This window comes from Astatotilapia calliptera, chromosome 2 (assembly GCF_900246225.1).
Source record: "Astatotilapia calliptera chromosome 2, fAstCal1.2, whole genome shotgun sequence".
NCBI lineage: Eukaryota > Metazoa > Chordata > Actinopteri > Cichliformes > Cichlidae > Astatotilapia > Astatotilapia calliptera.
The window spans coordinates 7,559,032-7,631,120 of record NC_039303.1 but is presented as its reverse complement, the minus strand read 5'-3'; the positions used below and the strand labels follow the sequence as shown (position 1 = coordinate 7,631,120).

The 72,089-nt window shown below is 38.1% G+C and overlaps 1 protein-coding gene across 1 annotated transcript; it reads right to left on the bottom strand.

The window, feature by feature from the left end:
* Positions 1-42,376: 42,376 nt before the first annotated feature.
* nanos1 (nanos homolog 1) lies at positions 42,377-46,071 on the bottom strand. Its single transcript, XM_026183313.1, has one exon. The coding sequence runs from the start codon at positions 44,695-44,697 to the stop codon at positions 44,017-44,019; it is 681 nt and encodes a 226-aa protein (XP_026039098.1). The 5' UTR covers positions 44,698-46,071; the 3' UTR covers positions 42,377-44,016.
* Between the last annotated feature and the right edge of the window lie 26,018 nt (positions 46,072-72,089).

Here is a 72,089-nt window from a genome sequence, read left to right as displayed (position 1 = left end):
ATGTTTGATTTTTGAATACTTGTTTTGATGTCACTGTCTGGTAATGCTGAGCCCTTCATGTATTATGTGAGTTCTGGTTCCTGTTTAATTTTAATGGAGTTTTTATGTCTGTTTGGATTACTTTACTGTTCTAGTGTTTTTACTGAGCTTCAGTTCCTACTTAGAATCGATCATGTATTCTTGTGCTTTGAGTTTCAGGAGTGTTTCCTATCTTTGTCCCATCTGCCTCACCTGTGTGCTTGCTGCCTTTCGGTTACATCACTGGAGTTAGTTGTCTTTTATTCCTGTTTTATATTCAAGGTTAATTTTCTTTTATTTCTGATGATGGTTTTTCTTCCTTATTTGTGATTCTTTGCCCTCCCCTAATTAATTTCATATGCTGTTGATTGGTCTCGCTTGTCCTCTGCTCCCAGCTGTGCCTCATCTTCTTATAATGACTTCCCAGTCTATTTCTTGTCTCACCTTCCTATTTGTCTAGACCCTGTCTAGACAGGAAATTTAGAGTTTATAAACCCTGCGATGAGGAAAACTTAGGGGTTTCTGTTAGTTTGCAGGAGTTTACATCTTTATGACCAAACTACCAGTTAGACATTAACTAGACCACTTTTATAATTAACAAGTTATCAGTGCAAGACAGCAATTATATCATGTAGATATCAGCTCAGAATCAAGCTCTGAAAAGTACTTGCACAGTACATTATTGTAGCAATAACCATTTAAAAAAAGAGAAATAAGACACTGATGATTAGTCATTTGTTGCAAAGTAATCAATTACTGATGGATTGTGAACGTCTTTCAGATTCAACTTTCTTTTCTTTTTAATTTTTTTTTTTACAAACTAAAATTAGTTTAAAGTGAGGTTTTGAATACAGGCTTCAGACAATCTGTGTACTGTTCATACTCTGAAACATCTAAACATGAACATTTTTAAACAGATGTGTAAAAAAAGTCTGACATAATTTCCACTGGAAGTCAGTTTTACTCCGTCTCACCAAAACACTTCTGTTATTAAACCGTCTTATCTGTTTGATTTATATTTTAATCCACAGTTGCTGTAGTTTGTCCCTGTCAAGTTACAGCTGGAAAACTGCATTTCAGATATTTGATATTAAATATCAAATAATTTTCTTACCTTGATATATATTGATGAAAATTAAAGTTAGGCAAATAATGAAAAAAGTGGACAATACTGAATAAGGATTTATTTTAAGACCATTTTGGTTTTAAAATACATATGGTACACCCTGACTCATTTATATTCTTTTGGGCTTGATCAGAGCTTTTTTTTCCCTTTTCCCCCCTTTCTTTCTTCCCCCCACTGCTCATGCATGCATTTAACTCATGGATAAACTCAGTGAATGAATTAACTCTGATTAGCCTTTCTGGAAGTAAAAACTCAGAGCTCCTCATTTCAAAGTTTCTTGAACCTGTTTTCTGGAACAGGGCCCTGTTTTGTTTTGTTTTTGTCTTTGTGTTCCTTTTCTGTTAGTTTGTTAGATGTATTGAGTTTATTTAAATGTTCTTTTTTGGTATTGGACTATCCTGTCAGTTTTGTGCAGCACCTTTTTAAAATGTATTTATTTATTTTAAATAAAGCTCCTTTGTTTTTTGTTTTTTTGGCAATTAGGTCCTCCTTCCAGAACACCATGACCAAAAACATGCAAAAACAGGAAAAAGTCACAGAAATGAGGAATTGGTGGAAGTCTTCAGTACTAAGACACTTTGTTAGGAAATAAAATGGAAATTGAGAGTATGTGGACAGGTGAATAATGTACAGGAATGTACTCACATTCTCTAAGACTCAGGGTTTATTAAGTCACATTTTAATTATGCACTCATGCAACACTTTTATTTCTAAGCACATTATCTACTACACATCCATGGCCGGTTAACCTCCTATGCATGTCTTTGGACTGCAAGCAAAGGTCATGCAAACTCCATTCAGAATGGTCCCAGCAAGAGACTGAACCAGGAAACATCTTGCTGTGAAGAAACAGTTCTAACAGAGAGCACACCATGCAACCTTTAACAAGCTTATCAACAACCGGTGTGGAAGAAAACTAGTGGCAAACAGATGAAAGGGTGGAAATGGAACTAGATAATGTTCAAAGCAAACAGGGATTACAAAATAAAACAGGGAACGCCCAACAAACCAAAACATGACAGCAGTAACTGTGGTACCATCTTGTGAGTGAACACCCTAGTAACCTTTCTCTCAGTCTCACAGTAGCAAGCTTACTGGGTCTCCAAAACTTTGAACATGGCACAAGTCTGAAGAGCGCAGCATCAAATTAATGAGTAGTCCCAATATTCCCACTGCACATGGATGTCATGCAAGTTGCTTAGCTCAATTAAAAACATGACTTTTGAAGAAAATTTTAGATAACAACAACAACATACTTACATTTTAGCCTGTTTCTCATTTGCAAGAACAGTAAAGGATTTGTCTGTCTTTATATCCCTCAGCGCAACACACAAGTACTGACAGACTCAAGTTCCACAGTGACAAAAACTAAACATTCAGAGCTTGCAGTAATGAAGTACAGCAAGGATAACACTCATTGCTCAGTACTTTGGGACATACTGTACCTCTATTCATCACTCTTGTTATGTTGGGCTTATATGTAAGAGAACATGTGCTGAATGAGTATTTGTACATGCACGAGCCTGCAATTACAGATGCATGTGTATGAATATTAGTTTGAAGCAATTCAGGCAGCTGCAGTACATCTGTATTGCTTGCTCAAGTTCAATCAAATCATCCAATAGTAGTTTTACATTTTTTTCTTTAAAACTGCAGCTAAATTGGATCAACTGTCCCTTTAAATCAGACAGTTCACATTCATTTTTCTGCACGTTCTATATTGATCAAAGGCTTGTCTGGAACTTTATTGCATCTCTGCTTATTGCATTTCTTCATTTTATTTCGTTCCATGTCAACATTTGGCCCAATGTACAGAGGGACTGTTTCGTGGAAGGATTCATCAGATGGGAATCCAAATCAATTTGTCAGGTCATGTTTGACCGACTCATTACTGGCGGTTCGATTAAAAAGCGGAGTGAGCTCAGGTGACTGACAAGGCAGCTGAAGCCATTATGCAGAGATTTGGGATCACGTCCCAGCGTTAGATTGCTATTCCTATCCAGAGGCCTCCTAAAGTCATCCATCATAAGGAATTTCATTTTGTTTCTTAATGTGGGCTACGTGTTGTTTTGCAAGCCACAGAAATGATCAGAATTTGGCCAGAACAGACTGTAGAGAGAGCGTGCTCAGTTATTGTTATCATCAACAATTATTGTCTTTCATTGATTTGGCAGGAAGAGAGTGACTGGCTGTGTTTAAAATGGAGGCGTGTTTCCCGCAACGGTGCCAACACTGGGCAAGATCAAATACTCAAGTCTGTTTCTTTTGCCAAGGACTGCAATTAAAGCACATTCCACTCCAGGTTTTAAATGTCTCCAATATTTCCTTTTAAACAATTGTGGAAACAGTTTGGATTATTAACATGTGTGTCCACTCAGTCTAGCTTATAAAAAAACTGTTCAGCTTTGATGAGTGGTCTAATACATTATCGTATTTGTCTAGAAACACATTCCTTTGAAAATTAGTATTTTGTTTCATTTTTGGTCAAAGATCCAGATGCAAAAAGATTTCAAACTCACTATTTTACATTCTAAAGTTCATACAAAGAAGAAAGTAATAGATTTTTTTTTTTTTGTAATGTAGCTTTCTGATATTTCATTTCTAATCACTTATTTAAAAGCTTCTTACAAAGCTGGCCCATTCTTCACCCTCTCTTATTTGATATAAAAAGTCCACAACTCCACACCTGTTAGTATTTATTCGCAACAGAAATTTTATACAACTAAGTGGTGCTATGTATATACACAGTGAAGCAAAGGAGGAAATAAAGTCCCGGGTCTGAGATTATCTTCTCTGTGAAATATTAGCAGGAAACCCCCAGGATTAATAATTGCCCAAATGATTAATTGCACTCACTGATGGCTGCTTACAAAAACACATATGTTAATTTCCAATGGGCCATATCATTGGACTGACTCTAATGCCTGCCATGCGTGGAGCAGTCCTCTGTCAACATGTTTTAGGATGTCTGAATGTGGATGATATTCCACTGGATTCAAATTTGTAGTCACTGTTAAAAAAGAATGATAATAAGTGACACTTCCATTTGGATATACTGCGTGTTTTTGAGTGTTTGAAATCTGATTGTGTGTTTCTTTCATAAAAATTTTATACACCCCCCTTATAAACTCTATATTTAAATTAAATTGGTTTTCTGCTGCATATTTGGTGATTTTACACTTGTGATATGAACTGTAGTCAGACCCCAGGTTTGGCATATTTAAGCTCAATAAAATAATAGTCACCTGCACCAAATGAACTGGAGTTGACCAAATTTGACGTCTGATTACGAGCCAGTCCATTTCACGCAATATCAAGGACACATATAGAGGGTATTCAAAACCAAAGGTCTTCACTGTGAGTGAAGATAAAATTTGCCAAAGTAACCCACAGAGAAATCAGAATGAAAGTGTTTGAATTTTGGACATGAATGCAAAAGGGAAAAGTTGATATTGTGTTGCCTGGTGGATTTATTAACATACTGGAAAAAGGATCTGACATTTGTTTTGTTACACAAGTGTTTTGCACCTGCTGTGTAAGGTAAAATATGTCAGGTAACGGTGGGTGTACAGCAACTTATTTTTAGTTAATTATATGGAACTCTTTCCAGTAGCAGAAAACTCAATTTTATGATGTTTATTTGAGAGAAAATCATTATATCATCATATCATATAATCATCTTAATGCAGTTTAAGGGAAAATGTAAAACATGAATTAAAATTGCAAAGAAAATCAATGATTCACCAAACTAAGATGCACCAGTCAGCCTGACACACTAGTGGTGTATCAGGTGTGAATACATGTAGAACTTTAGTTGTACAATGTGTGGCTTTTTCTCATTTAGACAGTATAGTTAAATGTTCGCGATCACATTAGTGTTAAAATGTGATTATTGTGACTTTATAGGCTGACCTTCTCTTGAGCTTCACTTCATGGCTTTAAGACGTGTTTATTAAGATGACGAATGGCTCACAGCCAAACCAGCTGTAATTATCACCATTACTATGTTTATATTTCTACCAGAATCCTGGGCTCCGACTAAGATCTTGGTCACAGGCTCTTAAGTATTTGATACCCAACATCATGGTGTGTTTATGATACCGCCACAGCCTTTATTACTGTCTCAGCTATCATAACAGTTGGGAGACTTGCTGGGGGCAGAAAATGGAAGGCAAGGCTTTTAGATTGGAGCACATATGCGTGGTGATAGATGTAATCCTTCTCTCCCGCACTTACCCTCTGTTTGCTATCCCCCCACATAGCCCTTAATAGCGACGAATCCCCTTCAAGGCTGTGAACCCAAGCGGCGCTCCAGTCTGCCTTCATGCTTGTTGACTTCAGAAGGTTCTGATGTCATAATGAAGGGGGCTGGTGCTTTGATATGGTTCCTTGGGAATTTCATGCTCCCTGTGTTTCGAACGGACTTAGATGCTCAGCTGGCAGGTACAGTAGAAATAGGAGTTTTATTGCCTCTGCCTGAGGGGATTACCAGCTACCCCTAAGGCAAGGATGGAGCCGGCAGCATCAAGCGCCTTCTCTCTCTCCAGCCTTCAAGCTGCATTTCTCACGCCATCTAATCTGAAAGTGCAGCTCAAATCCTACTAATCTCCTCCAAATACAATGGAATCCAGGGTGGTATACCATTTACTACCCTAGAGGTCTGTTCAAATACTTAATTGATTCATTGTGCCATAGGGAGATGAAATATTTTGGAACTGAAAAACAGTCAGAAGTGTTTCTTGAGGCAAAACGATACACTATTTTCCAATTATGAAACATTCTAGAGTGTCCTCTATGTAGCGGTACAATCAAAGAGAGGCAAACGAGAAAATTACACAAAAAGACTGTGTTTTGCTAAATGCAATAGCAGGCTAGTGCACAATGGGATATGATGTCTGCACTTGCCAGAAACCATTTGCAAGATGTTGAGGGTTTAGAAGAAAACGGGGTGAAACAGGGAGAGGATGAATATGTATTTGTTTTTAGCAGAGAGACACATGTTCAGTGTCTGTCTCTCAGCATAGATCTTTATTACATCAAACAGGCTGTTGGTTGTCAGAACAATAGCAGGAACAAAGCCTAAGTTATTTCCTCCAATACCTTTAATGATGTAATGTATTTTGCCATCAGCTAGTGGGGAGTAGCAATCAGTTGGGATATATGGCATTCCTGCATGATTCCTGGAGCAAATCGTCAGTGCACAGCCGCACTTGACAGGGGTACAAATTTATCATTTGCTTTACGATATCCCCCAAATCAGTTCAGAATGCCTTTAAAGGGGGCCGCAGGGAAGCAGTGTAAAGACACATGTGAGTCGTCTGTTCACCAGCAGGCTCCCCATGGAATATAAATCCTGGGCTTCCACAGCGGAACAGGCCTGAAGTGGAAGCAGACTTACTTATACTTATAAAGAGTAGTTTTCCATCTTTGGTAATGGCAACTTTTGCTAAAGCGCAAAACTGGAAGTAATAAGCAGAACTTTTCAAACAGAAGAAAATACCTTCTTTGTACTGTATTATCATAATACTCAAACCTACTGTTTAAATTTGTTTACTTAGCTTTTCAGAAAAAATCTGGGAAACAGGAAGTCAAGCATTTTATGTTCCTGGCTGCATGATCTGCAGTCTGTTTGAAATAAACTCTAGAATAGCTGGCTGCTTGAACAGTGATAGTCATAATTTCTGAAAGAAAAGAAAGAATGAAGTTTACAGCTGAATAAGGTGAACTGAGCCTTACTGGCATTTGTGAGGATTAAGGGGCACTACAAAGTGTATATACAAAGTTGTATACTTTACATGCAGTAGTCAAATGCTAGAGGCAGTTCTGACAAAGCAGCTATTAACAGCATTGGTGAAAACAGTTATGCTCAGAGGAGTTTTAGGAACAAATCAGTGCTAATTCTAACAGAAATATTTTTTTTGAATTGGTCATTAAGTAAAAAAGTCCAAACCTCCACCCATGGGCAAGAAATCGTAGGTGCTTCGAGCCAGTCCTGGAAAATATCTGAATGACTGATGATAACAAGAAATCATTACCAAAGGCTAAGACCTTGAGCCAACAGCTGCAAAAGTTCCTATAGAGCTGAATTACATTTGTAAGCTATTTTGAGTTGTCATGCTTCATGAGTGGTAAGTGCTAAAACACATACTTGCATTGTTTTATCTTGGCTTTTGAAAGTAGTCGTCTGTGATTCTTAGCAGTAGAGGCAAAATAGTGAAATGATTGTGGGCTTAAAGAATATAGATTAAGGTTATGCTGAAAAAGAATAGCTTTGAGCAGCTCATTTAAAAAGAAAAAACTGGAAAGTAGATCATTTTTAAAACTGTGCAGTTAAAATTAAAGTTCTTATTAGTGAGCTATAAACACAAGCTATTAAAAGATATGCGTAAACTTAATTTTGAGGTCTTGCAAAGTGTGAACTTCCACAGCAGTGCATATTATATAGGCAAGTGGTGTAATATCAGCTACATCCTTGTTTGTGAACAATTACGATAATAAGATCGACAACACAGGATCCATTTGGGAATATAAGCAAATTTCTTTTTAATCTCTCTTTTATTAAACAACAAATCAGTGCTGTGTTATGCTTATTTACCTCCCAAAGACTCAACCACAACTGGCAAGGTACATTTGCATGCTTGCTGTGATATTTTTTAAAGGGGGAAAAAAATCACAATATAGCTAAATGCATTTCTCATCTTTCAGAGCAATAACAAGATTATGTGATGGATAGGTCTCTTGGGAAACCATTTCAATGCAGGCAATTACAAATAGTCGCTTCCCCGCATGCTGCTCAGACAACACAGTGTCAGATGACAATTTCATTAGCTAAGATTAGAGGAGGATTGTAGAAGTTACAGGGCATTATTGCACTTTTCTGCCTGAAAGATCTGTCGTATAGTGTTTGACAAGCTTTGGCAGATGTATGAAGAGAGTTGGGGAGTTGGAAGAAATCCTAAAAGATGACAGATTGTGTCCTGAACTAAGCATTATAGTCATCTTACTAGCCTAATGAGGTTCTTATGGTCATGGGAATGATGGAAAAAGTTGCAGACTTTAAACATTAGCGAATTTAAAATAACCTGTTTACTTTTAGAAATTCACTCCAGCTAACATTTAACATGATTATAGTGTTTTTGTGTCCTTGCACTACTTTAGAAAAAAGTGCAATGAGCTAGTGTTTCTTTTCAGTAACATGTAATGACAAAGACAATGACAAAGACCATTCTCATATGATTACATTACCGCATTTTCGAATGGTTTCTATTAGTCTACAATCTCCCCGTCCTTCTTTCTCTCTGGTCTCTTGTCAAAGACAGGATGGTGCAAAATTAAATGTCATCAGAGGATCAGCGCACTGTTTGATCTGCTCGGCATGGCACAGCTAAGTAATTGATGAAAGCTTGATTGGGGTGATAACTACCCTTGGCAGCAGTCTTAAGAATCAGCATACTTTTTAGTGTTCTGCAGCACTGATGAACTTGTAAGAAAGGACTGTCCTGAATTTAAAAGTAAAGGAAGGTCTATTGAACAAAAATAAAACAAATACCAAACAAATGTTCTATGAAACTAAACAACCAAAGCTTTTTTGAATTCATTATTTATTTATTTGCTTTGCCCTAAATGCCAAAATATAGGTTTCACTGAGCTGTCATCAAGCTTGGAACTGCTGATAGGGGACTGACTGTATTTACATTGTGTTTATTCAGTCTAAGGCATCTTAAAAGGGTTTATTGCAGGGGTCTGAAATACAAAAAACTTACATCCAAAATGAAGGGTTTTAGTTGTGGTGTCAGTGATTGGTCCTTCATGCTGGGAAAGGGCACAAATGATCTAGAACTGAAACTCAATAGCCTCTAATCAGTGAAAGCAATTCATCAAGAGTGCAGAAGAACACAAGGTCTATGATATGGCAAGATGAAAAAGTAGTTTTCCATCTTTGTTTTCAGCGCTCAATTCAGAAAAAAAGGATATATATGTAAAAAATAAAGTGTTGTTATGTTGCACATATGTTAAATAGCGTGGCGCTCGTGACTCAAGAGTTGGCAGTTCGTCTTGTAATCGGAAGGTTGTCGGTTCGAGCCCCGGCTCGGACAGTCTCGGTCGTTGTGTCCTTGGGCAAGACACTACACTACACCTACTGGTGTTGGCCAGAGGAGCCGCTTCTGTCAGTCTGCCCCAGTGCAGCTGTGGCTACAACTGTACCTTGCCTCCACCAGTGTGTGAATGAATAGTGGAATTGTAAAGCGCTTTGGGGGCCCTGAAAAGCACTATATAAATGCAATCCATTATTATTAAATAGCTATAGAATATATATTTAATTTTTTTAAATGTGCGTAATGCAAAAAGAAATGTAATTTCTAGAAAATAAACTCTCAAAAGTCTCAACTTTTAACCAGAACTTGTATACTGAAATGCAAAGTGAACCTACTACTCTATTTTCGAGCTCTCAATTTAATATTCTTTAACTCTGCTGAAGTAGCGTTGAATGATTCCAAGTTTAAAATAATGAATGAATGAAAGTGGTAAATAATATAAAAGTTAGATTTGATGCAACTTGACTGTTGAGTCATGTCATGACTATATAAGAATGTCCCATCCCTCTGATGCCCTAGGATTTAACTACAGAGATCAATAGGCCATACAATGGCCTCATTATTTCATTATTTTTTGCCATGTTTAAAAAGAACATCTTCCACCGTAACATTATTTGACTGAAAATAAGGTGAAAAAAAAACTCTTGGGGGTGCAATGTAAAGGGTAAAGTGGAATAATAAGAGAAAACATTTCAGAATACTGCATGAAAGGTCACTGAAAGGTTTGATGTGCAGTGAAATAAAGATAATAAGCTTTCATGGCCTATATTTCACCTATGAGAGGTTTTAGAATGACATATTAGTCCTCTCTAACAAAAGAGGAAGTCGTGTTGTATTTTAAAGTCATTTTCAAGATATTTTTACTTGAGTTTTGTCCATGGAAGTGGTCATGCATCGTCCATCTTTACAGTCTATAGTTACAAACATTCAAACTGAAATCAGCCAGCGCACATAACTTTTTCCTCCAAAGCATTTTATATCCGACTGATCCCGGGTCAAATATGAAGTTCCTGATTGTGAAGCCCAGAAACAACTGGCATTCATTAATATAGCCGAGAGCAAACTGTCCCTGGAAAGATAAATGAGCAACTGAGTGCTTTGCTTGGGATCAAGTGAAGTTTGAGCGTGAGATGCGTCTTTCAGCACAGGCTCTGGCTCGTTGCTTGGACACCTTGTTGGGACTGCATGCCATCGGATGGATGCTGCAGCCGCAAACTCAAAAAAAACAATGAACAGCAGACCAAATGATGACAGAGTGTTTGTCTTTGATCTGACGATACAAGTTTCCTCTGCTGCCTGTCTCTAATGGTAGATGAAGTTTAATTTTAAACCAGTGAAACTTACTCAAGCAGAAGTTGATACTGGTGATTATCCAAATATCAGGACAGAATTTACTGACCGGTTTGCAAACATTTTTTGCAGATTTTTTTTGTCTGTTCCTAATCAAAGTTGACCCCCTTAGCTCAAAATTGAAGTTGTTCTACTTTGTTTAAGCAAAGACAAAAAATGAGTAGTGCATTTAACATTGGCTACATGGGAAGACCTGAGTGCAAAATGGCAACTCCCACAGGTTAAAGAACGAAAGTGAAACAAGTAATTCCTCTGAAGCCCCATATGCACTCTTAACTGCTCTTAAATGAATGCCTGCTTGTGAACATTTCAGTTCACCAAGTTTAAAATTTGCTGATTCAACAGTAATTCAGGAAGGCCTGAAATGCTGACATGCCCGAAAATGGTTAAGTGGCCCTTCAGACTGTGTCATTTCTAAATGCTTTAATGGTGAGCACACAATAACAACAGTAACACTGTCACAGACACTCACCTCTTTTATAGAGCTCACTTTGGCCCCTGGAAGGATTGATGTGTTACCATAGCAACACTGACCCTTAAAGTCTCATTGCAACCGGACCCCAATGCCAGATTTATGAGTGTTTTCAGCTTGTTACAGCAGATTTATCTTCTCAATAAAAAAGAACAACAATCTGCAGAAATCATTAAGAGGAGTCTGTTGGAAACTCTGGCTTAAAGGCAAAGGTGCGCTAGAAGAGGCTGAATAATAATGTTGATTTGATAAATTACAAACACTTTAAACACTTGACAAGTTTAGGAAAAAAAACTCTTAACATGCATTTTGTTTTTGTGAATGTATGAAAACCAACAAATGGTGCAAATGGGAAGAGTTTAAGAAAACCACAGTTGTTTCTGTCTTGGATGCAGTCTTCACTTTTTTTTAAATTCAAAATTGTCTCTGTTTTCTCTCTGTCCATTGTGCAGACAATGGAACAACCTTTACAACACAAGTAACAACATAACTGTAATGTGAACTTAGTACAGCATTACTACGTTACCAAATGATGTCATGTGATTATATTAATGTTACTTTGTAGCAGGTTACACACAGTGCTAATCAAAATGGACGAAATCTGATAATATCCCTAAAAACATTAACTTGTATATAAACCTTGTGTATAAAAATAGAACTTTCATTGATGGTTTCAATTCTGTGAGACTGACCAATAGCAGCCAGATATCCAGCCAGTCAGATTTTTTTATTTCATACTGCTCAGGAAAGAATGTTGCTCGTGTAGCTGTGAAGTGAAATATTACACACACTTCTTTATTGGGAAGCAATGGGTGTTCTATTGTCTCTCTTATTTTGAAAAGGCAAGATTTTATCATTCTATAATTGCCCAAGGTTACATCTTTGCCAGTTTTTCCTTATTTGATCTATGGATGGTCACAATGACCATTGTAACAAAAATATTAACTGAATCTGGCTTTAAAACTAAGAATGGGTTACTATGAGTGACCTCCTGAAACAATTAACCTCACCTGACCAGCATTCAACTTCAGGTTAGGACTTAAAATGTTACCTCCAGGAAGATTTTCAAAAAATACTAAAATAGAAGAATTATATAAAAAAATAGCTGACAGGTTCTCATAGCTCATGGAAGACGAAACAACATTAAAACAAGTGTTATTATGGATTACATAAGTACTGTACACTTTAAGATAATAATCCAGTACTGACTAACCCAAATCTCATTTTACTGTAAGTTAACAGGGACATTTGTTTCTTCATCGTGTAGACTTTGAAGAGATTAATGTTCTCATTTTCCTTTCCTGAAATAGTCTTGCCTTTGTCACATATGTGATGAGGCAGAAATTCCCGTGATGCCCTTTGGTCCCTCGAATGTTACTCAAGACTCCTCAAAGAATTTGAATGGAAGTCAGTGAGGAATGATATGTAGTCATGGATGAGGTCATTAGCATGGTGTACTGATAAAGACAGATGACACAAGGAAAGTGGTGATGAGGACCTGGAAGGGCAGCAAGCAGTCAGGAGCAAACTGAGTGAGGATGACTAGACTTTGGTATTTTAAGCGGGATGTCTTCATTCCTTTCTGCCAATGTGAGTGATCTTCTTTCATTCAGTAGGAAGCTGCATGACCCTGTAGAGGCAGTGCAGCTGACTGGCCTTTCTTCAGGGCAGCCAGCAGTGCATCCCTTAAGCAGGCTTGACCGACCTACAGTCACATACTCTGCGGTCAAGCCCTGGGCACGGGGATTTGAGATGTGACAGCATAATCAATTTCCATGATTCATGATCATCTTGAAAAGAGGGTGCACTGAGCGACTGGGCAGCTGAAAGAGGAGAGCAGAAGGGGAATGCTGACAACAGAGCCAGTTCACTGACATGTACAGCAGTAGAGAGAATCTCTGCTTCTGGCTGTGCTGGTTGTTAGCTAGAGATATTCTCTTCCCACTGAATGTTCTCTAAAATTGAGACCTTAAGGTGAACTATAGAAAAGACGAGCACTCTTGAACTTACAGTAATTCAGATCCAGAGTCATGAACATGTCTCTGTGATTGTGTTACTTGAGCTAACTGCAAAAACATTTTTTTTTTAACAAATAATGCATAAAATTGAACATAGTGTCTGAAAAATTAAGACAGGATCGACTCCTTTGGCTTCAAGACAAAGTCTGCTTGTATGGAACTCTGTGAAAAAATAAACTTACTGACCTGATTCGCTTCTCTGATGAGTTTATGGTCTCAGTATATGTGTATATAAAGTGGGAATGTGTTGTCTTGTGGCTAGAAAGTGTGATACACTTGTTAATACTTTTACGTACAGTATTTTCAGGTACAAATTGGACAAGAATGAGACAGAAAACGGGCTTTCCCTTGTCTGATGTGAGAGATGTGAGTCCTCTCCTCTGCAGCAGTAAGGGCTTTACATCTGTAAAGGCAAGTCAGGTCGTTAGTTTTAAAAAAAAATCTTTCATATTTATAGTTATGAACCATGCTATCCCTATAAAACCATGGCTTTAAAACCATGGAAGTTGTTCTGTCAGGACAACTGAATTATTTAAACAGGAAGGAAAAGTCTGTTTAACAGATATATTAATCCATCAGTTCCAAAAGGCAAGAAACGTTTGAGCTTTACAAACACTGCCCTTTCTTAGCTCCTGACATATCATTAATTAATTCAATGACTTTTTAAAATTCTAGTTGCAGCGAATAAGTTATCCACGTTAAATGTCTAAAATTAAATATGTCAGTTTTTTGTATTACATTTTTTGGCCTTGCACTATTTTCCATTCGCCCTCTACAGTTCACTGATAACTCAAGGTCAACACCCCCAGTCTCTGTGAATGACTCTAACAGCTGAAAAGCTGTGCAGATGTGAGGTTTCGTCGCTGTGGATAATGTCACAGACTCGTAAACGCCATCTTCAGATGAAATAAAAAAGAATCTATCGTCACTCCCTTGCACTCTCAACGAGATTCATCTTTGACCTTCTCGGCTCTAAGAAATGCCTCAAATTGAAATACAGACAAGGACAAAAATCACGCTCTCCTCATAATGCCAGAAATTCTATTTTCTTCTCATAAAATGTAGTGTTGTTGAAATCAAATTTTGACAAAAAACTCTTTGGAAAGTATTGTATTTTAAATAAATATTTTTCCCTCTCTTTGATGTACCTCATTTGACCTTAAAATAATGTTTGTTCCAATAGAAATCACTGCTGTAATCTTAGTCTGACACATGATCGGACACTAATGTGAAAATTGCAATCTTGAAAAAAGTCAAAAAGTAAAAATAAAGCCGTAAATAAGAAGCTGGTTAGTCACCTTCGGTCTTGTGTCAAGCTCCCTGCTCATTTGTTTGTCAAGCTCTCAAGGTCACAGACCCTGGCCCGTTAGCAGACCATGGCTGCCCGTGCACTATACATGGAAAGGGCTGATGGCAGTGTGTAGGAAGAGGGTGTGCAGAGAGAGCTCACAACTCAAGAACTGATATGTCTGACTCTCAAAGGCCAACAGGAGATTGGCCTCCTGTGCCCAGACAACCGCTGACCCCTGTGGAGACAGCCCCGCGTCAAGTTGCTGCCGGGTCCCTTTGAAAACACCTCGGCCCTGCTTGAGTGATTGGCCAGATGGGCTACAGTGCCATCCAGCAACCCCCCACCGTGCCAGGCATGGGGTGCGAGAGGCATGAGTGGGTAGCATGGCAGCCTCCCCCAACTTCCATATTCTAGTCATCTTGTCTGCAGTATCACCACCTTATGCCTTAAAACAACAAGAGGCTGTAATTTACAGAATACCAAAGATCGGTCTTTCCCTTCACATTACTCATATTCACACATATTTGCTTTCTGACACACTTTAAAAAAAACCCACACAACTGTGAAGATTGCCCCATTATACACCCTTTGTAAGATTGAGAAAAATCAGGAAATTAGCTAATAAGCAATTATGCTTTTGAACCTGTTTGATGTTTCAATGCATACTTTTCAATTTGCATTTATATATCACACCATCAGGTAGATTATTGGCATAAAAAATTTGAACTCAGGATTAGTATGATGCATATTAACTAGGTATAATTTCTGTAAGTATGAGTATAATGGAGTGGACCTTAAAATGAATACAGTATATGGAAAGGAAGGAACAGGCAGTTTATATTTCTTTCTCAGAACTACGCATGTGTTTAACACTAGTAAAAGCAGCCAACACAGCTAAAGTAAAAAGTGGAGACAGATGTAATGGATAAGGCATGTGTTACGTTCGATGTTGGACATATACAAACATACACCATATGAAATCATATTTGCTGGCAGACATGTACACAGAAGGGTATATTCACAAGATGCATATGTTTCCTACATGCTTCAGTCTCACATCAAGTGGTAGTTCCATTAATTTTTAAGTTCTTAGATCAAGTAAAGTTTATCAAATGTAAATGCACTAGTTTACACCAATTATTATCTCAAAGTTCTTTTAGCTTCCTTTTTGATGTATGATTAATCTCCTCGGTTATCTGGGGGATTTTTTTTTAAACACTAGAAAAAAAAATCATCAAGACAGTACAACAGGTGGACACAATAAAGTGTCTGTGCATGTTTCATAAGATATGGTGTGTTAAAGTTGAGTAACATACCACAACAATTTCACAATATAAAAAACTGTCAAAATATTTTGCAAACCTTTTTATTTTTTCCTGCTTTTGTTTATTCAGCATTTCACCTCAATTTTACTGGGTTATCTAATAAACATGTTTAACAGTGTTGCTTAATTTGGTTTTCAGATTAAAAAATGCTAACTGAAGAAAAATTGAGCAACACCACTCACAATCTGCTATTACCACAGGGTGCAGTGGAGTTTTTCAGCCATTTCACACCACATGTTTATGCGCTTCAAACATCAAAACCCCACACCTGCAGCAAATCAACCTGCATATCTATACAAATTGAAGCATCATGACTTTTAAAGTATAAAACTCCAGGCGGGCCAAATGGCCTGAAGTTATCAATAACAGCTGAATAAATGAAATATGCTACCTTCCCTTAAGTGGGATTTTTATTGATTTATTTAGACCTGATAACAAGAGTCGTAAAGCCATTTTGAGGCACCCTCCCCTCCGTGCGGCCCTGCCACCCTTCCTGCGCTGTCAGACCACAGGTTCAAAACACTTACTGCTGCTGCTTCTGCTCAAGCAGCAGTGGAACGTTTTTGCCAGGGTTGTAAATCTCCGTGCCAGATATTTTCTTTGATTCTTTTTTTTTGTAGCCCCCCCCCCCTTCCTCTACCTCTCTCTTCATATACATCACTGCATTTCTGTTGCACACGACTGTGCAAAGCCTCAGAGGCTTATTTGGCTGCAGCAAAAAGAGTGGAGCGGGGGTAGGGGTGGGTTAAAATGAGGAAAAGTAATTTTATATTATGGATACAAATTTGCTCACATTTTGTCTCCATTTAATGTTTTGGCTGCACACTTGCCTCAGTGAAAGCCAGAGCAATCCCCTTAGAATTTGACATTTCCAGTCCATATGCTTTGTTTCACATGGCCTTTTTTATTGTTATTAATTAGGCCATCTGGTCTTGGTCTAAGTCAGTTTCAGGTCAAACACAACTTTCACTTAACATCAACAGAAAGGGATTTCTTTTCTTACTGCATATTGTTCAGGGAACATGTAAAAATATAAAGGTGTGATAATAAATATGCAAAACTAATAATCCCATATATTATCATGTCTACAACTGGGATAAGCCTGTTTTTAATCTTTTAAATAATTATTATATTTCTTCGTGGCCATAGTCACAGTAATTAGTTTAAATGTGTATTTAAAAATGTCATAGTTTTGGGGTAAAGTGAGAAAACCCAAATTCCCACTTGTCACAGTTGTGACATACAGTAGTGATTCTTTTCCTGGACCACAGACTGTTTATATGTCCTCAGACTGGGCTTGCCTTGCCTTGCCTTGCCTTGCCTTGCCTTGCCTTGCCTAGTTGTAAGTCTTCTTGGTGTTTTGAAACTGCATGTGACACTGGTCAAATTAATTTCTATCTAATGGATAGGATTTTCATATTTTTGCACTTTTCAGACAAACAAAACTGCTTGATTAGGTTAAGGGTAAGATCAGGGGTTTGGTAAAGTACACTCTTTCATAAGTGGAACCACATGTTAGAAGACCAGCTTCTCTTATCTGCTATAAGAGATGACACCAGTAGAGAACGTTTAGCTATGGTCTCGCGAGAGGCGTCAACTAAAGTATACTGGACTGTATGTGAAAAACACCCTAATTGTCATCCTGTGCATTGAAATGTGATGTTAGGGTATCCACGCCTTAAAATGCTAGTCATATTATTCACTTTGTTCTGGTTTTGTATGTTTTAAACTAGTAATATAACTTAAACCCTTAACAACAGCTGTACTGGTGCTGCTCTTGCATGTAGCTTTTTTTTTATTATTATTATTTTATTATTTACTATTTGATTCTGAATTTTTTCACCAGATGGAAAGTGTTCCAGGCAAAGGAAAAAAGTCCACAAGACACCAAAATCACATGCAACCCTTGTTTGCTCAGCCAGCTGCACCTCTATGAAGGCAACAGAAATGTGAAACAGTTAACAACAGCTTGACAAAGGTCATAAATGAAGTCAAGGTGTTAAGCAGGTGCAGGGAAAAGAGAGTGGGTGGAATAAAAAGTAAGTGATGGGAAGGTCTGAGAAAAAACAGGGGATTAAGAGATGTTTCACCGGACAAACTTCGACCTCTTACTCCTTTCTGGACGGTCTTGTAATAAATTGCAGATCATTAAGAGTTTGGACACCTCTTGGCCCTCACTTCAAAAGAGCTCAGACGTTCTGCCTGTTAGTTTCAGATTTGGCATGAAGGATGGGCAGGTTATGATGCAGTTGCCTCTCCATAGCTCCACATCTGGTTGGCAGCACCTTGGCTGAAATTGAGACTTTGTCTCCTAAGGTTTTCTCATGACATCTTTATGATCACTTGCTGTTACCCATTGCAACACCCACTGGTGCTCTGGCCATACCTTTCACAATAAACCTCACAACCCAAACCCCCAACCGTCTCCCACTCATCCATGGTTCCCAACTCCAGAGGTCTAGTGAGTTCTAACATTAATGAAAACCATTTGTAGCATCTTCTGATTCCAGGTCTCTGCAAAAGATGCTGTTAAGTAGAACCTTGCAGACTTGCTTGGTATAGAGTTGTGAGCAGCAGAAAAGCTAACCTGCGCACCTTGTCTACATTACTACAATGGAGGCCTTTTATGTTGCTTTCCGATCAATGAATCTATCTCGCCTATACTGATTTACTGGTTGGCCTGGAAGTGCCCCCTAAAACCTTCCACCCCCTTTGGTTCTCAATTTCTTGCACAAGTCGAAAAGAGCATAAAATAAGAGAATGGTGTGCAGTTTTTTGTTGTTTGAGGGGTTGCTCTGACCTGTGCACCTGCCCCCACTGTCACCTTCTCTCCAAAGAACCCTTGGCATGGACACAGATCTTGTTGTTGGCTTTGAACAGGTGCAGAGTGGAAACTGTGAGGCAAAGAAGGTACATTAATTACACGGCAGGCCGAATCACACGGCTTTGTTGCTGTGTTAATCTGCCAAGAACTTTGAAGGCTAGGACAAGTGAATTCACCCTGGGAATGAAAGTTTTCATCCTGCACTCAACTGCCATCATCAAAGGTTGATTACACTGAACACACACACTCACATAATCATTACCATGAACTGGTCTCTTAAAGACCTTTAAGTGAGCTATCGGACAGCTTTTGTGTGTATTTTATGTATACATATTTTTAAACACAAAGATGCGCACACAGACAAATAAATGCATTTTCATTCCAGTTTAACAAGAAAAATTAGACAATTAAAACATGTCACTTGGTCATTGTCTACTGTCTGGACATCTTCACTGTTTTGCATTTCTTCCTGGCTGAAGAATTGTCAATTCAGTTTTATTTCATTGGTAGAGAGGGAAATCAGTCAAAACTCAAAGTTTTTATATTTTATGGTAAAGATCCTACAATAATACAGAGAAAACCCTAACAATCAGACAAACCCCTATGAACAATCACTTGGAGAAAGTTGGAAGGAAAATCGCCCATTCAACAGGAAGAAACCTCTGGCAAAACCAGGTTCAGTGCGGGGCAGACCATCTGCTGTAATTGAGGCATCATGGAAACCCCCATAGGCCCATTGTAGTGTAACTAAGGAAGGATTCAGGATCACCTGATATCTGTTTAATCAGAAAGGAAAGTTTCAAGCCTAATCTTAAATGTAGACAGGCTGTCTGTCTTCCAAAACCAAACTGGAAGCTGGTTCCACAGAGGACAGTACTAAAAGCTGAAGGCTCTTCTTCCCATTCTGTATCCTAGGAACAACAAGTAAGAACCGTTTGAGAGAGAAGTGCTCTAAAAGTGTGCTATGGTACTGTGAAGTTTTGAAGATGAGACCAGGTCTAATTATCCAAGAATACGACTTGGTATTTAAGAAAGTGTATTACATATATTCATAAGGTACAGCACTGTGTGACTGGTTAACTGTGGATATCGACACGCAGAGTAAAAACATTAAGAAAAGGTTGTGTATTAGTAAGACAGCTGGTTAAATTTAGTAACCTTTCTCAGAGATACTAATCAGAAAAATGCTGGTGCAGTCTGCACCTGTTCAGCTTGCTTATCAAGGTATTATCTTTCCTGTCAAAGTAATCCCACTATAAGGGGATTCTTTGCTAAATAAATTATTAATTACTTCACACGCACATCACAGAAATTCTCTAAATTATTCATGCTGGCAAGGTATGTAACAGGAAATCTTGTTACACTGATAAATCACTGAAGCTTGTTTACTTGCTAATGCTAGCTCTATTTCCACAGGTGGCAGACAGTAACTGAATAGTAACTCAGAGCAGTTAAAATAGAGCTAGCAGCCGCTTGTCTAACATGCTGGTCTCCCATGAGTTTCTCATCAAAGACTAGAGGTTTATCCACAATACACAACGCACAACAACAGCTGCTGGCCTCTCAGTTTGACAAGCTCAAGCCACTGTTAACAGACATGGACACATAAATGAAATTGAGACATGTTACAGATTATAGTGATACTGAAGCTACCAGCAGAGTTATGCCTGCTTCCAGAGACAATAGTCAGCAATTAAAGATCTTTAAGTTTTAAGAAGACTTTTCACCACATAGCCAACTACACAACACAAAAATGAAAACTACTACAAAGGGACTGTAAAGTAATCGTTACACTCGCTAAGACTGCAGCCTGACTGCTCATCTATTTGTTACCTGTTTAAGTTCAGGGTTTGTCTGCTGACCTGGGGTCAGCACTCTCTCAGCTTTAACGTCACTCTGGCTAGATTATTGTTAGCCTGCTGTCTGTGCAGATACTTGCAAAAAGCTGAAGCTTTATTAGCAGCAAAATGCAGTTCTTTCTTTTTTTGCAAGTGAAACCTCTAAGTGTAATCAATAGGCATGCAGACTAACAATTCCAAGGAACTGAACAACTTAATTCCCATCCTTACATACAGTACATACACAGTCAGTGGCATTCTGTCAAAAATGTGCTTCAGTGATTAAGCATCTTAACAGATCTAGCATCTATGAGAAACTCTGAATGTTATAGGTTTAATCAGCTCTTTTGCCAACACTCACACTTAATTTTACATTCATGTTTTAATTCTCCCAGTACACATTGACAGTTTACCATGTCATACTCTGGTAAGACTTGTCAGACTGCATGCCAAATATTGGCTGGTCCGTAGCAGTACTCAACCGCTATTTTTGAATAGATACAGGGGAAACGGCTACAAAAAACAATGTTCCAGAGTCTGACGAAAAGCCACAGACTGAGTAGCAGGTATATTCTTGCCTCGACATCAACCTTTGTTGTAATGTTCACGTCGCATTTTAATTATGCTGCGAAACACTCGGACGTGTTGCCATGCTAAGGACCATGTACATCAGGAGGTACTAAATTGTAATGGAAAGCCAGTCGATCCGAGTTGAGTCGCAGTGAGCCGATTCGAGTTGGTACTAATGGAAAAGGGCCTAGAGTCTGTGTTTCTGAGCCCATGCCCAACTGATTTTTTTTTTTCCAGAGTTCCTCACAGGACAGCCACAGCAAACATGCTTTATAGCCTGTGATGCTGGATATTAAATAGTATATAAGAATTTAAATTACCTCACTTTTAAACAGATGCAGCAATGAAATCAATCCATTTAACAATCATAGGGAACATTTCTTTTTGCAGATTTTAGCAATAACTGGTTGCACTTAGAAGAATTATGCAAAACTAAATAAATAATTAAACATTTGGCTTTCTGCATCAAAGTGTGGGGGATTCAAGACAATTCAAGATCCCTTTATATTGTGCAAATAACATGATAAAATCTTTTGATCTGTCTTCTGTCAACCAAAACATTGGTGCTAGCTTCCACAGTGAAACTGGTTTGATGGAGGAGTATTTTAGGTCCAAATTCTTGCAGAGTGACTTCATTCAAAAGTCTTTCTATTTCTTGTTTTTTGTCGTTAGGATTTCCAAAACTGAATTCAGAAAATAATCAGAAAAATCTGCAGAACTTCCTTCTATTTTTTGTCCCAATACCAGAACAGAAAATGTCAGAAACATAAGGGAGTTGGGTGGTCACTGCTTTGTGGGTTAGGTTAGCCAGGGGGAAATGACATGTGACAGACAGATTCATTGTGGTGAACTAGGCCTAGCTGAACTCCTGGTGGCATCCACTCAGGGCAATGTCCACACAAGGTCTGTCACTGGGGGACAATGAAATAGGCCCTGTTGCAAGACAGATCCTTTTCCAGCAGTCCCTGCGAGTCCTTGGGGCATGGTGCCATCGCCCGGGGCACAGAGCATCTGACTGTCAAGCACATGGCTGTGTTGATAGGTTGTCGAGGCCAGAGAGCTGCATGCATTCAGGCGTACTGGAGCATTTACAAGCACAGAGAAATGCAAGCGCACATATATATGCACATATAAATTCCAATTTTATTTCAGTTAAACCAGAAAGAGAACACTGAAGAGAAGAGGAAAAAGGAGGGAGGGAAACAAATGCTGAGGGGGGACTGGGGGCACCCCCTTTTGCTCTGACAGGAGAAATAAATCATTGCAATTATGGGCCGGCCCAAGTAAATGGGGACAGGTCAGCCTTATCATTCCCAAGTTCAAGGTGTTTCCTGCTCATCTGAGCCAGCCAGGCCTTGATGCCAACAGATCCATGGCTAATGACAAAGATCTAAATGTGCCATCAATGCTTGTGAAATACTTGGAACAGGAAGAGAGCTCTTTTTCACATCCTGACAGGCATTTTAATGTCGACTAGATGTTGATGCAGCAATTCTGTAGAAGCAGAGCAACAGTATGAACATTTAGATATTAATTTTACACGATTGAAATAAATTAACAAACAACAAAAAAAACAACAAACGACAAAAAAAGAATTCAAAGGTTTTTTTAAGCTGCTGTAGTTTATGAAAAAATGGTTACATTCTAAAATTTAAATGGATCCAAGGATGATCTGCAAGTGTTAAGATTCACGGTTAAATTACACAGTTTGGGTTTACAGTTCCATACAGTTTGTGCATGCACATATTTTGTTTCTTGAAAAAAATGAAGAAAAAAAAAGAATGGGGAGAAAAAGATACAGATTGTGGGAGGTGAACTGGTGCCTCGCCAGTCCCTGTAACTATACTTCAGCAGTCAACACAGACTAAAATTTAAACAGACGACACCCTGCTCTAAAACAAATCAGACCTCTCTTTTGACTCCTCAGTGCCAGAGTGTGTGTGCGACCTGGGTAACATCACTAATGTGCAGCCATCTCTTTAATCCTTTGTTTCTTCACCTCTTTCAGTCTTTCAACACCACCATCTGACTATTTTGCTTTTATCCCTTTTCATTCTTGTTTTCCCCCGTTTTTTCTCTCTTGTGGGTGAAAGTATAGGAGAGCACAGGACAGGGGGAAATTGGTGTAATGAATTTAGGGCGCTCATGCTTGCTGAGGCGAGCCTCCCTTGGCTGCTCGTAGCCATTAATCTTCCGCACTCTGTCAGAGCAAAATGTGCCCACAATAGGCAAAGGGGGAGCTCAAATTGACTACCAATTACGCGGCTGTGAATAAAGGATATGGAGAGAGGAGGGAGGGTACAATATGGTTCAGCGGTAACGTTTATTTTAACCCTGCAAGCGTCACAAGACCATAAAGGCCTTGAGATAGTGTGTCTTTGTGTGTATCTCTGTGTGTGTGTCTGCACAAGAGTAAAGACGCTTTCTGAGGACCTTGCTCAACGATCTCAAAACCTTGGGTCTGAGTTGTGTAACTGTTGGCAGGGATTTATTTTTTTTTGCACTCATATTACATAGAACACTGTGTTTTTAATTAGTATTAGTATTGTTTGGTATTGTTTAGCCAAATATCTCAGAAAGAGGTCAAAATGTTTTATGGTAGCAAAGAAAATACCTATATAAATCTATATAAAACCTATAAATCCAGCACTGTCCCATCAATACCTGATTTATTAAACAACGAGCTTGTGCTCTCTCCTGGTGACAGTTGGGCCATTGCAGTTATCAAAGTAAATGATTCATAGTAAATGGATTGGTTCTTATATAGCGCTTTTCTACTTAACACGAGCATTTAGGGCGTTTAATATATAAAGTCTTTTTTATGTATTGGAAAAGGCTATTTTGCTTTGCTTTGTTTTGATCAGAGTTAATACAAAAAAGGATGCCTGATGTAAATGATGTGAGTCACTCCTTATGTCATTTCACTACATTTCAACTACAAATCAATTTTCTTGATTTTTGTCTCACGTGATATCAGAAACTGGCTTCACACTCAAAGTGTACTTGATGGCATTATCTTTGTGTGAGGGGTCATAAATTTTAAGCAAATTACAATCGCTTAAAAAGAAGATAAAGCAATGTAGTTTTCCAGTTGCATCAAAAAGCATTTCTGCAGTACTCCAAGGTACCCGTAGGAGGTGCTGCATTATATCATAAAATGTTTTGTTTTATGATTATATATACAAAAATTCTGAGCTCCACTGATTTAGCTTTCTTTTGCACTGTAATAAAATGAACACACTTGATCAAGTAATGTACAGAAATAAAAAAGATTTACAATATATACTATTAATGATTCTAGATACATGATATATATTATTACAACTAATCATATCATGTAGCTGTAATAAAATACGCTAAAAGATTACAATTTTACTCTTGTTGTTTATAAAATAGTGCTACTTTTAGAAAAGAGCCCATATAATTCAAAACCATGCATTTTAACTTAAGGACTCTTTTAGCAATGCAATCCAGCTTAAAAACGCATTACTCAGTTGATTTCATTAAAGCTTACAGTGTCGATGACACATATTATTTGGTGTTTTGCTCATATTTTGACAGTGTGTATATGGATAAAAATGCCATTTGTGCAGGGCCTATGAAAATGTTTTGGGGGGGGTTTCAGTCTTGAAGTCTTGCTTAACACCTTTAAAACTCACACTTATTGTTTTAAAGACACCTATAATAACACTAAGTCCAGCTGAGGTAAGGCAGTGTAATTTAGATATACTTGTTCAGGGAAATTCAGTTGTTAGTATGATTGCAGCACTGCTGGTTGTGATTATTTGAGGACCATGTTTATTGTATTACCCACAAGAATATGACAAGAACTAATAAGTTCCTTAATCGTATCTGATGTCATTCAAGCCTAATTTCACTATTGGAGACAAGGGCCAGTTTGCTTGGAAACCACCTCCCTCTTAATAAGACCATTACACGAAGGGTGTGCTTAGCATGTGGCTGGGAAGAAAAAAAAAACTTGACTGAACACTGAAAGATAAATCAAATGCTTTAATGAAGTTTGACTTTCATGATTAGGGAATTTAGGCCCAAGTTGCTCTGAAGTTATGCAAAGTTTATAATTCCAAGAAAAACTTTCACAGCTAAAATAATACATTTCAAAGCTGATTGCTGTTGGAGTTTCACTCTCCTGTGTTTTGTGAATTTTAACAGGACATGTGTTGAAAGGGAGGAAGGAATGAAACTTAGAGTCTGCAAAGCACGATTGGAATGCATTATTCCTGATGAATATATACACAGCATTATCACCCAGTTGTGCAAGAAAGTTGTTTCTTTAATATAATAAATCCATTGCGGGCTGCTGAGTTAGTCATTGTGTCACTGTTGTTACTTTAACTTCTTTTGAAGCAGATGGTCTAAACATTTTCTCAGCATGCTGATTTGTTTCTGCTATTGATGCCAGTCAGTTGAAACATCTCAACACATGAAAAACAGTCCAAACTGTTACTGAAATACCTCTACCTGCACATTAAAAAGATGTGAAAAAAAATGTGAAAACGTAAACAGACTGTCATCACATGTCAGACGCAGTCCAGGAACTGATCATTTAGACTTGGCATGTATTCGTTTAAGGCCAAAGCTCATTTGTGTTGTCTTTTCTCTTTTACCTTCTTTCCACTCGTCAGTGAATTTGCGCCAAAAACCTCGTAGACATGTAAACTTCAGTACATGTCTCTGTGGACGCACTGCAGAATGCGTCCTGGCCTGTCAGGGGGGCAGATGGACGATGTTGTTCTGGGTGGGATGAAAGAGGCGTGAAGGAGTTTCAGTCAGCCAACTGCTCAGGGTCATGTAAGGGTTGTGCGCTCTGCTTGAAAGAGAGAGGCAGGGTGACTTAAGACATCAACAACAGAATCTTAACAACCCTCCATCAAACACACACGTCCATGTGTGCACTAACACAAACATTATCAACAAAACAAACACACTGATTGACGGAACAAGTAAAGTGTCACTGGGAAAATGTCCTTGCTGGGTATCTTGGTTTTTTTTCTTCTTTTTTTTGCTATTGGGTCTGTTTAGTACAGCAGATATCACTTGTCAGTCAAACTATTGACAGGTCTGTGGTATCATTTCAATCATTCCTGAAACACAAATATATTAAAGAAGCTACAGCAAATGCCATTTCTATGATTCTGGAATTGTAGAATGAGATGTGAGGTCTTGATCTGTGTAGCAACTTGATGTGAATCAAACAAAAAACAGCCTATAAAACACCTTTAAAGTATCAGTAACAATCAAAAAATTGAGCTACTGGAATGCCACATTATTCCTGCACCTCTGTAGTGCCAGTGTATAATACTGTGCAATGCTGCTATCTTCTTATTTATTGGTGTTCTGAAAGGTATTTGATACATACCAAAACAGATGAACATCAGTTATGCTCAGTAAGTAAACCAAAAATCTAAATAATATATTTTTTGACAGACTTAACAGGAAAATGACCTTTGGGTAGATAGTTGTGCAATTAGCTACAATAGAACAATAGGAAATTCCTGTTTGTCCAAAAACTATGTCTATATCAGTGGAGTCGTATTTTCCAGATTTTTACAGTGCACTTGGGGGTTGCAAAGGTATTATGAATCTGTTATTATGGCTACAATAACAAGAATAATATCCATACTGAAAAATCCTGTATTCTTTTTATATGAAATTACTGCCCCCATGTTCTCTTGTTAAACAATAGCAGCACATAAAAGAAAAAAAAGCAAAGGCCAATGAACTTTTCCACTTGTTATCTGTGTAAGAATAACAACACGAAAGTTTTCTTCCACTCTTTGTATGATGGAGATTATACACGTCTGAAGGATATTTTTTAACCCTTATTTAACCAGGAAGTAAAACTTTTAAGCTAGCATGTTTTTCTATAGTTGGAGAAACTGGACCTCCCAAAGAAAACCAGTGCAATCAGAAGAGTAGGGAAGTAGTAAGGGGTTTACCTGGGTTTAAGCCTAGGCTCAAACTCTACCCACTGCAAATTTGCTCCTGTTAAGTCTTCTAAAATCGAAACTTCACGTTGCCTGAACGTGGATGACACTGTGTCAGTTAAATGCTGATTAGTTTTTTATTCATTTTTAGTCGAAACACAATAGGTGGGGACAGTGGAGTTCACCAGGAATGGAAGAATCATAAAAGATCAAAAAGTACAGTATGAAAAGTACAGACACTGGCTGCAGTTGGTGTTTTTTTGTTTTTGTTTCATGTTAGCTCTTTCTGTCTTGTAACTTTGCTCTCCTCTGTGGCCAGCTGATGAACCAACAACAAAACAGGCATGCGCTGAACAATACACCAATTATGCCACATATTTGGGATACTGCCCCCATCTGACAACAGACAATCCATGCAGGTAGGCGGGTGAAGCTACCTACAGACTGCCAATACACTACTGTACCACTGATGAACTATAATTTCCCCATGAGACTAAACCCCCATAATCGCATGTATATATCAAAGTGAATGTTGGAGTTAATGCTGTAGTATAAATGCTGAGATTTTATGTATAGGAGCAGACTGCATTTTTATTCCTCAGGACTATGCTGAGAAAGTGTAAACTTCTTCTTCTAAATATAATGACTAAAGTTTAATAATAGTCATATATATTTTCATGGAAGCAATTTAAGTATCTACTTATTGAACAATTTACTGTTTTGTTTGGTATCCCTCAAATGAACAATATTTATTCAGTACATTTTAGAACTGCATTATAGATAAATGCCATTTCAAGAAAACAGGTTTGGTAGTTTTCATGGTTTATTTTACATTTTCAGCACCACCTGCAAGACATTCACTCACTTAAACCCCTGGCAGATGCCTGGTGTGACCACAACTTTCTCTTGTTGCCTATTTTACTACAAAGCTACTCAAAACTACAACTCATAACCTTTCAGACTGACATTTTATCTGCCTTCTGAAACCTGCACTCCTGCAGTTCATATGGGGAACACAATATGAAGGCTGCAAGGAGAAAGTCTCACTGCTGTGTTGCTACACCCTCTCACCCTGACACAGAGTGGGAGATATCAATCTTTCACTAATTCCTTCAAGTGTGAAAGGGTCCTTGTGGTGTCAGCCAAAGGGGGAAGATGGTCCTGGCCAGAGGGATTGAATGAGGGGAGGGCAAAGAGGAGGATGGGAGGAGAAGGGCCCCCTCACCACAGAGACCCTTCTTTTGGGGTCCCCACCTCAACCCTGCGGCTGACACCCTTGGACGGCTGACCAGATGGCGGCAGCATTAACCCAACAAAGGCGATCTAATTAGGGGTACAATAGAGAGAAAGAGAGGGGGTGGCAGTGTCCTGATGGACGGCACGCCACAGGAACAGCCAGGCAAGCCGCCTGAGACCAAAGCAAGTCAATACCATACCTACAACCCCCAACCCTACGCACACACTCACCATTAACACACACTTGCTTACACCCCCCTGGCAGTAATATAGGAGCCTATGACTTTATTACCCCTCATTAACACAAATTAGACCACTTGAGCCTCCCTGAATGGCGATGACAAATTGAATTAAGCGTTTGGAAACAAGTCAATCCCCACCCCTGGCCAGGCTGTGACCATATTGCATTAACATTCATTGAAGGGTGTTTGTGTGTGTGTGTGTGTGTGTGTGTGTGTGTGTGTGTGTGTGTGTGTGTGTGTGTGTGTGTGTGTGTGTGTGTGTGTGCGAGGCTATAAAAAAGTGCTATTATTTAGAGGTAGGTGGAGTTTTAGAGGCTGTGAATGGTTAAATTCCTTTGGAAATGATATGGATCCTCTTGGCTGTGGTTTGTTAAGTCAGGCAAGTTAAGGGGAGAATAAAAAAGAAGGAAACAGATGGTTTGAATAGAGAATTCAGCCAGCAAGCTAGACACGTTTTATTTGGGAATTACAGCTATTTATTTAAACGAGAAGGCCAGAAAATACTAAACTTTTGAGGCAAAAGACTTATGTTGCTTTCTTTGTTTTTCTTTTTTGTGTTGACTAATTTTCATTCTGCACTATCATGTACTGGCCATTTTCATTTGACATATTGTAGCTACATCTGTTGATAACAGAAATCTTACCAGCATTTTGTCAAGAAAAGTCTAGTTTACCACTGATATTCATGTTATATGTAGCATGCAGATACAATCTTTCAAAGATATAATATCCAGCAGTAAAATCAAATTACTACATACATTGTCTTTGGTTATTGTTATTTTGACATCAATATGTGCAAATGTGCAGATCATATTTAGATGTAAGGACATAAACATGAACAATAATTTCTTAAGTGGTTGAGTTGATTATATTACAAAATCTCTTTTTATTGAATATTTAAACCAAACTTTCATTGTGTTTAGAAAGCAGATAATATATTTAACCCATAACTTCTTAAATATGTAAAGCTTTAAAGTGAAATGTTAAAGAAAAATAATGAGAAAAAAAAACAGGTCATGCATTTTTCGTTGATCATTACATTTTCTAAAAAAAACCAGGCAGCAATCTTATAATCATCTCAGTAATCAATCCTCATTAAGGAGAAAACAACAGTTCTGTTTGCAAAGGTGAACTCAAAATTCATTTAAAGATTTCACATTTTTATTCATAATGAATATAAATTATACCTTTATAGTGTGGCAAAAATGGACAAAAACAATAACAGTAGATGTTTCTTAAAAGTGGTGTTACATTGTTTGCTATGATGTTTTTGGGTTTTTTTTGTTTTTGTTGTTTTTTTTTAATCAAACTCATTTGTATTGTTGAGTCTTCTAAATATGCAGTATGAAGCTGTGATTGTTAGACAGATGACTGTGAGTGTTTTTGTGACCTTACTTGTGTGAATGAGCAATTCTTCACTGCTCCTGTTGTTTTATTACAATTAGCTACTCGTGTTCGTTGTCATTTCAGCAATCATTTCATTTTCCCTGCAAACATTTGTCTCCCCTAAGATTTTGCTGACACCTTGTGGCAAACACACAGATCACAGTTTTCTGTGACAGCGTCAGACTGAGAAGTCTAAATGACTTTAAAACATGGAGTGTAGTTGTGCTAATTGAGTAATAACAGGTAAATCACACAAATTTACAACTCAAGTACTTTTTCACTCATCAGTATGATTTAATTTATTGAGTTTTAGTTATTTAAGTTGGTATTTAGTAACAACAATAAAAGATATTTTAAACATATCTCTTGATACTCAACAAGTGACATGTCTGTAGATGACTACTGCTTTGTAATTTGAAATGTTTTCCAAAGTACGCAGTATACACTGAGCTCCTCTCTCTCACACACTCTGTGGTCCAACTTTGCTTGGTGCTCTCAGATGTCAGGATTTGGCAGGAGAACAAAATGATTCAAATCCTGGTTTATATTACAGACAGCTGTTATATTTAAAACAATCACTGATATAGATTTTAATGAGCTGCTTCTCGAACCACTGTGAGCTGTCTCTAAAAACATCACTCTTTGCCATTTCTAAGTATTTTTCCTGTTAATTCCATTAGCCTTCTATATTGTTATATTACTGTGAATTCAGACTAGATACCAAAGTAGAGATCAAGACTATTTTGTTTTCTTGGGCTTTCATATTACTACTAATTTCACTTCTGCTTAACTTAAAGAATACAGACAAACATCTAGGAATACTCAGTGGTGTCAAGAATCTGGAATAATTAAAACTCGTCCTCATGTGGCTAGGAGTTTGACAGGGACAGTATATGAAAAAGGGTCCCAACAATGAAGACAAATACACATACCTAATATACAGTATTATAACACAAAATAAAATATGTCCTATGAAATGTAGTTGCTCTAATTGTGCCCCAAATACTGCATTAGTCCAACAGTTGTACACGGTGCTCTTTGTCTTTTTCTTTTTTTCCCATAGACAGTAAGTTCCATTTAATTTCAATATGATCCAACACCAGATGGAGCCAGAGGTTTAGAATACAACTTGGACTTGACCTGAAAGGCCAGTAACCATCTAATAAACAAACACACCTGGATCACACAGTTATAATTCTCTGATGACATAATCACATTGAAATGATGCTTTTATGCTATGATCTTGTGTTTTCATACAAAAACAGCTGTTTTCAAGATTCATCAGAGAGATATTGTAAAGCTTTGTTTCGAACAGTTTTATTATGCACCAAGCAGCCTGCTCAAACTCAAAAAGACAAAACCATATCAAGCCAGTCTTTGTTGATTGACCTGTAAAACTCAATGCAGCTTGTGAATCTGGTGAAAGCAGTGTTACTGTAAAAAAAACACCACCTCATGATAATATTTAACAATTGAACTAAATATTTCAACAAACAAGCTTTATTCATCTCATACACAATCATACAGAGTACAACATGCAGTGAAATGTTTTGTGTCCGAGCCACAGACGTACCCGGGGCTTGGGTTGTTTTGGGTTTTTTTCTAGCATGGGGGGTCTAGCCAGGACCCTTACTGGCTATTGGGTGGGAATTGAACTTACGACCCCCACCCCAAAGGTGTCTCTTACTCTTACTATCCAGCAGCTATTTAGGATTGTGTTATACATAGAAAACTCTTGAGCAAAATATTAAATGAAGACAGCCATATGAATATCTAGACGTAGATGGAAAATGTTTGGCTGTGATCTGCAGCTGAATAGCTAAATTTAAACACCTAAATTGCAATGGTACAGATGGCACATTGTGACTGGCTATTATTACCAACCAAAACTCCCCTGTGTGATTAAAATAAATGAACTAAGAATAACAATGTTGCAATGGTTTGTTTTGTTTTCTGTATACTGAAGCTGGGTGGAGAATGCAGCTATTAACAGTGCCATGGTCTGACATTTGTTTCCCTCTGGGAAAATACTTATACTGGAAATAATTAAGCTAATATATTATCTTCATAATGAATAATAACAGAACTGTACTTCATTTCTCAAAAACAAAATAATTTTGAGCACATTGAAATGCTTAGTAGGTCAAGTTACAGTTTGTATCCATGGCTCAATCCATTATTGTTTGGAAACTGTACACTACCACACTTTTTTATATAAATAATCCAAGAGGATGAAAAATAATTTTACAAAATAACATATTTTTAAAATATAAGTGTTGTTTTTAATACTTGGGATGAAAATTATTTGTATTCAGTGACTGCCTGAAGTCTGGAACCCAAATACTGCATTTACCCAGTCAAGGTGCTTTGTCACACTTTTCCTGCAGCAGGTTCCCTGGTTTGTTTGTTTACGCTTTGCCTGCAGTTTTGTATTTAGTAAAGGAATAGAAACTATACTGTTTTGGCTGAGATCATGTGATTTACCTGGTCACTGAAAACATCCAATTTCTTTACTCTTGGGATGCGTTTGCAGTGTGCTTTGGATCTTTATCCATTTGTACCATTAATTGCTGTCCAGTTAGTTTTGTAGCATTCAGCTGGATGATCTGAGGAGAGAGCATGGCCCTGCACACTTAGAATCCCTCCTTCTACTTCTATCAGCAGTTACATCATCAATAAACACTAGTGACTCAGTTCCACTGGCAGCTATACACGTCGATGCCATAACACATGGCCTCAGCGTGTTTGACAAATGATGTGGTATACTTATTTGGACATATGAAATTTGGATTATCTTGTGCCAGATAAATTAAATTTTGTTTTTACAGAATGTACTAGATTGTTGAATTTGACCACTCTTGAAGTTTTTGCTATCTCACTAACATGTTAATTTTAGTTTTGCAGCCTGGTCATAACCTCCTTCGCCTGTATCAGCATCTCTTTGTCCTCATATTGAGTTCCAGCTGACCTTTGACCCTTTGGTTATAAAATATCATCACTTCATTATTTTATTTACTTAGACAACTGTGTGAAATTGAGTCATGAATAGAATGACTTATTTCTTATGTTGTTGTCAAAAACATGTTGGGTTAGTGTACAGAATGTTTTGACATTTAATGTTTCATTACTAAAATGCATCTTTAATTCCAAGGAGGGTTTGTGCTAAATTTGAAGTAATGCTATTAATGACTACTAGTGTTTTGCATAATGATTTTTACTGTCACACGACAAGCATATTATATGTTACTTTACATGTACAGCAAATTTTTCTGTCAAACAATATTCTCAGATTATTCTTTTATTTACATTGTTCACATATTGTCAGTAAGTTAAGATATGTACAGTAATGTAACAGAGAGAGTGTTCATGACTTTATGCTGTGATGTCTGTGGTGCTCTAACTTAGAAATCTTTATTTCCACCAAATGAGGTAGTGCATTCTTAGAATGTGATCCACAAATCTCTGCAAAAAATGAATATTATGATTATCTGCATGTGTGGCATTGATCAGCTCATGGTTGAAAATATTCACCAGCCATTTCTCCTGTGACTTAGTAATATCACAATGAAAATAGTTAAGGTTTGTGTGTGTGTGTGTGTGTGTGGGGGGGGTTAGTGAGCAATATCTCTCCTACTGAAAACTGATGCTGTCCTTCATAATCACCTGTAGTGAAGTAAGAAAAACATGGTACTGTTTTATTATGTGGAGGACGTAAAAAGTCAATTTCTCAGAGACTTATAAATAACCCCTAACCCCACCAAACTTGTAATTTCCCTGTAAAATCCACATTAAGTTCTTTCAAAATAACTTCCAGATTTATCTTTGATCCTAAAACATTCAGAACGTTTCCCTAAACCCAGCTGCTCTAAAGGAGAACATCAAGCCACATGTGTATGTCTTCAATAACTTTATCTAAAGAAGCTGTAGCACACAATGTTTGCTTTCAGGGATCTCACGAGGCTTGAGCTTCACAAATGCACCACCCCTTCCAGCCTTCAGGTTGTGTTGTTTCTTCAACATCCAGCTCTCTGGCTGAATTGTAGAGGTCTTGTTTGACTTTATATTTGCCTGGTATCCACCTGGAAGTGGTACAAAAGCACAGTTGTGCAGGAAGCTTCTGCAATTTCCTCCCTCTTGCGTCACAAACGCATTACTGTGCCTCTCACCCAAACCACAACCACATGGGACGCAGTGCAGCACTGGAATTTTCCCACTGACAAAAACACATTAACTGTGTAGGGCCATGAGCTGACTGTGCCAAATGGTTGCTTGGAAATTTGGAGTCAGAATCTGATAATGATTCTGTACACTGATTTGTTGCAAAATCCATGATTTGGACTTTTTAAATATGTAGATAAGGTCCATAATAGATCATCCATCCAAAAAAATAATCTTTTAATTCTGTGCATTTACCCATTACCCCGCAGCTTTCTCACTGACTCACAGCTGGGTCATCTTTGGTTTCAGGTATCTACAGTGCATACTGCATCATGTGACTTCCCAGCAAAGCTGAAACTTCAGAGAAATACAGCACCCATTTTCCCAGGATACAGATTTACATTTTGATCAAACCTCAAGTAACTTCAGTTCAGTTCAGGTTTATTAGTCTCAAATCACAACAGCTGTCACCTGAAGGCGCTTTATGCTGCAAGGTTAAGACCCTACTGTAATTTGAAGAAGACGATCCCTTGTGAGTAAACGCTTTGTGCTGGCGGGACAGGGAAAGAAGTGGAAGGGGAGAGAAAAAAGAAAGGGGAGAGCGTACGAAGACATAACAAAATACAACCCAGGGAAGAGACAAAATGTAAGGATATGTTGCATCAGTATGGTAAAAGGACTGGTTCTTATATAGCGCTTCTACTCTGAGCACTCTTGTTTCATTCACCCATTTACACAAGCACTTCTTTCTATGCAAGTGCTTTCTATATAACATTCACACACATATTCATACACATTTATACTCCGATGGATGCATTGGAGAGCAACTTGGCGTTAATATCTTACCCAAGGATATTTGGCATGGAGACAGATGGGGATCAAACCACCAACCTTGCGATTAGTAGTTGAGCTGTGCTACTTCCTGAACTACAGCCAGTATAGAAACAGATGGGGTGTAAAAAGGGTGAGTAGAAAATAAGTGTTCAGTGTGTCAAAAGGTATAACAGGAAGTTCCGCAGCAATCTGACAGTGAAGGTTATTGCATAGGGTTCAGAGGGCTTTGCAGTTGTCTTGTAGGTTTCAAAGTAGATTTCCTGTTCAGGTATAAATTGAGGAAAAGGGAAAGTTTACAGTCACCTGATCCAGTCTGAACTATAAACTTTATCAAAAAGAAGAGCTTTGAGTCTAAACTAGAGAGAGCATCTGTCTCCTGAATCCAAACTGGGAGCAGGAGAGGGACCTGACAGCGAAAGGCTCTGCCTCCCATTCTACTTTAAGAAATTCTATGAACCACAAGTAAGCCGTCAGTTTGAAAGTTAAGTGCTCTGTCAGAGTGATGGTATTATAGGGCCTGATTATTCAAGACTTTATATTTGAGGAGAAGGAGTTCAATTCTAGATGTAGAGGCTGAGCCTACGCTTGAAGCCACTGAGGTGTTTGTTAACGGGGGTGACGCAATGTCACTGGTATGCATGAATTAATTAAACAGTCCAATAACTCCAATAGTACTTATCTTGTTTGGTCTTTATTCCAATTTTTAACATAACAGCGCAGCGGTCACAAACTGTTTGCCTTCTTGCGATTAATAACACACCTGACGCTGATTATGTGCGTCTACCATAAATACCCCATACGAAAACAGAAAAAGGTGACCTCTGGCAGCAACATAAGGTATTAACCCAAAAATGGCTCCTACATTTAACAGGGAACCAGTGAAGAGAAGCCATTTTAAGAAATATAGGACCTCTCTTACTCATCTCTGTTAAAATTCTCACTGCAGCACTTTGGATTAACTGAACTTTTTTTTTCAGATAGCTGTTGTTTGGTTCCACCTACAGAGAAATTAATCTTGCAAGTTTCCCTAAAACCTATAGCAGCCTTTTCATCACTTTCAACCAGAAACAATATGAAATGAGTGGAAAACAGACCGCCCTCTGGCAGTTTTAATTCACTGCATTATTAAATAAAAGAAGATAGAAAACAGATCAATTTACCACTTGGACGGTGATCAATGCAGCAACACAATCGCATAAAAACAACCCTGGGCCATTTTTAATGATCATTTTGTCAACGCAAATTAAACAGATATGAATGAAGACAAATTGCATTGCATAAAAGAACCTTTTTTCTTTCTCGAACTTCACTTTGAGCACTTGAGCACTAGCTAAACTGTGCAATATCTGCAAATAGTATGTACAGTAGGATTTTTATGATGCAGAAAACGACAGTTTTTTTAAAGTAAAGACAGCTATTGAGTGCTTTCATGTGACTTACAACAGTCATAATGGTATCATATGTTATCACTTGTTTTCAGATAAGTCTAGTAAATAGTATTAATTTTCCATTAAGGTATATCTACATTGAAAGGCAGTCAACTTCTTGAAAAGTACTTTGAAACTGTCCTTAACTTCTATTTTACACTAAAATAAAGAAGCATGTGATAGATACACGCATTCATTAAACATTTACGTTACACTTGGCCAGCAAAAACTCCAGTTTATCTGTGACACATCACCCCATGTCTCTGAAGTATTAAAGCTGACAAGTTTTGGAGTACTAGCATTTCCAATGGCATGTCAGAGTGCAAACAGTAGAAAGCATATTAATGAATCGTTGTCCCTGGCCAGTTTGAGTATCATATTCTATTTTTAGCACATTTTAAAGCACGTTTTTTCATTTAGGCAATGCACCAAATTAAACACTGACAAATGCACTTTAGTGGTTTGCAGTGCTTCAGCAAACAGATTTTGAAAGCATTGTAATCATATATTTGGTATTTACAGCAAGGTTCTAATCCACTGACAACAATTATAGTGCAAAAAGAGATAAAGCATATGACCGAAGACTGAAATCGTCGCACCTTGCACTCACCAGGTTAGTTTTATATATATTGAAGGAATCCATTTCCTTTATTTTATTTTTGAGGTTTATTTTTATTTTTAGGTTCATTTGGTAATTCTTTCTGGTTTCATTTAGATCTGTCTCTAAATGCAATTTTCAATCTTTTGATTATAATATTTAACATTAAAGGGCACCAAATATCCAATAGGCAATAATATGAAGGATAAAGATGGTATCCTCTTTTACCTCACTCTATGGAATGACTTTCACGCTTGGCTGCTGTCCAATTTTATCTCCAGGAGTTGCTAGGCGACAGGATCATCCTCATTGCAAGGGTATTCTGGAAAATGATGGAACCAATAAATGAATTTATTGGTTATTATCTGCCTTCAACATTGCTATCACATGGGTCAGCGACATCAAAACATGCTATGTAAATGGACAATTTTAGTATAGCAACGTTAGTGCACAGTAAGTCTGTTTAATCAGAAAGTTGTCTGTGCAGCCACCTTGATGTTGTGTTGTCTGAATTAACACATTGTTTAAGTCACATTAAGACCAACTGAAGAGTATTAGCTTAGTTTATATCAGCTGCTAAAATGTTATAACTTGGTGACAAGTACTCCGAGATACCACCAGAGTCATAACCAGAGATGGGCAGTAACGCGTTACTTGTTACTTGTAACGCGTTACTGTAATCCGATTACTTTTTTCAAGTAACGCGTAAAGTAAGGGATTACTATTGCAAAAACGGTAATTAGATTACCGTTACTTTCCCGTAGGAACGCTGCGTTACTGCGTTACTAAAACCGTGATTTTTTTTGCGAGAATGTCTCATGACAGTGACATAAGCAAGTGCAACATTCCTGGCAACAGATCAACAATGGATAATATATGGAGTGCGGGAGAGAGTATGAGCGCGCAGCGTTTAAAGCTTGGAAGTACTGACCTTATTTTGAGTTTGATTCCATAAAAAGTGACAAAAACATTAGCATCCGTTGTGCGTGGGAAGAAAACTTTTTACAGCGAAAAAAACCCCTAAACTTCCGAGCAAGCACCGAGTGCATTACGACGTAATGGGAAATTCACAGAGAAACTCGCGGATTCTTCCACTGACCGCTGCGGCACACCTGCACCAGGGCAAACCTCCGCCTACGCCACTCCTGCTTTACAGGTGAAAATAGAGCAACAGGACCGCTAGTCTGTGACTTTATTTATTTTCTGCTGTGTTTTACTTGCATCTATTTGAAAGAGTGAGTGTAAACACACACAAAAAAATATTTTAGTGCTGGAATGTGCAGAAAATAAGTTTAAATGTTAAACTAATTTATTCAAGTCAGAGAATGTTGCATATAATTAAAATTTTGCTTGATGCATAAAGTTAAAAGATTAAAACTAACAAAACAAGTTTTAAAAAGGATCTTTTCCATTTGATTACATTTTGTATGATGGATTATGCAGAAAAAGTAGAATTGGGCTGAAAGATCTATCGCTTTATCACCTATTCAGGTTGTAAATCGTGATTTTAAAAAGTAACTAAGTAACTAAGTAACTAAGTAATTAATTACGTTTGAAAATAAGTAATCAGTAAAGTAACGGGATTACTTTTTTGGGGAAGAAATCAGTAATTAGTTACTGATTACTTTTTTCATGTAACGACCAACACTGGTCATAACGCTTCCTTGTTTCTTTATTCAGTCAAGTCCTTCCCTAAAAGATCTTTAATGTCCTTAATCTCATCAGAAACCTAATTTGTCTTTCATTGGTTTGCTTACTAACATTTTTTATTGTGTATTTAGTGCTGACTGCAAATGCAATTTGGTCAAATTTTACTTCATTTATCAGATTATTTAATTTTATAGAGAAAGTAGTTATTGATGAGAAGAGGAGAATTTCTGCAGTCCGGTGTTAAACAGGCAGCCTAACTAAACTCAAACACAAATGTGCCATGTATGTGACTTGAACAACTACAGACCACTTCAAAGACATTTAATTGGCCATACAAACTTCCCACTGAAACCTGCTGACCTGAATTCAATGATTCAGAAGTGGTATAATGACAGCACTGAGGCAGCACTACACCAGAGAACAAATAACAAAACACTATTAAGCCACTGCAGTTAAGCTGCCCATGAAATCTAGATAAATCCAACCAAAAGAAAATAATAAAAAAATGAATGCTCTGGTAGGAGAAAAACATGACTATTGTTTGAATCTTTTGAAAAGGTTTTTCTCAGATACTTAATTGATAAGGTATGGCAGCATGTTTGCTCCTTCTGACACATCAAGTAGCTTTGATTATCTCCTCTGATAGAGGGCTTAGTGGGATGCATTTAATATTGGAACAGTTTAAAAGATACTCCTACACCGCTGCAGTCTATAACTGCAATGTGAGGAGTGAATGGTAGCAGATATTATTTGAAGTCTGGATGTCATTTATTAGTCAGTCAGCACAAAAGCAAATATCTAAATACCACCATTTTATCATAAGCAGACAGGAAAATACTTGTTTCAAAAGCCAACCATTTTTTAAATACAGCACACTCTTAAAAAATGCACATTGCCTGAATAAATACTAGTATTATTTATTGTTCTTTTGTTCTGCAGATCCATGCACCAGAGACTTAGAGGATTATTTCAACTGACAGTACATCTGCACCCGTGAAACAGCCACTGAGCTGTAAGCTGATCATGCTGAGAAAGAAACTTAATAACCTGTCCACCTCACTTAAACAGCAATGAGTTTTGATTTTAGATAAATCCTTTGTGAAATTTTAATTACAGCATCAAAGCTGTAATCTGCCCTTCAGTGGGACAGAGCTGGAATGAAGTCCAGTGAATAGCCACTGTCGAGATGTTGACAGAGAGTTCACCAACACCATGCATGCCATTATGATTTTTCCACATCAGCAGCTTTAAAGAACACAGAATATAGAAAGTGTCACAAAAAATGTATGAATATTTTTGTAATACCCTTTATCACCACATGAGGTGGCAATCTGTTTAAAAAAATACACAATTTACAATTTATTTTAAGGATCTTGTTTCCAGTTTTAAAATCAAAGCCGCATCAAATCACTAATAAACCATTAAATATAAAGGCTAAAGGTGTTTTCTTTACCTCAACGTATGGAATGACTTTCATGCTCAACTGCTGTTCAATTTTATCTCCATGAGTTGCTAGGCAACAGGAGCATCCTTGTTGCCTTGTACCCATAAATGGATTCTGTAGATCTGTAACTTATTATTCCACATTGTTGTGATATGGGTCAACGAAAGAGAAGACTGCTATGCAAATGGGCCATCAGGCCATTTAGCCGTGACATCTGAGTGTTTGCTTTGTCCTGCCTGGAGAAGCACATATGCTGCCTTGCCCCTGTATAAATTAGTGAGTGGGTACGCAAGCAAAGGTCTTACATTATAATGCCATTTTTTCAGTTGATCTTATTAGAAAATAAAACATCAAATAAAATTTTAAGAGAATTCTTAAGATTCTAATTTCTAAACAATAAATAAATAAAAAATACGCTAATTTACAATGGCAAAATGAATTCATTTTACAATTTACTTATTTACTCTTCATTTAATTTATTATATACTTCTGAGTAATTGAAATTCTGTTAAAATGGATCACTGTTTTGCCCTGCAATACACTAGCAATCTGTCCAGAGAGTAAATTGTCTTTTGCCCAGTAAAACCTGGATATGGTTCATGACATGTCACATGTCATCATGACATGTTCGGGACTTACAATCGCCTAGAGTGCATGAGAAAATCTAATATTTGACACTTCAAGTCAAAACAAAACCACATCTATCTAGATCAGGCTCCAAGCAGGGTCAGTTGTGCCATACATAAATAATTTTCATTAAAAACTGAAAATTGTCATTTTCATAATATACAAAATCTATATATCAGTGCTCATTATTAAAATGTTATCTGCATCATTAACACGAAGGCAGCTGCAGATAAGAAATAAAAATGGCACAAACCTAAACACTGATAATACTAGATAAAGTCACTTCTGTCTTAGTAGGTGCAACTACTGGATTGGCTACAGACATTTTTTTCGTGCACTGAATGCTGAAGGTTGCATCTCATCCCATCTAAGAGGACTTAGATGGTACATCAGACTAAGAAGTGTTGGGAACCACTAATCTCCTGTAACTACATCTCTTTAAACAGGAGACCTTCTATGTAGCGACCATGATGAGAAGCAATATGAGTTAATGACTCTTCTAAATCACATTAACAGCAAAGACAAACTGCTGCTGCAGAGCATTAGCTAAATCTTCATCACATGCCAGATCCAGTCGCCTCATTCTCAGTGAATGGTACTCTAAGTCAACACCTGCAAAATATCTTTGCCTTTTAATTAAAACATTTCTCTCACTCATCTTTCATATTTAAACAAAGAATATGTAGTCACTGGCCAGATGTTGCTGTTTCACATCTGATCGCTATATTCCATAACCCACCCCACCAAAAAAAAACAGCCAACTAAGGCGAATTATATGATCATGAAAGATACATATCTCATAAATGGTGGAACTAACTAGATTATATGGGCCCTCTCTGCAGAGCAGCTAATGGAAGCTGCAGTGTAGTGGAAATAAGACCTGTTATCTTACTGTGTTTGCCTGAAATGCTAGCCCGCCAGGCTTTTTCACCACTGTTCTCACTGAGATAAATCCCTGTTGCACTTAGTAGTCATCCATTTTTAATGCCACAGCCTCAGCTGGAGATACATAAAGACAGAGGAGGAGAAGACAGAGGAGGGAAAGCAGGGACGGGGGGAGGGAGGAACTGCCAAGAAGTGGCTGACACCAGACGAACGCTTCAGGCTAATATATGTTTGTATGCTTAGCATCAGCAGCAATTAAGAGTGTCTAAGGTTGTTTGCCTGGTGAGACAGACAAAAGACAGTAGGGCGATTCATGAAGTCATCATGATTTTAGTACAGTTCCATCATTTATAGAACATCTGTAACAAACCAAGCTGCTGGAGTAAATCAGAAGCACTCACAGCTGCACAACTGTGTACAGCCATGATTTCTTTTCCAACAAACAAGAAGCAAGGCAGCAAGGCTTCCTGCCTGTTTTTGAGCCACATAATATGTCTGCAGCAGCCATTCCACAGATGGCAAGCAGAGAAGGCTGGGAGGGCCAGCTATTCAATCCACTTCAGCACAAACATGATCTGTTTGAATGGTGAGGCATAAGCCAAGACATTCTTGTGTGGGAAGACCTCCCTAAACAACTGTGAGCAACCCATGGCAGTGTGTTTGCCTTTCAGAAACAAATCTTTAAGATATGAGAGCAACAGATCGGTCTGAATTCATCCAAAAAGCAAAGGTTAAGTGTGGTAAAATGCAAAGTAGTAAATGTAACCTAAGCAGGGCATATGTGATCCACACACAGGCTCTGTGTTAACTCATGAGTGAGACAGTCAGCTAGCTGGCCAATTAGGCCAAGCAAAGCCATTTCTTTGTTTCTAGTCGACCCCCTCCACCCCCCACCCCCCGCTTGGTTTAATGTAGTTTAGGAATCACTAAATCAGTAATCTGAAACTTAAACAAAAACCTTTGTGTTTAGAAAAGGGTAAACCAATTAGAGAACACAACCACATAGGTCCAAATATTTCATACGTTTTTATTTCTCTAGTGTATTTATATGTTGTTATTCTGCACAGCAGCATACAGGAAATTGTGGTAAAATATAAATAACAAAGTTCAACAGTGTTTCTTTTTCTCTTATTCATTTAATCCAAAAAACCTCTGTTAAAAGTGGCAAATTTTGTCAGCTTTTTTTCAATATCCGCTCTCTTGCACACTCTCAAGAATGCAACATTGAACAACTAAATTTTAAAAAGTATGGGTATATCACTATTTACAGACAGTCTCACCTTTTGGTGAGCAATGCTATAGCTTTTTGGAAACTTACTTCCATTATGTTAAATGCAACAAAATGAAAATACAATTATGTTATACAAAGATCAAAAATACCTATCAAAACCCTTATTATAAATGGCAGCACTATATCAATAAACTGCTGTTGACATTTTTACGTGTAAGTACAAAATCCTGTTGAGGTAGTGCCCTCTGAAGTCACTTGTAATGTTAAAATACTGAATAAACATCACTTTATACACAATACAGCAAATCTTTCTCTTTTTTTTCTTCAATTCAATTGTATTCCTTTGGTAAACAAAACTGTCAGAAATGTGCAGTCCTGCAAGTGACACTTTCAATCATACATTCACAACATTTTTGCATCTTTTTTGGGATTCTTCAGAAATGTAATAATGGGATAACATGTTGTTTGCGAACATTCATTTGCCATTTTCTTCACCCCGACACAGAATGAAAGGTAAATGGGACTTACTTAGTTTCATAATGCAAAGCAGACATGCTTATGAGACTCTGTGGTGAATACATTGTGAGGGCAAACCAAACCATAAACACCATAAAGAACGAGAGAACTGACAGAGAAAAGAAATCCAGTGTGTCACCCTTATTTGGGAATGTAAACATAAAACATATTGAATAATATTTCTCATTAAATGTAAAATCGGGTAACTGTCTCATCACACATGATTAGAACAGAGGTTTGGCTTTACAACGACTGATCAGAACGTTCCCCAGAGAATATGAGCCCTAAACAGAGGCCACATTGTCTTTTTTTTCTTCTTTTTCTTCCTGCCTTGCAGATTGAATGTCAACTTTTACAGCAAGTTGGAAAATATGTTGTGGAGTTTTTAGGCAGGCAGATGGGATCAAAGAGTTCCTCCTCCAGTCAGACTCACACAAGTATTCACTAATGACACATTCTTGAGCTTCTTTAATGGCAAACATAACTTTGGTTTCTAAGACGTGAAAGAAAATCGAGGCAAGCTTAGCTCACCATACAAAAATACTTGGTAGAAAAAGGCTATGACATTCATCCCCTTTGCCAATGTCAGTGTGTTCCCTACATGACCAAAATACTTTTTATTTATTTTTTTTGTATTTATTCACACTTTGTGATTATTGATACATATGTGTATGTATACCCACACTCAAAATAACTACAGACTATAAAGAAAAATAAATCCGATGTATAAAGCATAAAATTATTCTATGTGGATAAAGGAACTATAAAAATATAAGAGATCTTAAGAGAAACAAAAAAGATAAAATCAATATGTTTATGAAACTGGGATAAAGGCTAGAGCCGAAATCAAAACAGTCATCTGGAAATTGTTCAGTGCAATTTATTTTACTTTATAGTCTTGTTTGTTTAAAATATTTTCATCCTCTTACCACCCACAGCCCTCCCACCCTTTAATGGTCGCTGGGATGGCTGGTCTTTTGACAGTGGACAATATTTTATCGTATGAGCATTGTCCCCGTTGGCACTGCAAAGGGGGCAGGTATAAGCCCTCAGAATCGGGCACACAACCCTGCCGTCCGGAGTCTTCAGGACGTGGGAGCCGTACACCTCCTCGGGCGCTCCGTTATTTCGGCAGAAGACGCAGATTTTCGGCTCCTGTTTGGTTCTGGAAGCGGGTTTGCGCATCTTCTTCTCCATGCCGAACATATCGAACCCAGTGAAGTTCCCACCAAAACCCACCTCCCGCTCCGGCAGCTGGACGCCGAGCTGATTTTGGAAGGGGCTCAGTATCGAGAAACGCTCTTTCAAGTCCAGGATGGAAGCTGGTGGGGGGCTCCCGGACGGGCAGCAACAATCCAGGTGCCCGCTTTCTCCAACGGCACCCGCGATTATGCACGAACACGCCGGGGAATCGTCCAAGCCCAGAGTCGCTTTCAGGGACTCGGTGATGGAGTTGGGATTTTGGGGCATGCTGAGCTTGTTATTCTTCGTAACCAAAGTCGTCAGCCCAAGATAGTCGTTCCAGAAATTAAAAGTATAGTCATATGGGCTGCGCGCATTCAGATAGTTCTGATTGAGAAAATCCATGGCCACTTCTGCTCCTTCGCTTGCCGTAAAAAGGCGAAACAGACAGAGTAATCCGTAGAGTCTTTATAGCCAGAGTTCTCTTCCAGGTATGGCTCATGTGCAGCGATGTGGTCTCCAGTGTTCCTGTTATGTTTGAGCGTCCTGCAAACAGGCTTTCTTGTTATAAGTACCAAGAGGGCGGGGCGCTCTCCCTTGAAAACCAAGTTCCTGATCAGGTCGAAAGCAGGCTCGCTGTTTTCAAAGCTACAGTTAGACAGATTTGTTTTCTTGCAGGCTGGCGCTTTCTCTTCTATCAATCATTATTCTGCAATTAAGGCATACGGCGACTTTCATTAAAAATAGCTTGTTAATACTTAATGATTTGAACAAGTGCGCAAAGAAAATATTTCGTGCAAAAGCCTTACTGTAGGTAATTACATCATTTCAGCGCCAGTACTAATCAATTACGACTCGGAGTTTCGTTCCCCTTCGTACTAAACATTACAATCCCGCGTGTTTTGTTGATCAGTATCGTTAATCAGTTTGTATGAATACCATCAACGCCAACTCGGCTTTTCACACAACTTAACCCATTGTGAGCCAAGAGCATGGGCCCTTTGTTTCTTGCAGAAGCCATCCTCCTACAGTCCATGGGAGAAATAGCCTAGGCTGATGCGTGCTGTTATGTTAAAACTGAATCCCATGTTTCCACATTGTCAGGTTTTACAGTTCCAGGACAAACTCACATGCAGTGGTTGATTTAAAATCATTTGATGAGTGGTTCATAATAATCCTATATTTTGTATTTTTCGTCACTAAAGTATTTTCTACTTGCTCACAACCCTTTCTATCTGATAACATGGTTTGGCAGAGGGAGAATGTATTGTCAGTTTGTATGTTGTATAAATAGAAAATAAGTTCTGCAGAAAATGTCTAACCTCCAGATCAAAACCCGTTTACTTGCAAGATTTTAAAATGAAAGAAAATGTTTAGTAGATTAAAAAGAATCTTTTGTTGCTCGAAAACAACACATCATTTCACAGTCATGCTGTAAACACAACATGCAGACCAGTTTATCAACAGGGGGCAGCAACATGCAATTGCAGGTCAGTTCATATGAACCAAAAGACCTTTTGCTCCCTACTTCTCTCCCCAGTATGAATGACAGTACCAAACAAATACTATAATGATGGCTACTGGCTGGAAGATGACAGTCACCAATTATATTTCACTAAATCCAGATGCATTCATGTAGTCTGAATCCAGTGAGGCAGCTATGGTTAAGTTCAGAGAGCAACTAAACAATTGCACAACTAAACAATTTGGTCAGTTTGGGGGATTTTTCTACATTTATTTTTTTCATTTAGCCAAATAAAGCACATTACTTAGATGTTGGCTTATGAATGACCTGTGGAACAACTGTGACAATATAAATGGCAAATGTTATTATGAAAATGTTATTTATGTTGTATCATTTTGTATTAATTTACCAAAGTTGTCATTGTTATTATTGGTAGTAGTAGTGTTGTTATGTTTAAAGGTAGTTTAATTAAGCCATTTATTCAAGCTTTCAATTGGCCAATGCTGTGTAGAATTCATCTTGGAAATAACAATGAACTTTGAAGAAGGCAATTGTCTGAGTGGTACATAAAATACAGACATTAACATTATAACAGCGGTATTACTTTCCAAGAGAACAGTGGTTCCCAAAAGCATTTCCTTATGCTTTTTTTCTGCTTGTTTTACTTTAACCACAAAAATAATTTTTGTTCTTTTAACCCCAAAAATTCAAATGGCATCGCCTGCAGAGAGGTAAAGACAGAAGTATATGAATGACCAAACCAATGGGTAACCATGAGGTAACTCACTGATGCGTGAACCCCCATTTTGAAGCTTTGACGTTAACATTTCAGCCATTACCACCATCATGGATTTTTGAAGCCTCAAGTGACCAAGTGAGGGTCGAATGCTAAGTTGTGTGTATGAATACTGCATGGGTGCATCATCCATACAGAGATATCTGCCACAGTAGTTGTAACATCTATTCTAACATATGAAAGTAAATAATGCAGAACTCCTTTCACAAATACTGGAGCGCAGTTTTTGGATAGGCTCTTACTACAGTTTACCAAACAGCAGTTCATATTGTTTGTTAGATAATTACATTAAAATGCTCCACAAGGCACACATGGCAACAGAGTAAAAGGTTTGATTCAGTGATTTGAAGTGTACAGGGTGAAGTGTAAAGAACATCTATTGGTCTAGTCTGGACATATCTGTCACTCAAACCAGGCATGCTCCTAATAATGCAAAATTTGAGCCCAAAAAATAACACCAGAAATCAATTCTTGTTCCAGTCTGTGTTGATGTTTTCTATAAAGTTGGGAATATAGAACATGGGATTCTGTGGGGACTGATTCATTTTGTGAGCCAACTTCAATGAGCCATTTGAGAAACATCTGGGTCAGTGTGCACTGGCTTAATTTTTCAGCCCTGGACCTTTGAAGTTAAGTTTGTTTTGTTTTTCTGAGCATTTCTGGTTCTGTGTTTTCATGTTTATTCAAGTCATATTGAGTTTTATCTTGAGGTATATGATCATTTTAGCTGTAATATCAAAAACCTCAGTTATTACAAATCTATAGACCTCTAACAATGCTGCAAGTATGTTTTGCAAAACACAAACACACTTTAAAAGGTGTGACACAGCACCAGTAGTTTCTTATCATACTATTTGTGTGTATTTGGAAAGCTCACCGCATGTGTAAGCTGGTAGTTGGAGTTTTTCTTGCTATTTATGTTGTGAGAGACTTGCTATGACTCTGTAGGAATTCTGCCAAATAGCAGCACATTATGTTTCCTTTCCATCAGTAACATAAATTATCTAGATCTTACTCTTGAGGTAAAATCCAGAGTAAATATGAGGCAGCTGTCCTAAACAGTCCACTCACTGCAGGCCTCTGATCCTGTGATGAAGTGGGCAGCTCAGGAATGTGGAAGCAGCCCTCTTGAAACAACGATAACACGAATGACTGGTGTTCTAATTAAAACTTCCAGGGGGAGGCTACAGGAACTCACTGACTTGGAAGGTTCACATCTATTTTTAAGGGATATAATAAGAATGCACTACCTAAGGAGACAGGCGTGTTAGGAGCAGAAAAAAGGCACAGTTCAATGAGCTGCAGTATTTTAGAGGCCATTTTTTCACTGTTCTATGTGTTCAGCAACTTCAGTTGAAATAGTATCGACTCCTCATTGAATTTTCAGTCCCGAGCTCCCATTCAGCTGGAGCTGGATATGAATTTTATCATGAAGCATTAATAATGTATTTAATTGCCAATTCTTTTTTTACAAGTCGGGGCAGACTGTGTAAGCAGATTCCTGTGTTGCTGCAGTGTAACTGAAATATTCATGGGCGCATTATTCCTTAATTTTGTTGTGACTAAGAGGGATTAATACTCATCCATTAAATAAAGCTAATTCTATGGGTGCCTCAAGGTTGCTTGAGTGTATTGGAGAAGCAAGTGAGATTAGCAGTGGAATGATGCATCACTTCAGCAGGGTGGCTACGGCTGTAAATTGATTTAGGAATCACACTGACTAAGTGATTGTTGTGTAAGAGTTTTTTCACTTGACAGGGAGAAACACATGGATCATCAGGAAAAGCGGGGGCTGTCTGAGGAAGACACTTTGTTTTAATGATCAGATCATATTTCCTGCACAGGCTCATTAGCAATATGAGGCTCAGTCTGTCAGTTTTTTTACTTTTTCATTTATTTTTACTGTGTGTGTGTGTGTGTTCACTTTGAGTATGTAATCCAGCTCAAACAAGCATTTTGCTGAATTTGGGGAATATGATCATGTCTGATTCATAGGACATTAAAGTGCATATCTTCCACCGATGATTAATGCTTCATAATTATAATCCTCAACATTCTGTGCTATAATCCAGCCTTTTATTTTAGCAAACAGAACAAGATTGGTCACATTTGGAGCGCAGTTCATATTTGCCACGATGAATGAATGATTGATGACATTGTGGAATGCCTTAAAAAAATAAAACTCTCGCCTTTTTTCCCCTGTTGCATCTGCTCATACAGCCAGTAATAATTTAAATGTGTCACTGGGGCGTATTTTGAATCTGATACGATGTCTAAAACATTGTAAGATAAATCACAGAACACATATTTCTGTGAACTGTGGCTGTCTGTTAATGCGTTGTTGTCTGATGTTTGGTGTTGTTTTGTTTTTGGTTTTGGTTTTTTTGAAGAAAGTTTCTGCAGTGGCCTTGAAAAGTGAATATGGAGGGGGAGGATTACATGAAGCATTCACACGAGGAAAGCTTTCGGCATATTCCTACTCCACTGCTAGGAGCAGCTGCAGCTATAGATAAATCATTGCAATGCCTTGCTCAAAGATACTTAAGACGCAGATATTCCCTCCAGCTCTATTTAAAGTGATAATCCAGGTCTCTGCACAACCAAAAAGTCCCAGTAATACTCTTGTAAAAATGTTCGTCTAGTCTTCATGTTTAGAGAGCAAGATATTGATCACTGAAACAATACATAATAGGTTTGCAGGAATTGCTGAAAAATCCAGTTTGCCATATTGATTGCTGTAATGAAGATAAATGCTGAATCACTCAGTATGAAAATGGCTTGTGCACTTGCAACATGCATTCTTTTTGTTGTTGTTGTACCAAAAACACCCTGTTTGCCTTAGACCCACAGATTACCATGTGTTTTCATTCATAGCCATTAGAGGTTTGTTTGTGATTATGCAAATGAGAAAACATGCAGGAAATTTAATCAGTGCGCAAATTTGATTTCATATGAAAGATTGCTGGAGGGTAGGGGGCTCGATCGTATAATACTGAGCAGCAAAATTATGCTCAATATTTGTTTTCACAGTGGGCCTCCACTCGGACACGCCATACCTTTATAGGCTTAAGGTTTGTCTTGGTTCAGAGGCTTGAAGTTAACAGCCCTGTGTAAGGTTTGATTATCCTTTGTTCTCCCCAGAGATGCTGAATGAAAACTGCAGTTAATGGGAAGCATTTCCATATCGGCAAAGCACAGCAGCTTGTGTTTTTGCATTTTTATTATTGTTGCGTCTCCTGAACCAAATATCTAAGTGCTCGGGTTTCTTTTGTTCCCCTGCTGAACAGCAAGAAAATGGGATTCTTATAATTGCACATAAACTCAGAGGATGCCATTGTGTTTTTGTGTGTGCCACTGTAGATAACTGGTGATTAAACTAAATGTTACTCCAGAAGCATGAAAGAATTGAAACTAATAAAGCATGTCAGTCAATAAGGGAGGTCGGTCTGTTTATAAAGCTCTGAGATGTAAAACAAACAAATGGCATTCAGCTTTTGAAAGAGGCTGGCTTGATTTAGTAATTTTATGACCTTCAGTTTCAAGGTAATTACATGGATGTTATTAAATGTCATTAAAAACCATCTCTAAAAACTCCCAGAACTACTTGGCAGTTTTACATGGACACAGTGTGACCTTGTACCGATCCAGATGTATATAAGAGACTTTTGGGTAACACATGAGGTCTCCTGCAATAACTATTCCAACAAATATAATTCAGAATATGCACCTCAAAGCCAAATCTATCCAGGATTCCCCTGGAGATATGAAGCCAATTGCACAACTTTTTAGCAGATAAATTGTGTGCCTTTCAGTGTGCAGGGCAATAGCTCAAAATACAGGTTTGTGAGGCGTATGGTCTCAGGAGACAGTCCTTCCCAAGAAAACCCAAACATCATGTTTTGTACAAGCTGTTATTGTGGAAAAAAGAAAAAAGAAAAAAGGAGCCAGCGTTTCATAGTTGATGTGTAACACAATAAAATTCTCTATTTCCTCTCAAAGCTTAATGTCTTTGCCTAAACATAGTTTTGCACCAACTTCAGTTTCTAGGTCAAATGTCAGGCGTGTTTATACCCTCTCTTGTTTCTGGAGACATTTCATGAATTGTTTTTGGAACACTCACATGGGAGTGTGACTGCTTGCAAACACATACACAAGCAGCTAAGGTAACCATGGAAAGCAACTGTTTTTATTATACTATTTCCTTGTCTACTTGGAGGATGGATGTAGGTGTAGCGTAGCACCTGCACAGACAAGCCTGTTGTTCACCCTTTGATGGAATTTATGTCATTGGACACAAGTGAACTGTACTGTCAGGATGGAGTGTTTAGCCCACATGGATTTGGCACCTTCCGAACATAGACCCAGTGCTATATTAATCAACAGGGAATGAAGAGCCACCCCAGGATGGTCCTGAGAAGGACTGCACTGGATCTGGTCGAATTGCAAGCATTGTCTTTATAAGAGTGATCAGTTGGTGCCTGAACATGACATAACCATGCCCACTGTTTTTCAGGAGTAACACTGGCATGATAACATGGGAATAAAAGATATATAATTAGTTAGAGGACTTACTAGGTCTAAAAAGTCTTAGGGACTAGTTCTTCTTCTAATACATAATTCTAATAACATATTACATAATTGCATTGCCCAAAATGTTAGATCCAGTGTTTTGGAAACTGATCCAATGACATTAAGCACACTAAGGAATAAAGGTAAAATTAAATTAGATGGCCAGACAGTTCCATTGCTTTAATTGCTTTATTTTCTTAATGCCACTCTGGTTGTTTTCTTTTCTTATCTAAACCTCATATAACTATGGATTTTTGTTACCTGTAAAGTATGCACATCACTGTTTTTGCGACACACAATAACAATCTTGTCTGCACAATTGTCAGATATTATAAAAACCTCCACAAAAAGCTAGTATGTCCAAATATCCATCCCTATTATGTCACTGCTTTACTGACTTGATTTTTTTCCTACTAAAAACACATACAGTAATACATGTAATAGCAAAATGATAATGATAAGGTAATAAGGAATAATAAAATAGTTAATATAACATGTTGAGAGTAGGGCAAGTGTTAAATGGTTCTCTGTATCAAACAGCATTATAAATAAGCATTCTGCAGCAATAGACTTTAGTTCTATGTGAGATCCTGGAAAGCTGCGAATTACAGCAAAGGTTGCAGACAGAAAAAAATAAAAGAGCAACTGATCTAAATTTCAGATTCTCCTACATTTCTCCTACATTTCAGGTAAACAGCACAAGCCTCAGTGTTCTGAGTCTAAGGTGCTGAGCTGTATTTGTACTTGCTTAATAAAAACCTTCTGTAAAATGGTTCAAAAATGACAAGGTTTTTCCTTATATCAGAATTTACTTATATGGGCAGTATCTTAATGACCCTGAATGTCTGGTTTGGTTGAGTGTACAATCATATCCCAGTGCGAATACTCTTCATCCAAAGCTGGGTATTTTGACTTGTCAAGGAAATTGACGTACTGTAATCCTAAACTCTTTAAAAAGAAGCTGAAAGATCTATAGACGAATTGGATAATAAATGAACTGCAACTACTTCAAATTCAAATTCAAATTCAAATTTTATTTGTCACGTACACAGTCATACACAGTACGATATGTAGTGAAATGCTTGGACAACTACTCGTGACCTAAAGAAAACAAAAAAAAGGAAAGGCTATGAATAAGATAGGAAATAAATATGAAAAATTAAAAAGGGTAAATTTAACTAGGAAGGAATAAAATATAAATTAAGGTTAAAAATGAAATAACTGTACAACACAAATTAGAATGAAGGGTAAATTTAACTGGGAAGAATAAGATAAAATATATAAATTAAAGTTGAAAATAAAATAACTGTACAACAAAATACACAATACACAATATAGAACTATATAAGAATGTATGAAGAAATCTAAATATTAATAAATATATACACAATAACAGCAGCTGTACAAGTATTAACTGGAAATGAAGAATATAGTGACCAGTGTTGTGCAAAAACAAAGTCCAGAAAGTCCAGTGTGTGTGTAAGAACTGTATGTGTGGGTCAGTACTGTGTGATGGTGTGATTGAGAGACCGTATCGCCTGCGGGAAGAAGCTCCTCCTCAGTCTCTCTGTGTTGGTCTTCAGGGAGCGGAATCGCTTTCCTGACCTCAACAGAGAGAACAGTCTGTTGTTGGGATGGCTGAGGTCCTTCACCATCTTCCTGGCCTTGGTCCAGCACCGCCTGCTGTAGATTGAGTGCAGGTCAGGGAGCTCGGAGCGGATGGTGCGCTCAGCTGACCGCACAACCCTCTGTAGAGCTCGTCTGTCCTGCATGGTGCTGTTCCCGAACCAGGTTAAGATGTTTCCCGCCAGGATGCTCTCTATGGTGCACGAGTAAAAGTTCCTGAGCACCTTGGAGGGCAGTTGGAAGTCTCTCAAGCGTCTGAGGTGGTAGAGACGCTGTCGGGCCTTTTTCACCACGGTGTTGATGTGACAGGACCATGACAGGTCCTGCGTGATGTGAACTCCGAGGTATTTGAAGCTGTCCACTCTCTCCACTGGGCACTCGTTGATGACGGGGGTCTGGTAGTTCCTCTCCTGCTTAGTGCTGAAGTCCACTATCAGCTCCTTTGTCTTACTGACGTTTAGAAGGAGGTTGTTCCTCTGGCACCAGTTCTCCAGATTCCTAATCTCCTTCAGGTAGGCCGTCTCGTTGTTATCAGAGATCAGGCCCACCACGACGGTGTCGTCAGCAAACTTGATGATGGTGGTGGAGCTGGTAGTGGCCACACAGTCATATGTGTACAAAGAGTACAGCAGGGGGCTCAGAACACACCCCTGGGGGGCTCCAGTGCTGAGAGTGGTGGAGGCTGAGACATGTCCGCCCATCCTTACTGCCTGTGGTCTGCCAGTTAGGAAGTTGGAGATCCACTGACACATAGATGAGCTGAGTCCCAGATGCTCCAGCTTGGTGGTGAGTGTGGAGGGAATTATGGTGTTAAATGCAGAGCTGTAGTCTATGAAGAGCATTTTAACATAATTCCCCCTTCTAGTGTCCAAGTGAGTGAGTGATGTGTGGAGGAGATGAGAGATGGCATTGTCTGTGGAACGATTTGGACGGTAAGCGAACTGTAGTGGGTCCAGTGTGTCTGGTAGTGAAGAAATGATGAAGTCTCTGACCAGGCGTTCAAAGCACTTCATCACTACTGAGGTGAGGGCTATAGGGCGATAGTCATTGAGAGAAGCAGGGTGGGGTTTCTTCGGGACAGGAACAATGATGGACTCTTTGAAGCATGTGGGGATCACCGACTGAGATAAAGAGATGTTGAATATCTCAGTGAACACAGGAGCTAGCTGGTATGCGCAGTCTCTTAGGATACGACCTGGGATGCCGTCTGGTCCTGCTGCTTTCCTGGTGTTCACTCTCTTGAAGGCTCTCCTTACTTCATGCTCGGAGATGACGAGCACGTTTCCGGTGCTGGCAGTATCTTCCTGTCTGCAGCCGTTAGCGCCGCTAACACTAGCATTGTTGGAGACCTTAGCTGCAGCCTCGAAGCGAGCATAGAAAGTGTTCAGCTCGTCTGCCAGAGTCACGACCGCGTTCGTCATACCGGTTGTTGGTGCTTTATAGTCCGTTATTGTCCTTAGTCCCCGCCACAGGCTCCTAGAGTCACTCTGTTGGAGTTGTGACTCTAGTTTCCTCCCGTAGCGCTGCTTCGCCTCTTTCACCGCCCTCCGCACGTTATATGACGCGGCTTTGTACGGGTCCATGTCCCCCGTCATGAGTACTTCTTTCATTCTAACATCACCTTTTCAAATGCCAAGTTGAAAACCCACTGACCTATGTAAAACTGAGGCTGTTAAGTGTGATGCGATGACTCACTTAAAGCTCTCCACAGGAGTTGTACACAGCTTAGTATTTAGTACCTGTTTTATTCAGAAGTATATATTTTCATAGTATTAAACAGCTTTTTTTTCCAATGCCGTGATTTCACATCTGAAGGAAGAATGCGAAATATAACCTGATGATGTTTAGTGGTGATACTAAAACATTTTTTAAGTACATTAAAGGTTGTACTGTTAGAAAAACAGATGGCATCACTCCTTTATGCTTAATGTTGATACAATCTAATATGCAGATATGATAGAGAAAAGAAAAATCTCCACAAATCATCTATTTGTTTTGCAAAATCTCAACATGATCTGATATCACAGGGATCCCAACTGTTCTTCAATCACAAGATCATATTTTACGGTGGCCCTGAGAGGGCAAACGGAGTGCAACTTAAGAAAACACCAGCAATAAGAAAAACACTGCAAAAGCACACAAAAGACAACAGAAATAGGAAAAACGACAACTGAAATAGGAAAAAACTGATTTCCAAAAGCACAAGGGAAGTGTTTCTGGAGAGACAATAACCCGACAGAGCAGTTGCAAGAACCCAAAAAATGGTAGGTGTGTTATCATGATTCACATAATACTGATGACAGATTTTTAGGCTAATAGTTAGGCTAAAACACTTACCTCTCATCTTTTCTTTTCTCACAAAACCGATAGATCCTCCACTTCTTTTAAGTCTCTCCCAGTGCAATTCTTAGCATATTTTGGTTCCTGCAACTGGTCCGTCGGGTTATTGTCTCCCCAGAAACACTTCCCTTGTGCTTTTCGTAATCGTTTTTTTTTTTTCCGATTTCCGTTGTCGTTTTTCCTATCTCTGTTTTGTTTTTTCCTATTTCCGCTGTCGGTTTTCCTATTTCCGATGTGTTTTGTGTGCTTTTGTAGCGTTTTTCTTATTGCTGGTGTTTTCTTAAGTTGCAGTGTGTTTGGCCTCTCAGGGCCACCGTAATATGTGCATTCTTTTTGAGAAAAAGACCCCACCACACAGACACAAACATCAGCTTGATGCACATCTACATTAGATAATTAAAGAAATAAGATGGAATACAATTAAAACCCTCTGTGAATTAATCAGTGTTTTAACTATTTATAATTTGTTGTTGAAAATACATTTTAAAAGCAAGGTCTTTTGCATAAACTGCAGGATATGTATTGCAACAAGGATGTAAATTTTTTAATAGAAATGTTGCCGATAAACTAAAATGATGTAATCTTACATATCTTAACATTTCTGCTCTTTATGAGGATGAGCTTTAGTTCTCTTGTGTTGTACAAGGATAAGCATTGTACAATCTCACAGAAATGCACGGGTAACAGGTTCAAACTGACACCCTGTGAATTTCAAGAGCACATCATACACCTCTAAAGATTGCTGTGGTGAGGCAGCAAAACAACAGCCGAATAGAGAGCACAGAGCCATAATGGAATCCATTCCAAAGTCTTAGTGACAAAAATATGTGAAGCATATTTCAAAGGAAATAAAAGTAGTTGGAATCTTGGAACATAAACATGAAATTTAGTAAGGAACAACTTAGTAAAAATAAACTTCATTCATCCACATCTTAACTGTCAATCCAATTCAGGGTCTCAAGTAGAGGGATACTAGAGTATATTCAACTATTTATTCACACATTCACAGCTGTGGTCAATTTAGAATCACTAGTTAACCTAACATCGAATTATTGCTAAAAAGGTGTTGTTCAAAGAGATAGGTGTAACGAGAACATTGGAGCTGAACCATGTTGGCACACAGAATATCAACAACACACTAGTGGGAAATAGTTTGACAGACTTGCCATGTTAACGAGTACAACCTCAAAAAAGTTCTCATTGCATGTTATAGGAGCAAAAGTGGGTGTGAACAGCTGCTACAGAGTCAGGACACTCACTGAACACCAGACTGTGGCTGTGCTGAGAATTTCTATTTAATGCAGCACTTCAGGAGATGATGTCATTCCTATTATCATGTTGTTTTTTAGACTTTAAAATACAAATACTGTAGTTTTATATAAAAAACAGTGAATATTGGGCAACAATGCTATCTGCCTTTCACCTTTGAGCAATGGCTGATTTGTTTGTAGGTTATGAATACATGTGTATTTGTCAAATGTATTTGTTTACTGTCTTGAAGTAATATTAGGACTTTAGACATCTTAACGGAGGTCGAAATAGGACTGCTGTTTCTTTACGTTGGAAAGGAGTATGTTGAGGTGGCTTAGACATCTGATTAAGATGCCTTCTGGGTGGCTTCCACTGGACATTTTCTGGCCAAGTCCAGCTGGTAGTAAACCCCCTGGGTAGACCCAGAACATGTTGGAGAGATAATATATCTCATCTGGCCTGGCGATCCCCCAGAAGGAGCTCAGGAGAGGGATGTCTGGACTTACTTTCTTAGCCTCCTGCCACAATGCGCCAGCCTCAGAGAAAAAAAAACAATGAATAAATAAACATTGTTTTTTTTCTCTTGCATTTTGAATTACTGGCACACTGGAAAAGTTTTCTTCTATGACAATAAACCAAATTAAGTTAAGTAAGCTGAAAACATTTTTAGCCACTGCCATATTCTAAGAAAAGAAACTGGTTTAATTTTCTTGGCTAAAAAGCTCCACAAAAGCTTATTTGATTAGCAGACTAGTAATGCAGCCAAAAGTACAACAGACTGACTTCAATTTAGTATCATTTTGAGAATATTGCTATTTTGGAGCAGATGGTGTTACCAGTTTGAATCTTTAGTTGTGTGAGCTGAAGGAAACATAAACACGCCATAATTGCAGTTTTCAGCTTAGAATTTATTAATTCAGCAAATATCTTTGAAAGTTTTATTGATGCAGTGATCCTTGACAGAAGCTCATCATTATGTTGCCTCATTCCCACATGTCACTTTGTCTTTTTGTTTATGCTCTTGCAGCTTCTCTGTAATAACAAAGACTTTATCAGGATTCACTGTGAGACCGCAAACGGAGCATGATACTAATTGACTGCCTGCCATCATATCCCATCTGCAGGAATAGAAAGTCATATTTAATGCCTTGATTAAAATCTAATCCCTCCATGTGAGTCGGAGATGAAAGTAATTTTCATGTAATGGAGACTATTAATATTTAGATATAGAAAGGAAACCAGATCTCAGATTTGCAATCAGCTGGAGGATGCTAAATTATATTTGAGGCTACCAGTGAGGTGGAAACCAAAGCCTGCGATGCAAATAAGTCTGATTCCATGCCAATTAACATTTTATTTTCTTCCTCTACTCATAAATATATGCTTTTCATACATATCTCTGTCTGTGCCTACATATATTTCAAACATATAAGTATCAGCTATCTTAAAATTGAATTTATCTGCAGGATGATAGTAAAACATGAGCTCTTCTTATCACAATAGGTTATTAGACTTCCATGCCATCATCCTCTCTCTGCCTCTGACTGACTCTTGTCTGCTTTAAGCCAAGGATTGTTTTAATGCTGTAAGCCCTTACTTCTAAGCCCTTACTTCTAACGACTGAAGACCTTCATTTTACAGTAAAAGTTTTAGTAGCATGCTTCCAGTCATACGAGAACTTCACTGGCCTTTACAGAGCATCAGTGTTGGAGCAAATCCCTGCAGCCAACATCCAACATTTAGTGGAAAGTCTGAAACTAGAAGAATGGAGCCTGTTAAAGCAGATTATGTGCATGGCTTTTGAATAAAATAGCCAAAAATCACATATGCAGCTATTGCTTGACTTTGGAACATGTGCTTTGGTGTGAAGTACCATGGCACGAGTTTGGAACATTTGTAGCTCAGTTTAAATGAATCTTATTTTATAGACTTCAGTTGATAGTTAGTGCTTAGTGTTAGCTTACCCCCATTGGTTACAATCTAACTGCTTCTTAGCTCAGGTTTCCTATTAAACAGAGATGCATTGAGGTACTACTAAACAAATTAGATTATCTTGAAAAAATGAAAAAATAAACAACAGAACTGTGAGCTGATGCAATATTTAGCAAAGATGGTATCTGAAAATGTGGCTCAAGTTATAGGGGACATATTTAATCTTTGTGAGATGCTGGGTTTACCTTTTGAGATGTTTTGCATTTGGCATTTTAGGCTTGAAACAGGCAGTGCTCCACATCAGTTCACATAAAAAAAACAGGTTAATCTATGACTCATTCTCTGACATGATGGCTTGTTACAGGGGCACTGGTGTGATATCGCCACGTCTGGCATCGTTAGTTGCCTTCACGAGCGTGTCCCCTTTCTCATTAACGTCAACAGAATCATTAGTGCACTTGCAATCCAAGTGATTGATTTGTCTTTGTGTTAGCATGTTGTGCCTGGGATGTGCTGGTACATGAACTGTTAGCAGGCCTTTTTTGTGCGCATGGTGAGCAGATAATATCTGTGTTCACTGATCTGTGTGAAACTTAGAGGTCACTTGACTCTGTCTGGCATTTCCCCAGGAAGATACCTCACTTCCATGTATTCTCCACTCACCTGTCAAAGTCATGAAGGAGTGAATGCCAGATAACTGGACAGTTCACTCAAAAGAGCAGCCCAAGAAAGGTTTCTACAGGCAGCTTGGATCATTAAAGCTCATGCACAGCACTGACAGAGAAGAGAAAAATGCAGCAAAGTGCTCATGGTGAGATTTAAAGATTTGAAAAAAATTGAAAAAAAACATGTTAGCTATACAGTTTATTTTTTTATATCATAATATAGACTTCTTTAACCATTGTCGCCATGGTTGATTTCAGTGGCGTTCTCGTGTTTTGGGGTGGCTTTGTTTGATGATTTAGACATGAATGACAATCGAAATAATAATTATCCATTTATTTAACGAGTTGTTTATTTAACATTTTACAGACCATTCCCAATCATTCTGAATGTCAAAACTACATTCCCACATCTTTGGTTCTTTCCATCCTTGTGTAGAGCACTGAACCACGTTTGTCCAAATGGCTGGTAACAAACTGCCAGCTTTGTGTGCTTGTATGAACAAGAGAGAACAGATTCTTTCTTAGAAGTAAAATTCTTTTTTTGGTTCTTGCTCTGTTCCACCAAGTTCACAGTAAGCCATGACAACATGCACAATACAAAACCCTGGAACTTTTTATATGTTATATATATTATATATATATATATACCAAGTTTTTGCAGAATGTCACATCTGGTGAAAGCTGCTGGCGCACAAGGTGTCCTCTGGCATTAGTGCTGTAGTCATGACCACTGTGACAGGTTTGGATTTTGGTTATGTTTATCTTTCTAGTCAGTTGTCTATTTTATTTTGCTTTTATTGTTCTCCGTGCACTCCTGTTGGTTTCACTTCCAACCTTTCCAAGTTTCCCCTCCATATTTTTTCTGCCACACATGTTCCCAATCAGTTTTTCATTCTCTCTAGTATATACAATCATGTTTCCAGGCAGTTTGCCTTGGGTTTTTTTGTTTTGTTTTTAGTAGTTATGCTTCTCAGACATTTTATTTTATTTTTATTATTTAAGTTCTCTTTCCTAGTTCATATTCGTTTTTTGTTTTTTTAAAATCTGTTTTTATTTAAGTTTCAGTCTTCCCACTCTTAATTAAAATATCTTCTCTAACAGACCATTTTGTTTTTTAAAAAGACATACTTTTAGGCTGTATCCCAATTCAGGGTCTGCAGACTTAAAGTACACAGCCTCAACGATCCTCAAGGGCCGCGTACTTAAAGACCGCTAAGGCCGGAAGTGCGAGGCTTGTGAAACGGGACGGTCTAGCCTCCGTTGCGCTGCCCAAGTTGCCTAGCAACCATGATACTAACAGCTGGAAACGTTACATACAGCATTGTTTGACAGAAATGAAGGAGAAAATCAAATAAAATCAAAGAAATGTTTGTTTGTTTCTACATGAGCTTCTCTGTAAGATTAAGGTCAGCTATTGAACGGCGTATATTTTAAAGTAAAGGCTTTAAAACCAAGTTTGTACAAACGTCACTAATGTCACATAACTTTGCCGACATGTGGCCAACAGTAATGTTTTAATGATCTTCGTTATTAAACATTTGCACATAAATAAGTGACATAATATTCAGTACTTACTTAAAGTTTACTCTTCGGGCGACCCTCGTCCGCCGTTTTTTTCGGCAAAATTATCCACACCCATTGCCGCGCTATGCATTCTGGGATATGTTGGGTCACGAAGTCTACACCGCCACGTCCTTAAAATTCAGGGAAATGAAGGACGCATTTGAGGGCCGCATTTCGAGCAGCCTTCGAATTGGGACAGCCTTCGTCGCGTCGCTGTGACGTAATCGGCCTTAAAATGCGGCCTTTAAGGCTGCAGACCCTGAATTGGGATACAGCCTTAGTCTTACTTAGAGTAAGACACAATTGGTCAAGCCACTCCATGATCTTTCCCAATGCAGTTAATTTTTTTTCCCTGCAAGCTCTACAGTTGTTGCATGTCTATATATGTTATCTGCATGTATATCACTTCAGTTGTACTTTACTTCACTTGTCTTGTTTCTGATTAGTTTCAGCTGTGTTACCCTTGTGTTTCCTCCCTGATTGTCCTCTGTGTCTGTGTGTATTAAAACCCTCAGTGTGTGTCTCTTTGTTGTTGCATTGTACTGTGAAGTCAGACTGCTTGCTTCCAGCTTGTTCCTAGTGTTTTCCAAGTATTCCAGGTGTTCTATTTATGCTGTTTTCTGTTCTGTTCTGTTTAGTTTAGCCTAAATGAATGGTTTGCTTTTTTTGGTTCAAAAAGCAAGCCGTCTGTGCATTTGGGTCTTCACTGCATCCCACTCAATCTTAACAACTTTTCTTTTGCCTGCTATTAGCCTCCCTCTTATGCCTCACTGATTGACCTTCTTTGCATGACCTCAAGCCACATATTAAAGTTTTTGGATCTTGGACTTACTACATCTGCCTCATTTCTCTATTATGATTTTTTTATTTCTGAAACCATTGCAATGATAGTAAGATTAACTTGTCACAACTTGTCAAAGTTGAGTGTCTGATTAACACATCTTCATGTCTCATTTGAACATACTGGGTAATATTTTCTGGTAATATCATGAAAGGTAATTTTCAAATAAAAGCCACTATCTTTTCTGAAACCTAACTTGGGAGGCAGTGAGAGTAAATTCAAGCAGCAAGTGATAACACAAAGCACATGAAACTCACTACTTCATTGTCTTTCTCAATGTCTGCTTCAAAGGGAATTATTGTCTGTTGAACTGTAACTGAAATGTAAACAAACGGGCTTATCAAAATCAATGCCACCTTTCAGGTAATTTCATCATCTGAGTATTTAAACAAACAAAAAAAAAATGACACGTCAGATAAAATGTTGCCTTCTAAAAGACACACAGGATAATTTAATTGAAACTGCCCGACCAATCCATAAACACAGAAACCGATTTAATTAAGTTTGAAGAAGCTTTCAACACATATTCAGCAAAAAAGATTTTAAGACTCAACTGAATGACCTGATCATTATTTGCAGTAGGACCCTCTTGTCATCTCCAATGCAGCCATATTTTCCAGTTGAGAAGATTTCAAAGGGTCTGTACCAAGCTCCTGCCTCTCCAGTGGAACCACCTGTCCACCAAAACCAAATCCCTAAACCTCAAAGTTCACTGTTGGGGGTTTCATCAACCCAGCAAGCCATTTCACATTCTATTGGCTCCACTGATGTTGATAAAGCCGCAGAGATGACAGACTTGTTAAGTACAATTCAGTCATAGCAGCCTTAAATGGGTTTTAATAGAAATTGCATAAGAATGTGGTCAGAAGACTAAAACCTCAAGCATGAGGTTTCATAGGAATCGCAGTGATCTTTAATAGCCATGTCAGAAAGCCGATAATATTAACAGCCTCTGTGGTTCGCTGACAAGGTAGGGGGATGAGAGAAGTTGAGCTGATATGAGGACTTATCCTACACACATAAATTCATAGGCATTTATTAGAAGATTGATACTGAAATCAGGACTAAAACTATACATTCATAAAGAATTATGCACCAAATTAAAGTGGTTTTAAATTAATGGGCTCAGTACTTACACAGTAGTCACAAACAACCCAAGAAACAGATTGTTGCTGTAATTATAGTAACAAATTCTTTGTCCTCTGAAGACACCTTGTCTTGAGATCTAGCATCTTTAGAGAAGCCACTAGAATAAAATAATAGCACTTAATTTTCCACAAGATATGTAAAAATAGATACGTGCAAGCTTACTGTTGAGCTGTGATTACATTTTATATTAACACTTGTAGATGTGTGTAAAAAACAGTGTGCCATTTTTAACACATTTTGAGCATTTTTTGTTGTTCTACTTAAAAAAAAAATAATAAATATATATATATATATATATATATATATATATATATATATATATATATATATATATATATATATATATATATATGCGTGACTAAGATGGTGAGCAATGTGCCACCAGTTTTACTATGATAGGTCTGATACCTGTGCAAGCTTTAAAAATGCAATCTGCAAGTTTGTCCATGAGCAAATAGAGAGGTGGCAGATCTACAGACGGGACTGGGAAGATGATTACCAATGGCTACTGCCTAAAGAATGTAAAAACATAACTGAATGGGATGAAGGAGAGCAGTCCAGCCACTTGCAACCCTCCAAAGAATAAGAAGTTTGTGAATAAAAGCTAATGGGTGGACACCTTGCATAGAATTGTTTGCACTAGGGCAAACCCCTTTTGACTGTTTAAAAGCTGCCAAGGGGACTGTTGAAAATTTTGGCGAGAAGAATATTTTAATAAATTATATGAGATAAAAAATGCTATGATCTGCAGTATTCAATAATTGCTAATTGTGTAATTATTTCATTAAAAATTAATTAACTAAAAAAACTGTTCAGTTGTGTTTCATGTTTTGTTGTTTGTAGGCATGTAGCTGATACTGTCAAAGCTTTTGGCCCTTTTCTTTCCCCATTCATGGCTAAGTTGTTGTAGAGAGTATTTAAATCTGTGTCTGGAGACTAAAGAGACTGCTCCACAATGAAAACTGGAGAGAGCATAAACCTAATGTGTGCCTTTATTCAGTAGTCTGCACCTCTAAGTCTGAGGCCACAGTTCTCAGTACACTAGTGGGAGAATTTAAGAGAAGGAGTTGGAAAAGCTTAGGTACATTGGTGTGATGTTAACATTTTATGGATTTCATCACACTTGACATATGCAATCAATTTAAATTAAGTATGAATTGATTCAATCTTGAGGGTCAAAGGTCAAAGGTTTGTCTGTCCCTTTCTTGTGAGGATAATTTATTTGAAACACAGAGAATTTCATGATATCTGGCATAAACGGTCACTTTTATTCGCATATGACTGATAAAAGAAAGTTATTTAAGTATCAAAGCAAGTATCTCACAAGAAAGAAAACAAAATTATGGCCAAGAGGGGAGTGCACTTAAATTCTCACAAGTTTCTCACCTCAACAACACTCTTTAATAAAATTAGAGATTTACACCTTTCAAATCTCCTAGGTTATGATTGAAGTAAAAACATTTTTTTCAAACTATTGTCTAATGATGTGTGTGAACCGTGATTATGAGCATGGACAGATACAATAGCAAGATGCAGCTTGACAAGCAGGCATACTGAAATAATACATTTAGACGACCAAGTTCGATTGAAGCGTGTGCTGGTTTTTCAGCAGTTAAAATAAACAGTTAAGGTTTGCAGTCCAGTGTCTTTGCAAGAAACCCAGCAGTCGATGAAAAAATACAAATCCTCACATATATTAGCTGTTGCTGTTTAGGTTTTTTTTTTTTGTTTTTGTTTTTTTTTAACTCAGTACTTACTCATTAAACTGTCAGAACCTCACTGTTTTCTGTTAACGTCTGAGATTCTGTCAGTGGTTCTTTTTTCTGTTTGTGCAGTCTCCCTCATTGTTGCTGTTTATTAGTTGCTCAGCAGTACCTCAGGGCTTCCTGTGTTTATTGATTGCTTTATTGCTTTGTTTACGTTTAAACACTTTCTTTTTTCCCATGCAAGCTGCTCAGGGAAATCACAGTATGCACAGTTCAGCTGTACAGAACCCTGCGGAAGGGAAATACAATGTGCACTCGTGCACCAGGTGGAGATGTCAAAATCAATATAGTTTCATTCGCTCCAATCATTCACCCCCTACCCCCATCTTTTCCGCTACATCACCTAGCATTTTAGTTATGGCAAGAAATATTAAATGCATCTCAAAAGACATTTTCCCATTTAAAAAAAATAAATAAAAATGAACAGCTAGAATAAAGGCTTTTTATAAACTGGATATGAGATGAATTATGAGGCTGTATTAGTGACACAGAACAAGAAGGTTATTTGTTTATTAATTTATTAAATTTTATACCACAGTGTACAGTTTCAGCCATCCTCTGGAATATTTCATGATTATTCTGTCTGTGCAGTCCTGCAGAAAAGGTCATCTGACACACGGGAATCCAGTGTATCACAGGTCTACCATGTTTACCTCACCACGTTTTACCTACAGTCCCTCTCTTTTGGTCCCTTGGATACTAAAGACACATCCTAGTAGCACAGAGTGTGGGTGTTATGAGTTTGCTTAGCTGTCCTGTCTATAGGCTTAACTTACCCTGAGTTTCCTCTTTGTCATTTGGCTGGTCTTTCATTTGTTGTGCCACCAGTTCTCCCTTCTGTGAAGTGATTATTGTTAAACAAGTCTTTCAAAGTCAAGAAAGAGAATCTGAAAATGGCTGGGCATGCCTGAATGGTTGATTCCCACTAATCCCTTGACTGAACTGCCCCTTCCTATGCACTTGTTGTATAGTTGTGCATGCACAGATTCGGCACCATAAGGTCGCATTTGTTTGGCTGGCTGGATCACCACAGAGAACTAATCCTGTGGAATTAGTCCATTCTGCGACCACCTCTTGACCAGGAGGCATTGGCCATTAAAATGGTTAGAAAAGGAATGTCTGAGTACTTTACAAAGATTTTTTTCCCCAATAAGGTAAAGGTAGCCCACAGAGTGAGTTACAGTTCCTACAACTCAGCTTGAAGCCCCATGTGGCAGACTCCATTCTCCACATTGATTGTGCCTATTAAACATTTAGCGAGCTTAATTACTGCATGTGCAGACTACATCCGCAAAGCTGTGATAAGATTTTTTTTTTCCCCAAAACGGTGCAGCTGGGCCAGATTTGCTTTTATTTTGTCCATCGGAATTCTCATTAGCTACAGAGATAATCATGCTTTGTGATCAAGAACATTAAAACTACCACGTGTAGTTCAACAGCCATAAATTCAGTACATTAAAAGCTTGTCTACATTTAGCACAAGGAAATACAAATCCCAAAGCCCTACAGCATCAGCACATATCCTTCCTTTCTTTTTCATGATAAATGTTATCCAGATGCCGCATTAGATTACTCCTCTTTTTCAAATTGAGACCCATTTCAACCAAACGTTATCTCAGCTAGTTGAGTGATCTTGACAGAAGCAATTTCCTAGTTCTAATCGAAAGATTTCTTCACTGGTACAATTTGCTAAATAACAGGCAGAGCACACTGTGGCACCAGATGTGTCCTAGAGTTTGTATTCGAAGACAACTCAGAAGCTTGGCAAATAGGTGGTGAATTTTTAATTGTATCTGCAGGTAGCAATGTAACAAATGTGTAGATCAACGATTCATGAACTAAAAAACAAGTAACAATAACAAGTAAACCTTCATTGGAATGACAAGACCTGTTTGTAAGTATTCCGTGCCATCTAAACTATTTAACAGCATAATGTGGTTTAGTACTGTTTCATAATATAATATGAAGCACGATATCTCCACCAAGAACACTGTGGGAAAATTTTAAATTGTAGCTCTAAAAATATTGAAAATTAACTACTCTGTAGTTTTGTCTGGTGTTCCCCTGGATAATTTTCTTCTTCTTCCAAAACTTTCTTAATTTTTGCATGCTGCATCCTATTACAGAACTGGTCTGTTGCTTTTGCCCTTTTTGGCAGGGTGACACTGTTTGTCACCCTGCCAGAAAGCAGAGCCCTTTTTGGCAAAGGGACGGGACAACTCTGTATCTTCGCCAGAAGTACTCTAATGTTTACAATGTCATAATTTTTACAACCACAAGAGATTCTCATCAAATTAACATGAATTCAATGTGTCAAAGGCAAGTTTTTGCAAAATTCATGTTTCATTAATTCAGTAAAACGCATATCCCACATATCCTGCAATTCATGGATATCCCAAATATTAAAAATGTGCTTATAAAAAGAATATAGAGGAAAACTAGGACAGAATTTAAACCTAATTCTCATGCCAAACCAGACCAGCGTGTGTTATTTGAGCTGCTACTCCATCAAAAAATTAAAACTTACAATTTAAATGTTTGGTATTTCCCCTATAAAAAACCTGAATAGGGAATATTCATCTACACAGTCACTCGTGTGGCTGTCATATGTGGTTACAAAATATTGCAACTGCAGTTAACTTTTAAACTTTTCGCCCCCATGTGAATGTCACACTGTAAAATGTTTTGGAATATAGTAAAGAACCCTTCACTTAAGGAAACATTCAACTCTATCCCTGCTTTGCATCGTCATAATGGTGTTGCAGTCTGTTTGGCCCATCTGTTGTTTCTGCTTGCAATGAAAGGCAGGTGGTCAGCTGCTAATGTGCCCCAGCTTTGGACCACCATTCATTTCAGCCCACTCAATCTCTACACGGTGATCAAAAGAAACTTGGCTGCTAAATATACAAGCTCATACATATGCATGGGATGGCTAAACAGTCTCCGCTGGCACCCATTAGTTGTACAGTCACACTGAGGGGGTCAATTTGGAAAATTTGCATGTGTACATAAGCAGATTAATCACGAGTGACAGTGGAGGGAAGGCTGTGGTCAAAAAAACCACATGGGAGCCAAGATGGTCTGTGACCTATATGTACCTGGTAGATTGCTGGCCTGGTTACATTATGAGATTCAAATGATTAAAATGACCCAGTTTCCTCCCGGCTGTGTGCCATGAACAAAAAAAGTATTTTCTCAGAAAAAGAAAATTGGCATTTTAGACTCCAAAGTGTGAAAAAACTGAGAAAGGTACCACTTTGTGTCAGGCATGAATATTTTACATCATGCAGAAAAGACTTTTGTGCTATTTCTGAGAACAAAACAATCAATAAGAAACATTTTCAAAAATCCTTGTGATTGATTGTTTACTTCATTGCAGAAACTTAAAGCTCAAAGGCTTCATTGACCATGCTGTATTTTTCTTTCAATAAAATTATCTATTGAGCAAGTGTCATCTATTGATGCTGTGACCAGTTTTTTCATGCATTTAACATTAGAAAGAATATAAATCAAGGTTTTATTTCATTTCTTTGTGAACTGAACACTTCTGGTGGAAGAAATAACCTTAATGCCAAAGCTATCTGGAGGACATTTGAGCCAAATAACAATTTCATGATTGAAATTTTGGTGCACTTGCAGATTTGCCTGGTAATAGTTGATGTTACTCATGTGGACAATTTGTGCCACCAGCTGTTTATCTTGATAAAGCAACTCCTCGTATGCAAATAGTGATAGTGGACACAACCTTTTATTCACAGAACAGAACCCAAGGCATCCAAATACCACATAGAAAAACTAGTTTGAGATGATATTTTTAAAGGCTTTTCTACAAATGTTAAACATGCAGAAGTGTGCATATGAGTACAGGCACTCACTACAGCAACATAAATACATCAGTCTCATAGATCGTTTGTGCCATTTTGCAAGCAGCACATGCTTCATCATTCATATCTATGGCTGTCATGGAAAAAAAAATTATCAGTGCCTATTTACAGTCTAGTACAGATGGACTCTGGCTTGGATGTCCAATTTACCTGTAGCTGTGAGAGTCCCCAAGTGAGCAAGACTAAAATTAGAAACAGCATATCACCAAGCACCACAGGTATCAATCACACATCTGTCACGGACAGAAAGAGTTGAGGCGGAGGAAAAAACAGGGGAGAAAATGAGAGCGTGAGGGTGACAGAGCGATGAGGGCTGTCCATCTCCTTTAATGTTGAGTCCTGGTGCCTGATACTGTATGCTGACACAGTGCTGCAAAAGCCTGTTGTTGTATTAGGCAGGTATACGGCATAATTTTAATTTTAAGGTCAGATCATGGTATTTTATTAAAAAGTTAAATGGGTATGTGCACTGATGAGCAAATATTAATCTAATAATGGTTGCTGTTAAACAAAAAATCATTTTATTTTAACATTTATTAAATTTCCCCAAAGGTAATATTTTTATGATGCTAAAATTTAGATTTTATCTGAAATATTTTGATCCCTTGAAATCCAGCTTTTCACCTTTTTTCGTTCCTAAAAGCACAGTGTGTGACGTTATTGTTGTGTATATTTTGCTCTTTATTGGCACAATGTGAAGTGATTGTAACCTTTCTCTTTCTCTATTTGAAGTTTATGTTCACTTTGGTTGCCTTGCTTGAGTGGCCCTTTCTGTGACTCCTCCGCAGCTTGAACTGAGTACAGCATAATTCCATTACCTTAGAAATTATGTTTGCTAGTATGTAATAATGACTGGCTCTCATCACAAAATTACACCATGCACTGCACGAAAACACAAAAACAAAAACTGATCTGGTTTAAGATTTATATTTTCCTAGTGACAAAGTGAGAACGCAAGTTAAGACAGCACTGGCAAAAGGTAAACTAGCCAATTAAGACCTCAGTCACACAGGCCTAAAGCTTGGTTGGCAAGCACTCAGCACCCTCAACTCAACAGGGAAAAATATGTATTATGACTATGCAGTTGGCTAGTGGTTGCTGGGGATTGCTTGCAATCACTAGGTGAAATAGTTTGCATGGAAAACACCGATTTGTCTCCAAACTCTTGCTAACCACAAGCGGAAAGTAAAACCTGAAAACATTTTTACACGATTCAAACATTCTCCTTTTCTTCGATGGATGGATGGAAGAAAAGAAGAATGTTTGTCTTTAAAGTTAAAGTTGCACCTTTTGACATTTGTTCCCTTGTTGTTCCCTTATTCCACTTCAAGAGTAATTGGCAAGTGTTTGCAGACATGCATATTTCATGCAAACAATGTGCAACCATGGCAATATTATCATAATCATAACAAGTTTTCTGGTGCAGCACCATACAACTCTTTGCAAACAATTTAATCTTGTAACTGACAGCAACTTGCAGCAATCACTTGCAGCACAGATTAATAAATATTTTTCCCAGTGACCTGTAGTTGCTATCGAGGTGACTCAGAATTTTGCAATGGATTTCATAGTGATTGCCAGCATCCTCCAACAACAACTCATCAACAGGTCAGAGAATAAACAGTTTTCCTTAGTAACTGGTTATTGTGAGGGGTCACCAACCAGTCTCTAGGCCTGTGTAGCTGGAGCTTAACATGAGGGAATATAAATATATAAAGAAACACTTCCATTACCCACTATTGGGAAACACAGTGCATCTGCAAATGCTAAAACATTATTTCTTTATACACTTAAGATGTGTGACATGACTGAATTTACAATTACACACATGAAAACTTTTTTACTGTATTACTTTTGATTTCATGAATATTTTTATGAACAACAGGCGAATAATTTCATATGACCAATAACACCAATTCCTGGTAAAGACATAGGAACACAATGAATGTATGGGTAATGCTGGAAGAATAGTAGCACTAGAAGAAAATCCCAATGGGCTGATGTCAAGGCTGAAAAGTCAGAGTTAAAGATATGTCAGCCTAATCAAACAAAGGCCCTTTATTTCTTTTGTTACTTGAACTGCACAGGCATAGACACTGGGAAGTGCATACTAGACAAGTAAAAACCTGTGAGAAATATTTTAATACATGATTGCCTCGGGTTGAATTTCTCCTGGAAAAGAAGCATTTCATTGCCTTGCCTAGAGTTGGTGATTAGGAAAAGACCCTGATAATGTATGAAATGCAGGTGTGTTTCTTTGACACAAGTAATCCCGAGTTTTATTGGTCCTGCAGTCCCCCTCAAAGGCCCATGGCCACTTGAAATTCTTTACTGCAAAAACTCTACAGCTTTTGAAGCCTCTTTAGCAGGGCGGAGGAGGAGCCGGACCTCTATTTAGCCTGATTTCCTGTCTTTAAAAAGGATGAATGACCAGCTTTAGGCCATTGAGAGTGCCCTCACCTATAGCACTCTGTTTGATCTCAGCATCATGGCTGCAAACAGGTTGAAAAAGAGAGGGCCCTTAATGTCAAGGCCATTCTTAAATGAGTCTCAGTGGACAGGACCAACCGCAGCCCCCCTACAAAAATGTAATCCGTCTTTAGACCAATGACTTCCTGAATGTACCCATGTCTGCTTTCTTATCAGTCACTACTACAGTACCTGACTGCAGAAATATCAATCACTTGAAATAGAATATAAAATATTCAAGACATATCTTTTATGTTGTTAGTTAATTCCATATTATGACAGAGTTTCATTTTCAATAATCTGGTTAATTTTACTAGCAAATCTTTATAACCTTAACGCTCTCATTGTTATTGTTATGGATAGTGTAAAGTCATCTTATGGTGTTAATGCTATCTGCTGCTGGAGCTTCAGTGAGAAATCGAATCAAGGCTTTATCAGTTTAAAGTCAGCCACAGCAGCTTGACTGACAAAATGCACAGCGATAAGCAGAGGATGGATTGAAACGATTTTGGATTGACTCCTTTTATGCACTGCATGGAAAATCACAGAAAAAGTGTGCAATTTCACTAATCATATCTCTAAAGTTGTCATTTGCATATGTTAATAAAGCAATTCCAAAGCCTGGAGAAGAGAAAGACTAGGAATTAATTTTAAATCTTGAGCTCTCGTGCACAGCGGCACACTGCAGATTTCAGCAGTGAGCATTAGGAACCGGCGTTGCTAATGACAGCAACAACAAGGACTATTTACGCCGACTTCACTGTTTAGTGGCAGCTCGGCTTTGTTTGAGTCTCTCCTGAAATCTTCCACAGTGCAAGGTAGCCCCTTTGTGTCACCGTATTCCCTAAGCTCCGTTCCACCCCTTTGTTTGCTTTGGTGCAGTTTCCGTGGAGACTGAGCCCATGGCCCCCAGTAAGAGGCCCACACTACTGACAGGCAAGAGTGGGAGGTTGGGTTGAGTGAGGGTGTTGTGGGTGGAAGCAGAGAGAGACACCACTAGTGAGACATGCTTAACACACAATGATGTACAAGCACACGTGTGTGAATACATATAAAACCTCTCTATCATTACATATGCAGGCACACAGACGCATGCAGGCCATCAGTTATCAAATGGTAATGGCATTTTTTCAGCCTGATTACTATGAATTCTGTGAGTGTGGATGTGTAGGTGACAAAATGCCTTTGTGATATCACTGTGAGCTTTTTCTGTACCTTAACACAGCATGTGACAGCTCAGAAATGCTTCTTCCTTCCAGCTTCATTCTTCTCTGCATCACCACAACACTACCTTCCATTCAGGTCAAGTTAAAAAAATATCATAGGAATTCACAGTGCTTACACTTTGAAATGTTAACTACCACCTGCCATTGCTGCAGGCACTCCACACCTCAGACATGTTTTACTTAGACATGTTTACTCATTTCATACATGCCTGATTTAACCTCTTATTCAAGCGCTTGAGGCAGAAAACCCCCTAA

What these genes read in the sequence shown, in the direction of transcription:
- nanos1 (XM_026183313.1), bottom strand. Translation starts at nt 44,697, where the DNA reads ATGGATTTTCTCAATCAGAACTATCTGAATGCGCGCAGCCCATATGAC.